General features: G+C 29.8%; 4 protein-coding genes across 7 annotated transcripts; 2 read left to right on the forward strand and 2 right to left on the reverse strand.

Moving 5' to 3' along the window:
- Positions 1–18,269: 18,269 nt before the first annotated feature.
- Positions 18,270–19,150, reverse strand: LOC137822618 (uncharacterized). The gene has a single exon (XM_068627530.1). The coding sequence runs from the start codon at positions 18,982–18,984 to the stop codon at positions 18,421–18,423; it is 564 nt and encodes a 187-aa protein (XP_068483631.1). The 5' UTR covers positions 18,985–19,150; the 3' UTR covers positions 18,270–18,420.
- Positions 19,151–26,503: 7,353 nt separating this feature from the next.
- On the forward strand, positions 26,504–31,811 carry LOC137820793 (protein kinase family protein / C-type lectin domain-containing protein). 3 transcript variants are annotated; one of them, XM_068625044.1, is made up of 5 exons: positions 26,504–26,853; positions 26,988–27,042; positions 28,687–29,115; positions 29,330–29,894; positions 30,984–31,811. In XM_068625044.1, the coding sequence occupies exons 1-5, from the start codon at positions 26,791–26,793 to the stop codon at positions 31,507–31,509; spliced, it is 1,638 nt and encodes a 545-aa protein (XP_068481145.1). In that variant the 5' UTR covers positions 26,504–26,790; the 3' UTR covers positions 31,510–31,811. The 3 variants fall into 3 exon arrangements, 2 of the variants coding, with proteins under 2 accessions (XP_068481145.1, XP_090151521.1); XR_016515611.1 differs by having other exon boundaries at positions 26,575–26,853; positions 29,330–30,891; XM_090295395.1 differs by having other exon boundaries at positions 26,590–26,729; positions 26,971–27,042.
- A 7,062-nt stretch (positions 31,812–38,873) lies between these two features.
- LOC137821253 (uncharacterized) lies at positions 38,874–41,599 on the reverse strand. The gene is made up of 7 exons (XM_068625758.2): positions 41,296–41,599; positions 41,109–41,202; positions 40,387–40,505; positions 40,160–40,246; positions 39,883–39,975; positions 39,625–39,682; positions 38,874–39,139 (listed from the first exon to the last, which is right to left on the reverse strand). Exons 1-7 carry the CDS (start codon positions 41,581–41,583, stop codon positions 39,123–39,125), a joined length of 756 nt encoding a protein of 251 aa, XP_068481859.1. The 5' UTR covers positions 41,584–41,599; the 3' UTR covers positions 38,874–39,122.
- Positions 41,600–42,633: 1,034 nt separating this feature from the next.
- LOC137821403 (P-loop containing nucleoside triphosphate hydrolases superfamily protein) lies at positions 42,634–49,392 on the forward strand. 2 transcript variants are annotated; one of them, XM_068625988.2, is made up of 10 exons: positions 42,634–42,793; positions 42,878–42,950; positions 43,040–43,149; positions 43,957–44,100; positions 44,393–44,501; positions 44,657–45,009; positions 45,100–45,173; positions 45,572–45,873; positions 46,874–47,120; positions 48,732–49,392. In XM_068625988.2, the coding sequence occupies exons 1-10, from the start codon at positions 42,670–42,672 to the stop codon at positions 48,990–48,992; spliced, it is 1,797 nt and encodes a 598-aa protein (XP_068482089.1). In that variant the 5' UTR covers positions 42,634–42,669; the 3' UTR covers positions 48,993–49,392. The 2 variants fall into 2 exon arrangements, with proteins under 2 accessions (XP_068482089.1, XP_068482090.1); XM_068625989.2 differs by having other exon boundaries at positions 42,650–42,793; positions 43,995–44,100.
- The last annotated feature ends 22,697 nt before the right edge of the window (positions 49,393–72,089 follow it).

Below are 72,089 nucleotides of genomic sequence, written 5' to 3' on the forward strand. Positions count from 1 at the left end.
AAATTCAAATTCATGTTTTTTTTTTTAATAGGATTTGGATCAAATATACAATGGATAAAATTTTGGATTTTAAAATTCTAAAATCATGATGAATTTAAGTTAATTCAACTTGTGAAATGTTAGGTTTAGTTAGACTTAGGTAAGGCTAGATCGCGTTCAGTTGGGTTTAACTCATGCAAGATCGAGCAAGCTTGAGTCCAAGTCGTGCAAGGTTGGCCAAACAAAGCCTATGAGAAATAGAATTGGGCCACACCAAATTCAAGCTACGTTAGTTCAAATCCAAGTCAGGTTGCGTTTAAATCAAATTGGACTAGGTTAAACCTAGGTTGGTCAAGGTCGGGTGGGACCAGTGTCAAGTTAGGTTGGGACAAAACAATGTTATGTTGAATGCATAGGTAATGTTTGGTTAGGTCGAATGCCGGTAAGGTTGAGTCTAAATGAGTTTAAATAAGATTGAGTTGGGTTGAGTCCAAGTATGAACAAATCGGGTTAGGCCGGCCTACTTCGTCCTAAATCAAGATAGGCCCATCTTAGGGCGAGGCAAAGTTGTACTAAGTTTGCAAAGGCCCAAATCGAGCTAGGTTAGCAGGGGCTTAGGTTGGGCCAACATGAATTAGGTTTAGACAAGGCTAAGAAAGCATGTTATCTTGGGTTAGCTTGAGTCCACTTCATGTCAAAACAACACGGGTTCATATCAGGCTTAGTCGACCTAAGTCTACATCTTACCGAGTTAACTAGGGTCCACATTAGGCCAAGTCAGGGACATGCCCACATCAAGTTGAATCGAGTTGATGCTAAGATGGGTCTGGGTCGAACCAAGATGAACCCAAGGTGGGTTAAGTTGAGGAAGACTTCAATTGAACCAAATTAACTTAGGTTTATGTTGGGTTGATTCATGTCAGTCTCAAGTAAAGACGAGTCAACCAGAAATGTCAGACCAAATTGACCCGAGCTCAAGTTAGGTTAAGTCAGCCTAGGTCAAGGTAGGGTCATGTCAACCATAGTCTACATGTGTCCCGTCAAGTTGAGTTAAAATAAGCTCATGTTAAGTTAAACCTTGGTTGGCTGAATCCAAGTGGTGTGAGACGGACCGAATCTTGTGTTAGTACATGTTCATGCGCTAGGTAGAACAAGTTGGTTTAGGTTTTGGTTCTAGTTGATTTATTTTATTTAACATAAAGCTTGATTTATTTGATTTAATCTTAATTGAATTTAGATATGAAATTTTGAAAAATAAAATCCAATTAATACCCTAATTGCAACTCTGAAGTCGGGGGTATAAGGAATCCGAAGAACTAGCCAAAGCGAAAGGGTTGAAAAATAATGAGTGAGTTACGCGTGTTGACAAAAGATGAATGAGGAGGAATTGTTGGTGCTGTACCCTTAAATGATACAGTTTGTTTTATCACAACACTTTCATCAAATTATTTAAAATTATTTGGGAACAGGACATGTGCAATCTCTGCATTCATTATTTCATCGCATTTCATGAATAGCAATTGCCCCACATTAGGTCAAATCGCCACTGCTACTACCTACATATGCACCAAATGTTTTATCAAAAAAAGTTATTTTTTATCCACTTATTCGTAAGTTTCTCATGTGCATTTTAAAGATATTTTTAAACTTCAAAAGTATTTAATTTTAAATACAATAATAATATATAGGTATATCATCTCTACACCAGTGTGTGTTTGTTAGGCTAGAAATAAAAGATAAAGAAAAAAAAATAAAAAAAGGAAATAGAAGAATATGAATAATTAGGTAAATAAAATTGGGTGAAAAAATCAAATAAAAAAAATTGCGAGACTGCATGAAAAAAAATGTCCACATGTTCAACCAAGACGTGCGTTGAAACAAGCTGAATGTAACTATGTTAAAAATACAACGCAGTCAATTATATCATAAAAATATATTTTGTTTAAAAAGTGAATTTCCATATAATTAATGGTGTATGACCATGAAATAACGTAATTTTTTTACATATTTATTTTTTATAATAATGAATAAATAATATTAATAATAAATATATTTTATTTTCATTTTATTTTTTTAATAAAATATCTATTTTCTGTTATTTATTTATTTTAACTAAGTAACCTCTATTTTTTTTTATCTTTTACCTTTTTTTTCTTCCATTCCCTATATTTTTATTTCTTTCTTCTTTACCAAAAAATGTATTGAGTATTTGTCTCTGCGCATCAGTGTTGCCTACTGTTCCCTCCAACCTATATTATATTATTATAATAACAAAAATAAATCATAACAATAATAGTAAAATATCGCTAATAAAAATAAATCTAAATAAATAACTTTTTAAAATTACATAATCTCCTAACATTATTACTTTATATTTCATTCTTATTCTACTTCTCTTTTATCAAAATAATATATATTTCTTATTGACCAAACCATGTTTTTTTAACTTTTTTTTCTCGGAAATGTATTTTCTTACTCGAAACAATCGACAACAGTAACTTTTTGATAACTTTTAGTTTGGATGAGAAAGCGGAGAGGTTGTGTGGACTAGTTCGTTAAAAAAAAGGTGGGAGGTTTTTTTTTTTTATGTCTCTTCTATATAATCTACAGTCCCACGTGGATCAAATGTAGGGTGAGATGAACTAGTTCCCATAATCCAAATAATTTAAAATTATATTTATATATATATATATATTTTTTTTATTTTTTTTTCATATAATCTTATATTCTAAAATTATTCATTCTAAATTCTATAATATAGAATACAAATATCTATTTTGAAGAAATATGGTATAATCTAAAATACAAATTTTAACTTTTACATTCTATAGTCTCAAAAGTTTCTAAATTTCACATTTCAGAAATTTTACTCATATCTTATTATGCATGTGTTGTGAGAATAATATTGTGAGACCATTTACCTAATTCAACTAAATAAAAAGAAATTATTCAAAATTAATTTTTATTATTTTAAAAACAATATTTTTTATGTGGGTTGGCCTACAGACCCACCCTTATGTGGCGCAGACCAGTAAAATCAGTTCGCATATTCTATGCAGGGCGGGCCAAATGCGGGACGAGCGAGCTCGCATTGCCATCTCTACTTTTAGCGGCCATAGAAATAATAGCTAAAATGTATGTTAGTGCCTTTAACAATTGAATGTTCTCCCTCGGTCGTGCTTTCCTCTCTTACTTTTTTCGTGTTCGATATTCAGTTCTCAGTTAGGAGTGCACTTACAAAAGATGATTCAACGATGAAGTAAGTGTTCAATATTTGAGTGTAGCTAATGTTCTCGTATTACAAAATAGAATAGAGATGAACAAAAAAGAACAGAGATGAACAAAAGAGTAAACTGAAGACAAAGGATATGAAAATGAGTATCTCCTCTTTCTTGTTATTCAAATCAAAACAAATGGTCTGAATATATACAAGTAGTACACTCATTATAGGTTTAACTAAAGAGGAAAAGAATCAATAATTAAATAATAGAATCATAACACACAAGACAAAATAAAGGTTATTCACCTCTATAAAGAGAAACAACTGATAATTAGAAAAGACACCAAATTATTCTCCTCTATAAAGAGAAACAACTGATAATTAGAAAAGACACCCAATTAATATTAGGATCCTTATAACTCTGGTATTTGTATCCTTTAATATCTCGAACGGGTTTGGGGACCTAGAGAACGATTACTCATATTTTTGTACTCAGTTGGCCTGATACTCTCTAGACTCTTTAGTACGCTCACACTTCCTGATGTGCTTCGTTCGTCTCGACCGTCCTGCTTCACAGACGGGGATGGTACCTGCAGGAGGCACTCCAACGCTCAAGTCAGTTAGGATGTCAGTATTCGGGTGTCAGAGTACTATAGATAATGACATACATTTCTCTTGAAATGCGTGCTTTTTATATTACCTTAATTAGCCTTCACTGTTGGGTCAGGTTAAGGGAGTTGGTTTGTGTTTAGGGTTGTGTTAAGCCACCCTTAACCATGGATTAGCCTTGCTAATCTGGTCAACATTTGACTTGAACGTTATGGGTCGGTCGGCCACGTGTAACGATGCGACCGTCTCTTTATTACTTGGGTGACGGTATGGGCCAAGTACTGGCCGACTCACTGAGTCGTTCAGTCGGTCTAGTACAGTTAATATATTGATTAAAACGTGTCTTATTATTGTATAACATGCTTATTTTATAGAGTTTGTAATGAGCTCTATCATTGATGGGTTGTATTTAACGTGTATCATAACTTAAATGAAATTACATGATTTATCTCGTATTTTCTTACTTTACCTTGATGCATTAATTCTGGCCAGTCGAACGCCCCTGATTTAGGGTGATGTTGGTTCGTCCGACCTTGACTGATACAACTTTAAATACCAATAGTTTTTTAATTTATAAAATAATATTTAACTTAGTTAATATAATAACTAATTATATTTTTATCTAAAATTACATGTTATTTAATGATTTTTTTAATGCTATAAATATATATAATTATATTCAAAATTAAAATTAATTTTATTATTACAAGTTAAATTTTATTTTTTTATTTACATTTTTTTGTTAATGTTTTTACTTTTTTTTTTAAAAGATATCAAAATGGTTCGTTAACTCGACATAAGGTTAAACTGGGTTTTTTTTGTCAACAATAAAACTAGGCTTAAAAATCACAGTGTACTTGTAATAAAGTTAACACAAATTTATTAATCCATTTTGCCACATCTATATATGACTTTATTGACTGTTGAATCTAGAAAGAGAATTAAGATATGATTTATATTTTTTGTTACATAAATAGGAGTTTAAGTGGATACATATCTATCTTTCTTTAAGTTCTTGTAGAACATATTAATCTCATCCAAACTCTCAATATTTGTGCATAAAGAATCTTGATGAGTACACTTAGAAGGATTAAAAATAATTTGTTCCTAGATCGAGATGTCCTTTGTTCCTAGATTGATAAGTCTCATTCCTCTAATGGTCTCAATGTTCCCTTTCATAAATATTTGTACTACTCTCTCCATGTGTGTCATCTCATGCAAAACCAATCTCATGCAACTTATTAATAAAATAATAAATGCATAATATTAATAGTAGTCTTAATCTATTTATATTAATTATTTACTTTATCTTCATAAACCTGTTTACCTCCTCAATGCTTTAATCATATATTAAGCCTAGATTATATAATTATGTTATCTAATTATATTAACTTAAACTTTGATAAGAAATGGTAACTTTTGTAATACAGAGTCTAGGTCATCTTAACTATTTAGGGGTGGATTTTATAAAGGCTATCATTAAGGATGATTCAAATATATTTGAATGGTGAGAAAATTGAAAAAGAATAAATGATAGAAGAGAAAAATATTTAAATATGAAACATCGTATTTTAGAAATTTTGTTAAAAAATGGTATTATTTAGAGGTGACAAATCAAAAGAAGGACATAGACGTAGGGCATGAAAATGATGTTAAGAGTTGAAAGGCATATGAGCAAGTGGAAGACAACTTTATTGGAAAGAATGAATTAAATATTTGAAAAAGTTAAGAAATTATTTTGAATCAAAGGAATGAGAAGGAAGAAAAGTCATCTTGCATCACTCGAAAAAATACATAGGAACTAATCGAAGAAAATAAGAGAAGGTAAAAAGTTGTAGCAACTGATTGAACTTAATTGTACAAAATTGCAAAATTGATCTTATTTATTTTGATTTACTCAATCATATATATAATAAAATTACAATTACTGGAAGCTATAAGATAAGAATACTAATTGACCATTAATGCAATATAACGGTAAAATAATTTAAGGATAATAAAATCTGAATTAATAACCAACAAAATCATCAAATACAAATGCTAAGTATAAGAAAAATTGGGTTGATCGAAGTATTATAGCAACATTATAAGTGATAGATCATGTAAGACAAATTTTAAACATCAAGAACTCCACTGATGAGACAATTATAAGCAAAATATAGGATATTATTTGACCCCATTAGAAAAAATAAATGGATTAGCAACTATTATTATTTAAGCATGCATGCAAGTGTAATTATCATTATTTGATGAACACACATGCAAAAGACATTTACCTATCCACATTTTAAGACTACTAAAAGCAATCTAAATGTAGCGATAAAGTTAGCATGTGGTTTCATACACCTACTATGTCGATAGCCATGGCTGTACAATTAGGTTAAAAATTTCATGTTCTTTATTCTTTATAATTCTTGTCTTTACTCTATATTTTTATTTCTATAACGTATTCTTATATTGTATGACTTTATATATATTATTTAAGATCTCTACTTCTTTTATGACTTCTCTTCTTCCAAATTCTGGCTCTTTCTACTTATTTATAAGTCATATATGTTATTTGTGTTTAATAATGCTTGTGTTTATCATTTTAAGGTTTAGAATATGATATTGAAATATTTATTAAAATGACATATCTGAGTGCAAGATATACCTAAAAGTTAAAAATTTGTATTATAATTTTTTTTAAAAATATTTAATTCTAACAAAACTTAAACTTTAAGTTTAACTACATCTTATAAAATCGATCCATAAAATGATTTTTGAATTCAGTTATATATTATAAAATGTTCTTATTTTTAGTCGATGTAAGATCTCCAACAAATCTTCTCATATCCTTATATCGAGGCTTCGAACTATTATATGAGACTATATATATTCAAGGGTGGTTTAATAGCGGTCCGGTGACCTGATATGCTCATCCAACAAACTCTTGTTATAATAGATTCTAAATGACTTTAATACCATATTAAAAAGTGGATTTTAAAGCTTAATTCAATCTTATAAAATTGATTCATAAATTACGACTTGTACTTATTTCTACAGTATAAAATGTATTTATCTCTAGTCAATGTGAGATCTCCAACAAATATATTGGATAAATTAAAATTAGTAATATTGTTAGTTTAAAAAAAAACCTTTAAAATATTTTGATATATAGTAATTTTGGAACAATTGGTGATTATCCAGAAAGTAGAAGACGATCTCACTCTATGTATTTGGGAAAAAGAAATGTTTTTAGCAGCAGAAGAATTATGCAGAGATGTGTATAATAATAGGGACCCAAAGTCCACGTGAAAGTGTGGGTTTAGGTAGCCATGCATTCCTGAAAAGCAGGTATCATCTTTCTTTCTGAGAATTGAATGTGGGGTTCATAATAAAAGCTAGTAGTACTGGGTGGTGCCTCTAATAATTGGCATGGAGAACTCACTCACCACATATAATAATTCACAACCTCTCTTCCTGCTTTCCTTCTTCACAACATGCATGCTGTTCACTCATTTTTGGAATGACTTTGAGAGAAGACAAAATACTTCACATCACTCTTACAAACTTACGCTTTTCTCTTGCTGATAAAAAAAAAAAAAAAAAAAAACGCTTTTCTCCTTAATACAATATCAAAAATCAACTTCTAAATTAGAGGGAGATTCTCTATAGATTTTATAGTAAATCATAAATACTAGAAAATAAAATCTTAAGGTTAAAAATTTGAAGTAGTAATAAACAAACTCATTTTTTATTTCGTTAAATTCATCTATTAATAACTAAATATCTTTTACTTCAATTTGGACTGAGAGTTTATTTATGGCCGTTGATATTGGTCAGAATTTTAATTATTCTGAACCATCAATACAACGTCAAGGTAAATTTTCACAATTCTCCCACGAGTTTTTAGTGAAGATGGAATAAACATTTCTCATTGTTGGGGGACAAAACCAAAACTCATATGTTAACAAAAACGATACATAGATACACTATACATATTTATAAAGAATTCTAAGAACAGACTAGATGGAAGTTCGTTATACCAATGAAATAATTCTCTAGGAATAAATCCTAAATTAATCAACTTATTAGCACACACATTCCTTTCAGTATGAGAAACCCTAAACCTGATTTTCCCACAGTAATTAAGACAAGTATTTCATCGATTACGAAGCATCCATAGAACATTAGTCCTAGCAGTAAATGCAACACAAACCAAAGCATAATCACATTCAAGCAAGACATTAGTAAGCCCCATCTTTTGAGTTTCCTCCATAACATGTATAACTCCATAAAACTCAATAACCATAGCAGTCTACAAGAAACGTAGAGAAACACCCATACATTCCCCCGTACTCCTATGAAAAATATCTCCACAAGTAGCAAAACAAGATGCTCCTAGCAGTCCCATAAGTGTTAATTTTAATCCAGCCTGGTGAAGGAAACTCTCATCTAACAGGAAGATGATGAAGAACTTTACCACTACGAGTATTAATACCAAAAAACTTAATCACGTTGAAATCCAACATACCATTCTTCATTGAAACTTTAGACGAATTACCTACGAGACAAATTAAATCTTTAATTACTAAAATAGCCCTAGAAACCTCAATCTTATCCTGAAATCTAGCATAATTCCTCATAGGCCATATCATCCAAATAGAAAAAGTTATCACAACAAACTTAATCAATTTAACCAAAGGACTACCCCCACTCTTAATAAAAGAAAGAAGATCATCCTTATTAGAGAAATGAGAAATAAGAAAAATCTATTGAACCCAACTCCAAATATGCAAGGCATTAGAACATTAAAAAAATAAATGTTGAATAGATTTCTCACGCTTTTCACAAAGCGTACACATATAACATATATGCAAACCTTTATTATGAATATGTTGATCTGTAGGAAGCCGTCCATGGAAAACTTTTCAAAGTACTAGAGTTTTGGAAGGCAGAATAGATGAGGACCAAATGAATTTACCCCAACCACAGGGAACTCCTGGTTCTAAGAAAAAAGTCTTATCCGATTTAAGAGAGAAACGACCAGACTCATCTAGAATCCAATTAGGAATATCTTGTTCCTCCCTGACTGTGATATGCTTAAAATAATGAGGCATCTGCTGTAAAGATAAGAGAATATTCCAATCACAACCTGTCCAAAACTGAGAGACTGTATCCAAAATGCTAACACCATCAGATAACCCTACAATATTTGCTAAAGAAGTAGAGAACACCATTTATCATTCCATAAATTAATAAAAGAACATGTACCAAAAGTTCAAGAAGTATAGTCAAGTACAGTAGAATAAAACTGCTTAATTTCAAGCCAAATAGATGATGATTTATAGACCATTCTAAACTCGTATTTTGATTTAAGAATCCTAACTCTATACCTTCCCATTGTTTGAAAAGAAAAATGAAATCTACTTTATAAATTTTTAATAAGTTTATTCTAAAATTAATAAGATGTGAGAGAGAAATATAGAAAGAAATAGCCGTACGAGGGACAAATACCGGACATTTATGACGTTGTTCGACCCAAATTGATTTATAGACCATTCTAAACTCGTATTTTGATTTAAGAATCCTAACTCTATACCTTCCCATTGTTTGAAAAGAAAAATGAAATCTACTTTTTAAATTTTTAATAAGTTTATTCTAAAATGAATAAGATGTGAGAGAGAAATACAGAAAGAAATAGCCGTACGAGGGACAAATACCGGACATTTATGACGTTGTTCGACCCAAAGATGATGAATCTACGTCGTCTACCCGAAATAAGATACCTAAACAATTGCACTTCCCATGGCCAACTAACTACACTTTCCATCCATTACAAATTCCGTGTGTAGATTTTCTCGTATACGTATTTTTAGGAAATAAAATAAGTTTTTCATTAAAATATAAATTTACTTTTTATTTAATTTTAGTTCTTTAGTTTTAAAATTTTAATCTTCACATTTTAAAATGTTAGCGGTTTTGATTATTAGCCGAAGATCCATCCAATTGTGGAATTTTGAGTGTGACTCTATCAATCATTAACAATGTTGGATTATAATTGAAGGCATATACCTAATGTAGCTACTTAAGTCTCTTTATTGATGAAAGTTAGGTTAAGATCACCCCTTTTATGACTAACTATTTGAAGTTAAAATTACAATAACAACAAAATATGTTTGAAACAAACTTCATATCGTATGAAGTTTGATAGTGAATCACAAATGAAGAGTAAGTTAAACTAATTGGTTGTTAAAACTATTTAAATCATGTTTAAAACATATATGATAAGTTAAATGAACTCTTAAAATTGTACTAGATAATTAAATTCGTTATTGAAGTGAGTAAAATATTAAAATAATTTGTGAAATTATAAGAATAGACTAAATTGGGTTTTAAAATTAAAAATATTATGGCGTTATTCTTTCATTTCAAATTTTTGGTAAATTTTCTTCCACCTAAATATATTTCCACTCACCTCCGTAATAATTGTAATTTTAACTTTTAAAAAAAATAAAAAATAATCTTAAATGAAGCATAATCTTAATTTTTAAAATAACCTCGGTTGCACCTGTACTCAATACCTCACTTCCAATCATAACACTTTTTTTTCTTCGATCTCAGTGTTTGAGAGAACTGTTCCATCATTTGAGTGTGTGAGAGGGTTGACGAGAACATTTCTTATATTCGACATTTCTCGTGTGAAGATAATTATTTTTTAAGTTTTGTATTCCATTTTTACACCTTATTAATTTTTTTTTTAATTTGGTGATTTAAAAAAATAAAAAATAAATAAATAAAAACACCATCATCACCAATAAAAACAGTACAAAAATCCTCACCCACCAAAATTCAACCCTAATCATCACAAATAACTATCACCACTACACTAAGATATTATTGAAATTAAAAAAAAAAAAACATGGAGATGCAGAAAAATTTATGGAGGTACTAGCCGAATTTGCCCAAATTCTTTTGCAAACCATACTCTTAGTATTTTTTTTTTCGCCTATTTCAAATTTGGTATGTTATCTCTAAATTAGGTGGCTCGGCCCCACTCTCGGCCCATTAGTCCGTTGAGATGGACCAATAGGGCAAATTATTTTTTCTTAGACTTACACTAATTTTAAAAGAAACATTAAAATTAAATAAATGCTGGGAAAATATTTAGGTTAGAAAATGATCGGTCCAATATGAACCATTTATTTATTAAACAGGGTTAAATTTATGTCATTCTTTTCATACCATGATTTTAATCCAATTCAATCTAGCTCATTGGACTATTGAAATTAGATTAATCTTGATAACCCTAACTTAATTACCAAATAAAGTAAAGATAGTTAGAAATTGATTACGGGTACGAGTATTACTTTAATAACTAAATTAATTAAATTTTTCAGCTCGTGGGAATAAATTAAATTGTTTCATATTTTACTCGATTACATTGCTTGACTTTGTATCTATAATAATTATAATAATTGAGGTTGATGTTATAGGAATCTTTTACAAGTGTGTGAATTGGAGCAGGTGTGTCTCCTCATACAACACCTTCTTCAATACCCTTCAAATTAAATTTCTACGGTCTTGGGCCATTTGAATAAGAAGCCCACTTATATTATTAAATTCTATTTTTCATTTGGTATGAATAAATGCTTTATTAATAGGAAATATTCCATTTGTATCGGTCGGTTGATAATATATATGACAATACTATATATAAAATTTCTTATATTTTTTTTATCATGAGGGAAATTCTTTAGGACATTTCTACTACAAGCAATCCATGAGTTACTTCATATGTTGGGAAATATAACTTGTAGATTTTGTTGTTATATCATTATTAAACAAATAAGAGTGTAAATAAATTTAAGAAATCACAAAAAGACTAATTATCAAATGTAAGTTTTTTATCACTTTATTCTTCGAAGTTCTACAATTTTCATTATAATACTATGTATATAAATTTAAATATTGTTGTTTATAGGATATGTTAGTTGAAAAAATCCATATAGAACTTTTATCTTCCATCAAGATATATTGATAATGAGTATTGGCATGGCACATCATCATGTGTATTTTATTCATTTTGGTCTAGATATGCAAAAAAATCTTTGAAACAACTTCTCATCCTAGCTTCAAAGGATTTGTGGGTCAAAAAATAATGGATCAACTATTTAAGATTTTAATATAGAGGTTGACATCACAAATAATGAATATATAAAAGTACAAGTTATTGATGAGATGGGGCGTGAGTTTGATTTTCTAACAACCTAATCTAATTGAGGAACCTCTAACTTAACACATGGTGATATTAGCACAAAAGATAATTTTGTTGTTATTGATGACTTTTTTTTATCGAGAAAAAATGAATGATTTTTTTTTTTATAAAAAGTTTTTATGATAGGCATCATTATGCAACTTGACATCTTAGGCTGACACCTTAAGTAACAACAATCATCTGTCATCACATGAAAAAAATATTATTTAAAAAAAAAGAAATATGGGAAGACTAGAACAAAACTCATATGTTAACAAAAACGATAAATAGGTAGACTATACCTATTCATAAAGAATTCGAAGAACATACTAGATGGAAGTCTATTATACCAATGAAATGATTATCTATGAATAAATCCTAAATTAGCCAACTTATCAGCACATACATTGCCTTCACGAAAAATATAAGTAACCCTAAACCTGATTGTCCCACAGAAATTAAGACAAGCATTTCATCGATTACGAAGCATCCATGGAACATTAGTCCTGGCAATAAACGCAACAGAAACCAAGGCAGAATCACATTCAAGCCAAACATTAGTAAGTCCCATCTTTTGAGCTTCCTCCATAGCATGTATAACTCCATAAAACTCAACAATCAAAGTAGTTTGAACCTCAAGAAACGCTGAAAAAGCACCAATAAATTCTCCCATACTCCCACGAAAAATACCTCCACAAGTAGCAAGACCAGGATATCCCTAGCAGCCCCATTAGTGTTAATTTTAACACAGCCTGGTGAAGGAAATTCTCATCTAACAGGAAGAGGACGAAGAACTTTACCTAAAAAAACTTAATACCAAAAAACTTAATCACATTGAAATCCAACATATCATTCTTCATTGAAGCTTTAGATGAATTTCCCACTAGACAAAAAACAAATGAATTAATATGAGATATTTCAGGGATACCTCAACCCTTATACAAAACATTGGTTGAGATATTCAATCTCGAACCACCTAGCCGTAATAGAATCAAAGAGACAGACTCATTAGACCGGACCTCCCAATCTCTTAGAACCTTTGACCGACTTCATGCAAATCAAAGGCTCTAGGCACCAATTTGAATACGAAAAACTAATAAAGAAATATATATATATATATATATATATATATTTATCTCATATCAGTGTAAGTTATTTGTTGGAGATGTTTCTCCTTATCTAGTGGTAATTGAAAAAATGTATCCAAAAGAACAACAATAAATATGATCATTCAAAATGACTTGATAAAGTTGTAGTTGAAGAAGTTAGATATGTAACTGCTCTAATTCTTGTTCCTACAATAGAAGCTCAATTAGTAAAAGAGTTACTTGAAATATTCATTCATGATGTACACACTTAATTAAGATTATTTCAAAGAAAAAAAATAGGTATATGCTACTAAAGTTTCAATTAAAGATTTATTTAGATTGTTTCATAATATCAATTTTGTTTCTTACTATGTTACGCAAGATACTAGGAGACAAAAAAAAAATAATTGTATTTGATGTTATCACTTAGCTAAAAAAATAAATTAATTTATCTTAGAAGTTGGCTATGGTTTCAATGTCTTGTTTGATGCATTTTGTTTTCTACTTTGATATGAACAATATTTGACATTGACAATAATAATATATTATTGTATATAAACATGTGTAATATCTTTAAAATCAGTTAAGTTAATAAGATGTTAAACATTGTAGTTATACAAATGATTTATGGAAGTATATTCTAACTAGGAATGATAATGTGGGATAGGCCATACACGCTGGCCCGTAACCCGCTATCAAAAAGTGCGGAACAAACTCATTAATCTACTTCAGTGATCCGTTTAGATCCATTCCACATAATTCGCACGAGCCAACAGTGTGATGAAAATTAATTTTAACCATCATTTATTTTATATTTTATGATAGAAGTTTTATTTTATACTCCAATATATCTCTTACTTTTTAAAAAGTGTTAAATTATGTTATCTTATTGGTGGATATGTAGTGGGATTTGTTTTTTCCTATTTTTGAGCTCTGGTTATTTTTATTATATTCTTATGTATATTATTTAATAATTTAGAGTCTTTTGTTTGGACGCCTAGAAAGTTCTGGAACATAATATCATATGTGGGTTATAGAATTGGATCATCTAATTCAAATAGATTGAGTTAAATTTAACTTAATTCACTCTAACTTTTTCACTTATCTATTGAGTAACCGTTATATACGTTAATTTTTAAATCAAGTCAACATAATCAAAATTTTATAAAAGTATTTAGTATTCGATAATTTAGCTATTTCTTATTTTAATTTTTTTTTAGTTTTAATTCTTACTTTATATTTTTAATTTTGTTTGCTTTTATTTATAAATTAATATATAATTACATTTTTAAATAAACTCTAAAATATCTAAACAATTGAAAATTATACTAAAAAAGGCATTTTAAAAACTTATGATCCGGTTCACTTAACTTCGTCCAGCCCAATTAAATGACATATTTTAAATATGTTGTATCTTTTAAATCTCGGATGTAGATTTAAAAATCTATTTTACAATAGTTATATATATATATATATATATATATATATATTCTTTTTAGAGATGAAAGTTTAAAAGACTAACAATAATATTAGAATAATCAAATAAAAAGTGTGAGATAATATTTTTGAGATTTGTTAAAATTATATTATTCATTTCATATAGTAAAATATGTCTTTATGAGATTATTTTACTATTTTTTATACTATGCTTAAACTTTTAAATATTTGCAAGATTTTGTATTGTTTCACTATAAATTTTTAGGACTTCCTTGAAATTAAGGTTGGAGATTATTTTTCATTTATCAAAAGCTTAAAGTAAGTCAAGTGAAGGTTGTAGAGAAATTTTCACTTATTATTTAATATGAGTGGATAAAGTTTACACTCTTATTATTTGATATCATTAAAGTTGATTATAAAGGGTGAATTTCACATTTCCATATCATAGGTTGATTCTCACTCTATTTTCACTTCATCCTTCTTTAAAACATGCAAGCAACATACAATCTTAGTTTACTTTGATACTTCAAACAATTTTTTAACAATTCTCAATCATACTTGAAATATAGTTAATTTCGGATCAACGTGTGTAAGATTTACATCTTCATATCAATTTTGTGTTTTGAGCACTTATAATACAAAAAAATTAAATAAGGTAAAATTAATTATTTACTATATTAACTAAATTAGATACTGCTTTAGAGACTAAAAAATTATTCGTATCTAAAGTGGTTTCTATTATTAATAAAAATTTATAAAATGGATTTCAAATTAATATCTAAATTAGCTACCAAATTTTAACTATTAATATTTTAGATTCTAACTTAGTCTCTAAAAGACTAATAGAGACAAATTTAGAATATAAAGCAGTAAGTAGTTAAAACATTGGTAGTTAATAGTTAGATACCAATTTATAAACTATTTTATAATTTTTTTATTAATAATAGAAACTACTTTAAATACGAATAATTTTTTTAGTTTATAAAATGGTCTCTAATTTAGTCAAATAGTAACTAATTATTTTGATATCTAAAGTTAGTTTCTATTCAATAATTTTCTTATAGTATCAACATTATTTCATGCATATAAGTATGTGGATTCCTTTAAATTTGAATTAATATATTTTCACTCCAAAGTGAGAAATGTAATTATTTTCAATCTTGGCCTTAGCATGAGAGATAACAATAAATGTTAACTTTGAGATTAAACATCCACAAATCTTTGTTGGGGATATTTGAATTTCCATTTTACTTTCTAACTAACCCATTGCAAGAGGAGTACTTAGGTCTAGAAACATATATGTTGTCATCAACCATGACAACATTCTTACATTTTCAAATTGCTTTATTAACAAGTTGATGCCTTAATTTTCTTTGGGATAAACAATTTTGGACACATTTTAAGATTTGTTACTAATCAATTTTGGGATAAGCAAATCATTATAATCACTTAACCAATTTATTCATCATTTACTACCATATAAGACACTTTATGTCTATTACATTATATTTAACTTTCGTTTTATGTTGTTAAGACATATACAATTTGATAGGTGGATAAATGATCTATTATGGAGAATTTAATCCTCCTTAATCAATATAGTCTTGTCATGACAACTCTTGGTTTTGATAATAATAAGTAGTACTAAGTTTTTGTAAGCTAATCATATATTTTTTAAGCGTGTATCAAGAAAAAAAATTATTGGATTTTGGAAAAAGTAAAATGTGTTGCACAAAGATATTTAGATGACTAAAATAAGAACCGTTTATATAATTTACAACATCTAAACAACAACTATCAAAATATGTCAAAAAGTAAATGTTGAACTCTAAATATTAAAGACACATGTATAACACAAATTTATTTTGATAGACTATCTACTCTTCACCAAACTCAACTCATGGATTACCACGATGATTCTAACACGGTATAATAACTCATTATGAGAATTTATCCTAATTGAATGTTGTTAGGACTATGAAAGGATGTTTAAAGAAAAAGTTGTGATGTGCATAAAAGTTGAATGCAATAGAAATTGTGTTACCTAAAAGGCTAGAAACTTGAAGCACTAATGTAAGGACAAAAGATGTGCTTGCAAGCTCTACCTCTCTTATTGAAGATGTTTATAAATATATAAAATCTCTTTCGTGAAGAAAAAGACTAATGATTAGTAGTGACTCTAGGTGACTTTACATGAAATAAAGTTTTCAGTATGCAAAAGTGTTAAATAAACAAAAATAAGACAATTAAATATAAAACCAGAGTTAATGTGAATAATGGAAAAATAAATCTAACACACTATTCTTTTAATTAAATTAAAATATCTACAATTTTCAGCACGCATTACATCTGCAATACGATCACAGCTGACCACAATCACAGAATCCATTACAACAATACGTCAATATCACATGTTGGCTATACGCGTCGTTTATGGCTTCCAATTTTTCTTTTCTATTCCCTAAATTCAAATTGTAATGTAAAATGGATGAGAGTAATTATTGTACTTTTTGGCATATTCGCATATGATTAAGAATAATAATAAGGACACTATTTTTTTATCCACATACACTTTGACAATTACTTTTTATAATAAAATATTCTATTATAACAAAAAAAGAAAGAATATTATAATAAAATAGTTATTGAAAAGGGAGTGTGAAGCTATCAGCCCTAATAATGAACCACAAACATAACACTTGGCCTTGGTCTTATACAACGACGTTTTTTTTATCGCATATGGTTATTAAACGACGTATAACCACAAAAAAATAATTTAGGAGAAAATGTGTTTCTATGCTCTTTAAAATTTTGAAAATACGTGAATTTAATTTATTTATTTTATATTTAAACTTACGTTGATAACATAAGTTTAACCGTTACAAAATTAAATTTAAGAATAAAACCAAGTTTAACCTATAGTTTAGAGATCAAAATATATATTTTTTTCACCCCTTTTAAAACACATGGTCAACAAACCACTATGAGAATGACCAGTGAGGAACAGTACCTATTAGAAAGAGAAATTTAAAGGCTCAGAATGTACACATTTTCTTGGCCATGTTGCATCCACATCTTCAATTACTCATATTTGCATAAAGAGAAGTAAATATAAAAAAAATAACTTTACAATTTGCATATAGTTTCGTTACAAAGAAAAAGTGGTAATCTGTTTACAATACACCAGATTATAATTAGATAAGAGAAATAATTTTGTAGTAAATTTAAATTTACATTAACCAAATTTATAAACTGATATATTTTAACGTGCAATTGTATAAAATAAGTAGTTTTTTTTCTTATCGACAATAAAAAATAAATAAATATGAACCATTTCAGGGTCCAACCCTTCTCCAAACATAAAATACCTAAGACACTCAACACTGACGCCTAGAATTACAAAACAATCCTAACTCAATCCAAACAATCTGAGCTAAAAAATAATTCAAGAAATCATCGTGATACAGACCAAAGGTTCGGTACACCACTCTGGAAAAAGAGAACAAACAAACCAGAGAGAGGTTTTGACGTAATCCAAGACCAAATCTTCACTTGAACTAAGACAACCACTTCTAAATTACTGCAGTCCAAATCACTCTCCACATTTAGACTCCCCACATCTCATTTACTAAAGCCGACGCATTACATAATCTCTAAATTGAGAAAAGTAGTAAAAAAATAAGTGTAGTCACAAATGTGGAACAACAACATTAATATTTTTTATTGCCCTAATTTTATAATTTCATGAACAAAATTTTCAATACAAAATTACCATACGTACATACATTCTCAAATCTCGATAATATTTGAGGAAGAGGAAAATCCAACCCAAGAATTCACGACATAACCTAAATCTTACAACGATTTCTATTTTTGTGACATTTATACATGGCGGAAGAAGCTGTTAACCCACCGTCCCATAATCTTACAACGCTGCCGTTAAGCACCGTCACGTCCTGCCGCGTGTACCACCCGTTTTCACTCTCCCCGTTTCTCAACCGTAACAGCCTCTCCCACCTCTCCCACCACTCCGTTTGGGAGCCCTCGCTCTCTTCCCAAGCCGTCGCGAACCCCTCGTTCTCGATCTCACACGAGCATTGCACGTGCTCCTCGTAATACACCGTGAACTTCCCCTTCCTCACGCCGTCAACGTCCTCCTCCGCGCCGCCGTTAGCATTAACCGCTTCTCGCGTTGGCTCCGTCTTCTCCTGGCTTGGTGTCAACGGTTCGGGCCCGGCGGTGGGTTGGGCCTCGGGGTTGGGCTTGGGGCAGCCCGCGGATCGGATCTTCCAGAAGCTGAGTGCGGCGGTGAGAAGAGCGAGGCAGGCCCATAAGTTGTTGAGGGCAGTGAGCAAACCGAAGCTCAGGTAGTTGAAGGCTAGAGCTTCGACGTTAGAATCCAACACGTTCATGTTCTTATGCTCTCTCTTTCTCTGTGTGTACTATTGGATTGAAGATTTGGTGGTGAGAGAGAGAGAAAATGGAAGGAAGATATAAGGAACAAGGAAGAGACAGAGCAGTGTGGGATCTCTAATAAGATGCCAGAATCGTGACCGAAGATGCTACTCACACTGTACGCTGTCAACACAAACATTAAATTACATTCTTCTTATTTGGATGAAAAAAAAAAAACTAATTAAAGGAATTTTAATTAATTTATTTGAATTCAAGGAATTTAATGTAAGATTGTTATGCATTTTTAGTAACAGTATAGATCGTTCTCTGCCATTTTCTTAATTAGAGTAACTATATATTAACAACCTTCCATCAAATTATAACTGAAGACAGAATTTTTTTTATTGAAAAACAACAATTTAAAAAATTATATTATGTCATATTATATTTATAAATTTTACTGTTATCAAACATTTTTGTAAGAAGAATTTTTTAAATCTTTTTACACAAAATTCTTTATTCTTTGTTTTTCCTTTAGATCTAGTAATCAATCTTGGTGGATTCTACTATATACTAAATTTGGATAACTAGCATTAGCCCCTTAAATCTTGAAGTTTATCGAGTCTGAGGGGATAAAATTCTAGAGGTTGTTTGTAAAAGCAAGCAAATAAGATAAGGGTTGTATTGAACTTACCCTGATCCTTTCTCTTGAATTTATTGGTAATCTTTGGATCAGGTGTTAGTCTTTGGTAGAACTTACTTAATACAGGTCTTTCGGAAGGTGTCAATTGTTATTATGTTCATGGAATATCCTGGATGTATATATCCATATGAAATCTATGTGATTGTTTTAGGTTGGAATTTAAAGAATATTAAATAATTGAGAAAATGATCATATAGGCGATATTCTATTTTTATTCTCTATAAATTTTATTGAGGTGTTATATATCATCATAACATACAGAAGAATCATATCAAATTTTCATTTGTCTCATTGCAAATTCTAATAAAAACATGTTTGGATTCTCATCATGAACGATCATAGTCAATAAAATTATAAATTCGTTAGTAAAAAAAATCCATTTGCAATATTCCAGTATTTGATTATAGGTAGAATTTAAATTTTAATCTAGGTGAAATCCATCTGAAAAGTCAATAAATGACTTTCCTCTATAAAGTCAACAAAATATATGGAAAAATTTTCTACTCTACTTTCTCTTTCTCATGAAAATGAATTTTCTAATCCTCATATTGTATTTCATTATGATTCTTAAACTTATTTACTGTACTTTTGATTATGTTTATCGGTACAATAATTTTTTTTTCTGATTCTCATATTGTATTTCATTATGACTCATGAACTTATTTATTTTACATGTTTATCGTCACAATAAAGGAAATTGTATTTCTTATGTGTAAATATTTTTTGGATGTCATTGATAAATCTATTTTATAATAGATTATGCTATCCATTTTTTAAAATTTTTATATCTTTTTTGTTTGTTTGTTTCTAAAGCACCTTACTAAACAAAAAATTAAAGAGACGTAGTACATTATCTTAGTTGAAGATTAGAAGAATTCTTACAGTGAATATAGACTTAGACCAAATAAATGAGGACTTATGCACTTAAAATGACTTTAAAAAAAAATTAAAAACTAACAAAATGAATATTAATGATTAACTAGAAATAAATCTGACTTCGCTTACTAAAGATTCAATCAAGTATTTTTATGTTTGAGGGTTATACTTTTCCTTAAAATTTGGTGTGTTATGACTGAATGACAACTTGAATAACTGAAAAGGATTTTTCTTGAGTTAGTTATGTAATTTTTAATTTTGGTGGTGGTTGTTTCCAATTTAAGTTTCAATCAATAGGTTTTAATTAGTTTGATTTTTTTTAATGTCAAGCTAAATTAAACATTTTCCTTAAAAATATATTATTGAGTAAATTAAAAGTTTAATCGTTAATTTTTTTTCTTATAGGTTTAGTTATGTATTTTTTATTTTTTTGGGTAAATTTTGTTTTATTCTTATTGGTCAGATTTTTCTTCTAAGTTGCCTTGAAATATTAGTTACGAAGGTGTTATCCAAACTATGATTTTCATATATATTATGTATTGAGAAAATGTCGGGCAATATCATTAAAAATAATTTTTTTTAGAACTAGTTGTCTATTTTTACTTGTTGATCACACTCTGACAATCAAGTCACTGAAAGTATACAAAACAAGATAAGTATTCAGTTTCAGTCTAGTATTCAGAAATAACATACTCTTTTATAACTACTCTCATAACCGCTTTCTCTCATGAGAAATTTATCTATACTGGAAACATAAAATAATAACAGAAAAAGGACACCACTTATCTTCCGGTGCTAACAGTAGGAAAATATTCTATTTACGTGTGTACCCTTACTCACGGTGCTTCTCTTATTTAACAACTTTATATTTTCAACCAACAACTATATGCATGTATTTACATAACTTAATAACCACACACACTTATCTTTTAGGTTAAAAAATATATTATACTAATAACCTTATATTAATATATGACAAAAATAGTATTCTCTAATTGACTTACCAATATAATTGGGCTACCATGCCCGTACACCGAGGTCCAAGCACTCGAGTACTTAGCCTAATATAGTGGCTATTATCCATTATTTTATTTTCCAGCTTTTAAAGCATTTGTTAACATATTTTTTTGTTGGTAAAGTCTGAATTATTATTTTTAATTTAAAATATATTGAACCAGAAGTAAATGATAAGTGAAATTATTGAAACATATTTTTTCTAAATTTAGTTATGAATTTTTATTTTATGGATACATTATGTCCTTATTAAAGTTTTTAGATTATAACTACTAGAGTATTAAAACTTGTTTTTCTTTTCTATTTAAATAATATTAAATCAAAGTTAGAATTTTTCTTTAAATATATGACATCAATGAAAACAGGTGGAATAAGCGGGAAACATTTTTTTTTCTAGAATTAATTATTAGTTTTTTACATTGTGTTGAGATATTTGTTCGGAAATTTCAGGAAGGCTTATGACTAAAATAACATTTTTGTATTAAATTAAAATTAATTTAAGAGTAAAAATATTAGAATAATATGAAAATCAAATTTATAGAATTAATAATGGATTTTTTTTATTTATTTTAAAATATTGGTTGTTGTTGTGCGAATTTAGGATTATAATTAAGAGTTTAATCAAATTGTGATTACTATTAGAGAACTAAATATAGTGATTATTTTTCTAGCAAAAATTATGAGATGTTAAGGTTGATTAGTAACTGGAATCAAGTTAAAAAGGAATTAGAAGAGGTAATTTTAAATTTAACTTAATAACACTTAGAGAATGAACTATAATAATTCTTTTTCAATTAAATTAAGATAAATTATGAATACTCAGATATTGAAATAGAAGTATGATATTACATAAAGTAATAAGAGGTTTCGATGCAAAAATTAAATTCTACAAAAAATATCTTAATGTTCATTTTTTGAGTTACTTGGTTTCAAGAATTAAAATCAGAAAGACATAATTTATATATGTTTCCTGGGATTTATGATTTTTATATTAAATAACTTTTCACAAACTAAAACAATGTCATAAAATTAGTGAATGATACACAAACAATTTAAAATACTGGAAATTATTCTTAAAATTGAAGTTTCAATTAAATAAAAGCTTATTACAAAAATTCAATTTAAAACTTAGAAAAGAGAAGTTTAAAATTTAAACGCATAACAGTATAAATAAATTAACATATGACAAATTAAAGATGGACGTAAATATAAATTGCAATGAAAGTTTATTAAGAAGATATAAATGCCTTGAAAATGTTACATTTGACCCATTTATAGATTATACTCTCACTATTTAGTTATTTATTTATTTATTTATTTATATCATTTAGACGTTACATCGCGATGCTTTGTTTGAAAATAGTATTCGCAATTTTTTTTAATTCTTTTACGTTATTATCAACTCCTTGGTAATTATATTTTTTCCATAAATAAACCATGAAGAGAAAGAAGAAAGATTGGAACAACCTAAAGCCAAAAGTAAAAAACAAAAAACAAAAAAACCTACTAAACTTAACACATCACTATGTGTAAATTTTAATACATAACAAAGTATATTTTTTTAAAAAAAATATTTTATCCGTCAACTATAGAAATGTTATATTTACTCAAGTGATGTATTGTTTTCATCACACGTGAATAGTAGAAAGTGTTCATTGATGTTCTATTTTTGTTGCAACTACAACAAAGAAACTATCTTTTTCTAACATAATTTGGTTGGATAAAAATAGCTATGATATATAGAAAAAGGGTAAAATAAAAGGAGATGGAAGAAAAAGTAAATAGAAAGAATGAGATAAGGAGGAAATCTGAATATGGCTGCACGAATGGCTGTGTGTGAATCTTCTGCCATTCTTACTGCAAAAGCTTCATCTACAGACACCAAGAGACAAGTTGTGGTTGGACCACCACAACCATTATTAAATCTAGATACACAGCTCTCAAAAGCTTACCTTATGGTAGGTGAGTTCAGTTCACACTTTAAATGAACACTGAATTTTATATTTCCTCTCATTTTATGTAGAAAAAACTTGTATAAGTTATTTCGGTTCGCAAGAAATAAAAAACTAATTTTAAATTAAAAAATTAGATGTGTATTTTTAAATTTAAAATTACATTAGTTTGTGACTTAAATATTATAATTTAAATAATTTTTTTAATATAAATATACATATTATAAGAAATAGATTTTAAATCTAATCCAATTTTATAACTCTAACTCAAACACTTGTCAATTCGTATGTAATATTATATATTTATGATTGGTACGGGTGACTTCATAAGTTCAATTGACTCTTGTAAGGATGATAATTTCTAAATGACTTTGATACTATATTAAAAATTGTTCTATATAATCGATAGGTTTCAATGTATACATAGGGAAAACTGTGTGCAATGAAAAATGCAAACACGACTTGGGGAGTTTTTTTTTTGTTTTATTCTATTGTTGAATTTGATTAATACTTCATTCGACTAGTTGAGTTCAAGTCCCGGATAACTCATTCTAATTTCTAGTCGAAGTTATATATATAGATAGATAGATATAGAAAAGAAACTTTTTTATGAATCAATGAAATCGGGTAAAAAGGAAAATTTGGATAAACCGAAATGAATAAGAACATACTATAGATATTAGTATTGGTTGACACTGATATATCAGTCATGTTATACTGTTGAATAACAAGTCTTCAAATTCTCGCATTATAGAGAACTTTTGTGCTTGGGAGTCCCTAATGATTAAATGAACAAAGATTTTACCATGATTGCAATTTTAGAGAGACGCGGAGAGCCAAAGCCTATGGGGTTGCTTTTGTAACTAGATAACCAGCATAAAAAATCGTCTTTACATAAGATGGTTTGGTGTTTTGATGATTCTTACTTTATTGACTGCAACTTCTGTATTTATTATCGCTTTTATTGTTGCTCCTCCATTAGATATTGATGGTATTCGTGAACCTGATTTTGGATCCTTACTTTATGGAAATAATATCATTTCTGGTGCAATTATTCCTACTTCCACGGCTATAGGTTTGCATTTTTATCCTATATGGGAAGCGACTCTGTTGATGAATGATTATATAACAACGATCCTTATGAACTAATTGTTCTACACTTCTTACTTGGTGTAGCTTGCTACATGGATCGTGAATGAGAACTTAGTTTTCGTCTGGGTATGCGTCCTTGGATTGTTGTTGCATATTCAGCTCATGTTGCAGACGCTACTACTGTTTTCTTGATCTATCCTATTGGTCAGGAAAACTTTTCGGATGGTATGTCTTTAGGAATTTCTGGCACTTTCAATTTTATGATTGTATTTAAGGCTGAGCATAATATTCTTATGCATACATTTCACATGTTAGGTGTAGCCGGTGTATTCGGCGACTCCCTATTCAGTGCTATGCATGGTTCCTTGGTAACTTCTAGTTTGATTAAGGAAACCACAAAATGAATCCGCTAATGAAGGTTACAAATTTGGTAAGAGGAAGAAACCTATAACATTGTAGCTGCTTATTGTTATTTTGGCCGATTGATCTTCCAATATGCAAGTTTCAACAATTCCCGTTCTTTACATTTCTTCCTAACTGTTTGACCTGAAGTAGGTATTTGATTTACCACTTTAGGTATCCACATTATGACTTTCAACTTAAATGGTTTTAATTTCAACCAATCTGTAGTTGATAGTCAAGGTGTGTACTAGACCGATTATTTGGACAATATGTGTTAGATAGTTTTTTTCATGCGAAGAAAAAGCCAATTTTTTTTCTTCGAAAAAAGTTTTGAAATAGAAAAAAAATTTCAAAAATAAAGCAAATTGATAGATTAATTCAATAATAAATAAGAAATGGAAATTAGTACTCCATTTTGCTACTATTCAATCAATCCCCAATGTTTAGTTAAACATGTTATCCCCGACATTTTAATTTAATATTATTAATTTTTAAAATATAATTATTATCTTAAAAAATAAGTTGTTTAATACATCTACATATCAAGTCTAAATCCACTTAACTTACGAGCTAAACAAACTAAAGCAAATAGTTTAAACAAGAACCACTTACATGGAACATTCGATTAAACTATTTGCTTAAACCCATTTAACTTTATTATTTTGTAAAATTAATTATATTTTCTTAAATTAAAACCATAACTAGTTAATCACGTATGATGTTTTAATTTTATAAAATAAAATAAATTATGCTGAAAAAACTAAGTTTAAATTTATTATAATTTTGATAAAAAAAGGACCATGTTACAATGGAAATATATCGGTCCATAATGGGTTTCAGCCTGTGTCTGAACTATATTATGTGATATGTGATTTTCACATCTAATAATCATGTCTAATTAGCTAAATTCTCCCTCCAACTCCATATATTTTCCAATATTTTTATATTTTTTTTTAAATTTCAATAATATTTCAAGAGTGTAATATTTTTTTTTTCATTTTAAAGTAGTGTTGGTTGTTTGTAGTAGTTGGTGATGAGAACTGAGATAAATTTTATGATATTTATACTGATGGAGTTTAATTTCTATCGACTTAGTATTTTTTTTATTTTTTAAAAGTTACAATATTAAAAAAAAAAATAAAAAAATCAACAAGTTGTAAAAAAACTCAAAAAATAATTTATCCTCCTTGGGAAGCTTAGTTAACCTTTTCACAGTCTCAAATAATAAAATTATTCTTTCAAATATTGTGATTGGATAAAAAAATGAAAATGTTGTCGTTAGAATTGAAAGAACGATATTTAAAAATATCAAATTATACTTTATTTATAATTATTTAAATTTTTTTAAAGTTCATGGAAGTGCAGGGAGAATTTGTCTCTAATTATCATCTATTTACATTAATCCGAAAATAGTTAAGTAAAATAGTGTAGATTTAGTTTTAATAGGTTTTGAATTTCTTCTATAAGGTAGACATGTGAAGAAAGTTGTTGACAATTGAGTACACCAAAATGGGCCTAGCACATTGGGCTTCTGCCTCATGAAATAGATCTGACACCTCTTCAGAGTAGTGACTCTCTTTAATTGCATTTACACCTACCCACCAAAACACTGAAATGAATGAACCAGAATTGGAACTTCTTCCCCTCTTTACTTCAATTCTCTCACGTAAAGGGCAAAGAAATGAACGAGTCTTCTTCTTCTCCTGTTTTTCTCGCACGCTATGTTTCCGTTTCTTCATTAGTGGAATCCAGGTTTTGAGGTTACTGTGACGGAAGCCAAGTCCATGGCGCTGCAATTTCTTCTCCTTCTGCTCGCTGTTGCTGCTCATGGACTCGCTTCCAATGCGGTCAGTGTGTTACTAAATGTTTCCTTAATTTGAAGAAATAGTAGCAATAATAATTTTTCTTTTTCTTAATTGTTCTTTCTTCTAAAATGTTTTATGCTGTGAACTGATTTGTGGAAGCTTTCTCTTGCTTGCAGACACTGAACGAGACTTGCGGATACTTCGATGCTTCTCTCAGTAGAGATACAAATGGTACGACTTCTTGTATTACTTACATAATGATGATAATTTGTATTTTAGAAGTTATTATTATTATTATTATTGTACTCTCTCCTATTCAAAATCATTGATGCTTGAGGTTTTCCCAATGATTATGAAGAGTCATTGAATACCTCTGATTTTAGACGAACATCACTAAATCATCTCAGTTTCACTACTAATATTTTGTGCTATATTTAGTGGATATGCCAAGAGACAAGGTCAGCATTGAAAATAAGTTACGCTTCTTGACTTTGAAAAGTGATGAACAGTTTGAGAAAAAACTAAAACTTCTGATGGACAATTACTTTGAAATGGAAGGCATGTTTCTATTGTTTAGAATGTTAATTGAGGCCTTTTTAAAATGGTCCATGACCGACGCTGCCGCATTTGTTCAGACTGCAGTTTAAAACCTTGAAGTTAATTACGTGATAATAGGTTGTGTGTTTTAATGCAAGATAATTAAGTTAGATGTGGTTACACTTTACTATATAGATGGGGTTATTTAAAGTAGTTAGTTCTTACGTTACCTAATTACCTTAAACAATATGATTAATAGCAGCAGAAATGTGGTGGAAGGTGAAAATTGATCTGTTTTGGAGATAATTTCTGATTAATTTATTCAGTTGTTTGCTGGTTTAAGCCATAGGTTTAGATTGTGCGCTATTGCCTTGCTTTGTATTGTGTTACTCCAACCCTCTGCTTCATCAACCCTTATGGAATGGATCTGAAGCATGCTGGTTGCAGCCATTTTTACTGCCAGTAGCGAGTGGAGTGGTCTATTTTCTGAGATGTCAAACTATTTTTAGTTTTCAAGTGAGGCATAGACACTATGCAACTTCCGACAAGTCAGAGGTGTTAAACGAATATTTTCGCTGCAATTTTGTTCACTCAGTTACTAAACTGAATAACAGTTTACATGAATAATTTGCTATTAACTGCCAAGTAAAACTTACAAGCTAACTGATACACATGCTAATTACTACAGAAACAACTAATTATAACTAATTGGTAGGTTTTTTCTCATGAGTGAGTTTGCATCTAGAGGCATCTTGTGCTCGCCAATATTGTCAAAATCGTGGATCATTCAAGGTTTGGAAGGGGGTAAAATGATCATAAGTTGATTGTAATATTCTCTAGAAAATGCACAATTATATTTAAATGTTGGTGATGCAGTGTCAGTGCTGGTCGCTGAGAGCGATGAGTGGAATTGAGCGATAGTTTCTATCCTCATTTTGGGAACCCTTGCACAAATGAGATATCTATCTAATTTTTTAATAAGGTTACAATAAACAATCTGAAATTTCTGCAAGCAAACTTGTATTCATTTAATGATCCTCAGATTCTCCGCTTTGCCTTGTGAGTTTGCTCGATGGTGCCCTCAAAGTTGCAGCTCACAATCTTGACAACATTGATATTCACATCCTATTATCTAAATAAATTGTATAAGAACTATTGTGCACAATTTCTTATTACTTAATTTTCGTGATTTGATGTATTCTATGTAAATTCTAAAACATTAAATCTGATGATGCTTGAAGTCACATTTTGATAGTGATTTTTGTTATTTGTTTGGATAGACTTTGAATACTAATGCTTGAGTTTTCAAATATTATATTATTTCCTCTCCTTCTGCAGTCCCTTGCCCAATTGGTTGGGTTATGGCCCCTAACAAGACCAAGTGCTTTCTTCATGTTGGGAGGCCTCAATCTTGGAATGACTCAGAGACCTGTTGTAGTAAGTATGGTGGGCATTTAGCGTCATTGACATCACTTCAGGAGCTACAATTTGCTCAGAGCCTATGTGGTGAATCTGTGAATAGTTGCTGGATTGGTGGACAAAGATTCAACACTACAGCTGGTTATCAGTGGATGTGGTCTGACAATTCACCAGGGAATAACTCCATATTTCCATTGGAAGATGTCTTTCCCCATTGTAATGGAACTGAACTATCCTGTCATAAAAACAGTACAGACAATTTGTGCACGGTAATGACTAATAATTCAAACTCTCTCATGAGTGAGAGATGCGACAATCCTCACTCTTCTCTATGTATACTTGATATAGGTATGTTCTCGTTGTATATCACTACCAATTCTCATTTTACATTCGTTAGAGATTCAGTATTTATATTTTCAAATCTTTTTTATTCTATTACCCAAAACATCTCTTGCTATTAAAAAATGTTATTTCTTTTACTCTTTTTCTTCTTCTTCTACTTTTAATGAGTTTTTAATCATCATTTATGACTAAACTGTTTACCCATTTTCTTTTATCATAGATGCTGCATGTAACCGTATGCACTGCCATAGGGATTATTACCTTATCATCCTCATAGTGGTGAGTGCCTTGATACTCTCCACAACATTAGCAGTGGTAGTTTGGCTTCTTGTTTATAAGCGGGGAAAAAAAAGAAGGCGGTCTAGAAAAATATCTATTCCAGGAGCTTCTCTTCCATCATGGAAAGTCTTCACCAAAGAGGAATTAAGGTCAATTACAAAGAATTTCAGTGAAGGTAACCGTCTTGTTGGCGATACCAAGACTGGTGGTACATACAGTGGGGTTTTATCAGATGGTTCAAGGGTTGCAGTTAAGAGATTAAAGAGGACAAGCTTTCAGAGGAAAAAGGAGTTTTATTCTGAAATTAGCAGGGTTGCTAGGCTTAGATATCCCAATCTGGTTGCTGTGATGGGATGCTGCTATGATCATGGTGACCGCTACATTGTTTATGAGTTTGTAGCTAATGGTCCCTTGGATAAATGGCTACATCACATACCTAGGGGAGGTCGCAGCTTAGATTGGGCTATGAGGATGAAAATTGCGACAACGCTTGCTCAAGGAATTGCGTATGTTCAAATATACTTTTTTCTTTGCTAACTTTTACCACATTTTATCTACAATTTTTTGCCATCCTTGTCCAAGTGCATATTTTACTCAAATTAAAAAAAAATTCTTATGATACAGTTTGTTTTGCTATAAATGTGGGCATTTAGGTCATTCTGTTGTATTTGTGTGCATTCTTTGTAATCTGTACTGTATTGTATTGTGACTTTTAAGATTGCAAATTTCACAAGGGAACATTTAATTTCACTAAAGAACTTTCATGTTTGGATTTCCTGGTTTATAAAACGCTCCTGCCATCCTGTTCTTGAATGTTATTTTGCATCAGAGCAATATCCTCTTCATTCTGTCTTTCGGTTTGGAAGATCCTTCCCATTTAACCAAGTAAATATTACAAAGGATAGTGGAGTTGAATGAATTAAAATATGCCCTGCTGGTGTACTTGGCTCAAAACCTCACGTGGATCCTGATCCATTTAGAAAAGAGGAAATAATTAAGGTGCTTTTTTAGTTGCTGGTGAGGTTTCAGTTTTCATTTTTATGTTATGTGCTATCTACAGTTTCCTTGTCCAGCACCAGCACAGTATCAATTGAGATATTTGCAGATTTTTTAAATTTATCTACATTTTCTCATGTTTATTTATGTTATGGATTTGTTTGTTTTCCTTACTGTATGTTTACCTTCATTATGTAAACTCTAGCATGGCCTTGTGTGCTTTATAGGAGGATATAACGAAGAAATCCGATGGCTTTTTAGTCTAATTGTGCAGTATTAGTTAGCTTGTAAAAAAATTATGTAAAGGGTAAGTAAGTAGGCCATCATCTACCTATCCAAGAAGAAAGAGCGGTGGGAAGGGATGAAGAAGAGAGGAGGAACTAGTTGAAACCCATGTTCAGGGAACCATATGCGTGTTTGTTGAGTTTTTCTTAACGGTGATTACATTCCATTTCCTCCAACACATTATTCCCCTTGAGTTTTCCAAACTGGATTTGCCAGCCAAAAGTAATTAAATAAATTAAATACTCCATGCTCTGCAGTATTTTGAACTTAAATGGATACATTGATTAATTTATATTTTCCCCCCATTTCAACAGGTTTCTGCATGACAAGGTTAAGCCACAAGTGGTGCATCGAGATATACGTGCAAGCAATGTACTGCTGGATGAGGAGTTTGGAGCACGGCTGATGGGTGTTGGTCTGTCCAAGATTGTGCCGTACGAAGTAATGCATGAGAGGACTGTGATGGCAGGTGGAACTTCTGGATATCTTGCTCCAGAGTTTGTTTATAGAAACGAGTTTACAACAAAGAGTGACGTATATAGTTTTGGCGTCCTACTACTTGAAATAGTAAGTGGACGTAGACCTACACAGGCAGTTGATTCTGTTGGTTGGCAGAGTATCTTTGAATGGGCAACACCTCTTGTGCAAGTTCATCGCTACCATGAACTCTTGGATCCTCATATAACTTCATCCTCTTCTAGCATCATCCCAGAGGCTAGTACCATCCAAAAGGTGGTTGACCTTGTTTATTCCTGCACGCAGCATGTTCCTTCTATGCGCCCTAGAATGTCTCATGTTGTTCACCAGCTGCAACAGATTGCCCAACCACCTGCAAAGTAATGCTAATTTAGTGGTAGTACTCTTCACCTCAAATTTCTGTATCTATAATTCAAACTGGAGGGGATATTTTCTTATACATTTAACATATATTATGTACTTTAACCTGCCCTTCTTTAGGGTCCAAATTAGCTTTTTGTTAAATCAAATGGGAACTAGGCTTAGAAGAGGCAAATTGTGCGAAACAATATTTGAAGTTATATACACGCAGGTGTAATTGTACTATTGATGGAACTGTACCATTTTGTCAAGTTATATACATGCAGGTGTAATTGTAATATTTATGGAATTGTACCATTTTGTCATTCTTGGCAAGACAACAAAAAATAGAAACTGAGGTGTGAAAGCAACATTTGTTCTTGGGTTTGTGTAGCCAAATAGTTTAATTATTTAATAATTATTTTTTAACAAGTGTTTGTCATAAATATAAGTGTAATTTTTAAAAAAATAAGTTATTAAGGAAATAATAATTATAAAATTAGATGCAATTATTGTATGCAATATTTGACGATATTGTACTCAATTATATGCAATTAATTTAATAATTATAGAATCTCATGATTAGTATCCTATCTAATTAGATTGTAATTTGAGATAGAGAGAAATTTCCTATATATTTCCTATACATGAGTGATGTAATATATACATAAGAGAATAAGAAACATCTTTTCCTCTTACCATTTTTTATCATTTTCTTATATGGTATCATAGCACCGATCTTGGTGCCAGCCTCTCCATTTTTATCCCTTAAATAAAAAATCATGTCTGGCAAAGATGCAATTGGCAAGGCTATTTCCTCGCTCAACAATAACGGTAAAAGTGACACGTTTGTTAGTTCTGCAGGTCTGCTTGCCCATAACTCCTCTTCTAATTCTGCTTTTACGAAACCATGGATTTTGGATAGCGGAGCAACCCATCACATTGCATCTGATTCACAATTTTTCACACACTTCATCATCATTTATTTCAAATGTTAATTTGCCCACAAGCTCAACTGCGCCCATCTCATCTACAGGCACAATTAAATTCAATGACAAAATCACTCTCAAAGATGTTCTTTGTGTTCCTTCTTTTAATTTAAATCTCATGTCCATTAGTAAGATAACCAGTTCCTTACACGCAGGCTTATACTACATGTCCCCTCTTCCAAACCAAGCCCACGCATCTCAAATATCGACCGATCCTGATTTATGGCACAAGCGCCTTGGACATTCATAATCATTGTAGTATTTGTCCCAAAGCTAAACAGACAAGGCTACCCTTTCCTTTAAGCACAATAAAATCTCATTCTCCATTTAATCTATTGCATTGTGACATTTGGGGTCCTCATAAAACCTCAACTCATTTTGGAAAACGTTTTTTTCTCACTATAGTTGATGACTATACTAGATGTACTTGGCTATTTCTGATGAATCACAAATCTGAAACCCAATCTCTTAGAGTCATTCGTTACATTTGCACAAAATCAATTTCAGGCATCTATTAAAACCATCCGCGTTGACAATGGACTGGAATTTATTTCAATGTATGATTTTTTTATCAAAAAAAGTATTGAATGTCAACGCACTTGCGTTTACACTCCTCAACAAAATGGTAGTAGAACGCAAACATAGACATGTTTTAAACACAGCACGAGCCCTCCTATTTCAGTCCAATTTACCATTAGAATTTTGGGGAGAATGCGTTTTAACCGCCACATATATCATTAATCGCTTGCCATCACTTTTACTAAAAAAATAAATCACCTTTTGAGCTACTATATAATCAACCACCTTCACTTTCTCACCTAAAAACTTTTGGTTGCCTTTGTTACGCAACTGTTGTTTCACCTAAGCAAAAATTTGATCCGCGTGCCCGACAATGCATCTTCATTGGTTATCCTCACAGTCAATACAAATTATTTGATATAGATGCAGACACTTTTTTTACAAGTCGGGATGTCATCTTCCATGAAAGTGTTTTCCCATTCTGCCAACCGTCACATACACAATCCTCACCTCCATTACAAGGTATTTTGCCCACTATTGACATTGACTTACCCAATCCTGTCCAACATTCACTCGATCAACCTTCTTCTCTTACTCATCACAATGCACCTGAACCCATCAAACCAACCTTTTTTCTCCTACTCGTCATAATACACCTGAACCTCCATCAAACCAACCCTCTTCTCCTACTCGTCACAATGCACCTGAACCTCCATCAAACCAACCTTCTTCTCCTACTCGTCATAATACACCTGAACCTCCAGTAGACCAACCTTCTTCTCCCATGCCAAGAAGTTTAGCACCCATTACCAAACCTTCTCCAACCGACCTTCCTGTTCGACGATCCAGTCGCACATCAACCCAACCTTCCTGGCTTCTAGACTATGTAACGGGATCCCAAGCCAATCATTCGACCACTGCCCAAGATCGACTGAATGGAACCAGGTATCCTATGCATCATTTTCTTTCTAATTCACGATTTTCTTCTACACATAGTGCATATCTTGCTAACATCACAACCACCAAAGAACCTCACACTTATGCTCAAGCTATCCTTGATCCAAATTGGCAAAAAGCAATGGACGAAGAGCTTTCCGCCTTGCAGCTAAATCAAACGTGGACCTTGACATCGTTACCCGCTGGACAGAAACCCATCGGATGCAAATGGGTCTATAAAATAAAGTACAACTCAGATGGTAGCGTCAACAGATATAAGGTGCGCCTTGTCGCAAAGGGTACACTCAGATTGAAGGTGTCGACTATTCTGAAACTTTTTCACCAACAGCAAAATTAACAACTTTGAGGTGTCTCCTCACCATTGCAGCAGCCAGAAATTGGTTTACTCACCAGCTAGATGTGCAAAATGCCTTCTTACATGGCACATTGCATGAAATCATTTACATGGACTTGCCACCCGGACATCATCGACAGGGAGAGAACATTGTATGTCGACTCAACAAATCCCTTTATGGTCTCAAACAAGCATAAAGGATCCAGTCAAATACAGGCGACTCGTGGGACGACTGATATACCTCACGGTTACTCGGCCTGACATAACATTTTCGGTTCGGACCCTAAGTCAATATATACAGGATCCACAGAAACCTCATTGGGATGCCGCAATTAGAGTCCTAAAGTACATCAAAGGATCACCAGGACAAGGATTGTTATTGCCATCCGAAAACAATCTGACATTGACAGCTTATTGCGACTCCGACTGGGGAGGTTGTCAGACAACTCGGAGATCAGTATCTGAATATTGCATTTTTCTTGGTTCATCTATTATCTTCATGGAAGTAAAAAAAAAAACAGACAAACGTATCAAGATCATCAGCGGAAGCAGAATACCGCGCAATGGTCAATACTTGTTTGGAGATAGTTTGGTTGCGATATCTGTTGCAGGATTTAAAGGTGCCATGTAACTTGCCAGCTCAACTTTTCTATGACAATCAAGCGGCATTACATATAGCAGCAAACCCAGTATTTCATGAACGCACAAAACACATTGAGATAGACTGCCACATTGTGCAAGAAAAATTACAAACTGGGATAATCAGTCCTTCATATGTACCGACACAGTATCAACTCGCAGATATTTTTACGAAGGCATTGGGCAAGGAACGATTTTTGACGCTACGACACAAGTTGGAGGTTCTTGATCTTCACCTACCAACTTGAGGGGGAGTATTAAGGAAATAATAATTATAAAATTATATGCAATTATTGTATGCAATATTTGACGATATTGTACCCAATTATATGCAATTAATTTAATAATTATAGAATCTCATGATTAGTATCCTATTGTAAGTTGGGAGAGAGAAACTCCTTATATATTTCCTATACATGAATGATGTAATATATATAAAAGAATAAGAAACATCTTTTCTTCTTACAATTTTTTATTATTTTCTTATATAAGTTGAACTGGAATTTATTGAAATAAATTAGAAACTAACTAGAGTTATATTATAAGTAAACTTTGTAAGTCAGAATAAGTTGAACTTCTTTGGACTTTAGTGATTCCACTATATGGAATGGAAGAAGCTTATTAACTGAAATGAGATTAAGAAATGCAACCTCGTTTTCAGTGTTAGTCATTGAAAGATCGACACAAGAACAGGTTGATAACTGGGCGTATAAGCCAAACTTCTATTCCTTATTTCATTGAAAATATATATTTTTCTTTAATATCTATTAACAGGTGCGACTATGTCGTAAAAGTCATTTGCATTTGTAGTTTTGACTTTTTCTTCATATACTTGAATTCCATTGGAGCTCACAACAAAATGATGTTTAAATTAATGATTATATTTAATATCTAACTAATTGTATGATTACCAGAGCTAACTTTTTTTAATTTGTTTAGCAAATGAATGACCCTTGACAAAGGATGGAGGATAGTACATGAGGATAGAGGATGGTACATGGAAAGAGCAAATGAGACTTTCTTGAAAATAGAGAAAACATATAAAATAGTTAGAAGTGATATGTTTGGCATCTGATTATAACTAAAAAGAATTTTTTTTTATTAAAATAGAATAATTTTAAAATTATATTATGTCACATAAATATTTTCTTGAAAATAGAGAAAACATACATAAGTGGTGATATACACTTATATGAGTGATGATGACAACCTTATATTAGATTACAACTTAAAAAAGAAATACTTTTAAAAATAAAATAATTTTAAAATTATATTATGTAATATTATAATTATAAATTGGTGTCTTTCACTGTACACTAATTAACATTTTTTTAAGAAAAAAGTTAATTTTATTTATTTAAGAAATTTTGATAAGTATGATGAATGAGTTTACAAAAACATTGTGATATGTGAACTTATGATGTGATTAGGATTGGAGAATAATCTAATAAAGGAGACAAAAAGAGCTTCAAGATGAGAAAAAAATTAAAACAAGTATGACAAGAAAAGATAAGAAGAAGAAATAAAAAAAAAGTCAAGAGGAAGATTAAAAGAAATGGAAAAAAAATAGAGAGAAAATAAAATGCAAGTCTTTTAAAGATTAATGAATATTTTATAAATTCATGAGATGTCCAATGTCCAAGTTCTCAACATATCACTCATCTTTTTCTTATTTTGATCAGACATCGTTAAAATAAAATTCTTCTTCTTGCTCAACAACAAAATCTATCTAACTTTATAGACTCACCCATTCTTTTTAAACTATTGAACAATAGCCTTATAAAATCCCACTTTTATGTGAAGTTACATCATTTATTTTATGAGTTTCTCATCATTTCAAATGACTCCCCTTGAATAGCTTGAAATGATTTAAGACATTTAAAATGAAAAAAACATAAGAAAACTTTTAATTAGTCAACTTCTTTGACTTGAATATATTATCCTTGATGGAATTATATTGAGTTGTCTTCAATAAACTTTTTATGTAATACAAAAATACCAAATACCCTTATTCAAAAGAACATGATTAATTCAGTTGGGAATGTCATATTATGATAAAAGTCAAAATCTTATTTTTTATCTTCATTCCTTCGACATTTAACTCTTTAACTTTAGAATTTGAACCTCATAAACAATTCTTATACGCTTGTGCCTTAATAAAGTCTTTAGTTGCACAAGTATTATGTTTGAAAAACCCAACCTCAAATATGTCCTTCGTTGTATGAATTTGTTAAATTTGTCCTCATCTTTATCAAGTCAAACCTCTATTGACCCAACTTTTGAAAATAGAAAAGGTGAATTGTTATGGGTATGTGAAAGTTGAATAGATTTTCTAAGCATTTTACCAGTTGACCTAAAGCTTTTCATCCAATTTCTTGGTGAATTGAAGGATGAGGTCATGGTAACTGGTGCAATAAAAGCATAGAAAAACATGAAAAAGACAAAGATCTACCCAAACATAAGCACACCACTTAAAAGCAATGTGATTTAAGTTTAAAAATATTTTCAAGAAATTGTACAAAATTCTTGTCTACATTATGACGAGTAACATTTTAATTAATTGAAAGCTTGAAAGCAAGAAGCATCAATGCAACAGTTTACCATGGAATGCATCAAATTTATTTGGTTAAAAACAATAAATAATGAATTGTTTCATATACAAGGCAATGTTTTAATAGTTTTAACATATTGAAATGGAATAGAAAATTTTAAACAATGCCAATTTAAAAGCCATTGAAACATTAATGATTTTAATTCAATAAACCAAAATTTTAATATATTAAATGTGTCATCTCAAGACCTTAATAAACTAAATTGTGTTTTTGATCGAGGAAAACTAATCTACCAATTTTAAGTGTTTTTAATTGATTAATAACTAACTTTTTCATTATTAAATCATGAATAATAGTACATAATTTTTTTTGAACTAAATTTATTCATTTATTAATTATTAATATATATATATATATATCCAATAAGTAAAAGTAAGTATATCTATAACTTTTACAAAATTTTGAAATTAAATTAATACTAAAAAACATTCTGATTGAGTTTAATTTACTTCTGAAATTAATTTTATTAGATGTTGTATTTCAACAGAAGATACTTAGAAATACATGCATTAGAAAAGAAAATAAACAGTATTGAACCATTTGCATAAAAAAAAACCATAGAAAAATCATAAACACAGAAAACAGTTCAACAATATGCACTGAAAACGAAATAAAAAGAAAAAAACACAAAAAAACGGAGAATGCAACATTACATAGCACAAGAAAACAAGGAGAAAACATGAATCAGAAAACAAAATTTAGAGGTAAAAAGTTTATTCACAACTGATATCAATACCAAAAACAGGCAACAAGCATAAACCCTAATGCATAAACCAAAGAAAAAACACACTACAAACTGTTTTCTATCATTCAATTTTCCACTCTTATAATAGTGACAACGTTGATGATAATTTTATTTAAAATTATGAAATTTAAAACACTAAAATACGTAAAAAACTAAAATCTGGAAAAAAGACACGTGTCTGTCAACTATAAAAAATGCTAGAAATATAATTTTCCTTGCTTATAATTTATATATAGTATATAAACTCTAATCCAAGTATCTATTAACTCAATGAATAGTGTGTCATTTTACGAAATATAGAGATGGTAACATGAAACTAAACAAAAGAAAAACTACTTACAAAATTACATTAATAAGTATTTTATTGTGATTCTAGAAAGTCCAAATCAATTCCAAATCTAAAATTAATTTTTAACGTTAAACTAAACATAAAAATTTAACAAAATCACGTTACTTAATATTATAACAAGATTCTAAACAAAGGATAGGATATTACTACTAGTACAGTACAAAAAGCTTCTCACTCTCCATTACATGAAAATAAAATAAAACATCGGGAGAAAAGTATTACATCAGAAATAATCAACTGTACATATAGAAAATTTGAAACGTATTCATTTCGAGATTACCTTCAAGCTGCATAACGATCAAGATGTACAATTTTTGTTGTATAAAGACAGAAATACAAGGTGAATTTGAGAGCTATGGGATACAAAGTAACACAATAAATAGCTACAATTTTGCAGGTGGCGTCAAACATACACTTCTAGGGGCTGTTAACAAAGTAGCACTAATATTTGTTGAAACTGAAAACTGCCCGAGGAAGAGATATTGACAGTTATTTACAATATCAACGCACCTGTGTGTCCAATCCAAAGTTAGCATACATAGACAACGCAGGCAAAGTCAGCACAATAAATCACTCAATTCTATGCTGGTATCTGGAAAAAAATTCCATCTTTGTCTGGCTTGAAAATTGTTTTTGATATAAATCTTTGTATCATGTTTCCTCTACCTATGTGAATCTCTTTAATATAGCTTTCATATATGAAAGTAGAAAAGCCCTTGAATGTAAAGCCGAATACATACAACCGTGACAGAATCAAACACCAAGAATAAGAAGAACGCAAGAGCGAACTCATTATGTAATGGTGTCAATAAACCAATTCATTTTTGTGTAGCTGGTAGATGCTACTCGCATATAATACATAAACTAAAGCATAAATACGCTGAATAATCCAATAAAGTATTTATGAGAAACATATAGGAATGCGTCTGAGTAAAAAACATTACAGCAATTATTAAAAAACACAGGAATTCTATTTTTACATAAAATTCACTAACCTCCATCGATGGATTCTGTTGTTTGAGATTGTTGCTCTTCAAATAAATATTGTATTCTCTGCAATAAACAACATACCCGGGTTTTTAACCAAAAGAAAAAAAATCAACTTCAGTTCAGATACATGCAACTAAATCCTTTTCCTTTTCGTGACTTTTTATTCTATTTCAACCTCGGGCCAATTATTAAACTTCCTGTTTCTTCTCATCCTCGATGCCATTGATTAGATAACAATACAATATCTCATGTACATTTTCTACCTTTACAGAGCTTCCAACTTCCTCTAGTTTCTGCATTAGTAGCTGCTCCCCAGAAGGTTTAGAATCATGTTTCAATGACTTTGATGGAGACATCTGAAAGTTACAGAAAACAATGAAAGTTGAGAGGGACAGAGACAAAAAGTAAGCAACGTGAGCAATGAGTGCTAAGCAATATAAAGGTTTACCGGGTTAATGACTTAACACTATCGGTCACCCACTTCCCAGAAGAAATAAAAAGTTTTATATTTATTCACAATCAGGCATAGTGATGACCTACCATCAGATGGTGTGGAACATCTTCAAATGTAGAAACCTGTCTTGACATAACCTCATTTCTCATGTTTGATAGACGCATCATAACTGCCTGAAAATAATGGAAGTATTGCAAAGAGCAGTTCCACATAAGCCATGCTATCAACTTGATGAGGAAGACGGGAACCGCGAGAAATTTCTGACTAAAACGGTTTTAGTTTTTGGATATGTGGGTAAAAGAAGGATACCTACCTTCCTGAAAGCATTTGGGTTCGCAACCCCCTGGATTTTAACATCATCGCTGGGTGGCCTTCTAACTCCAACATTTTCAATTCTAAGAGAATAGACACCAAAAAGTGATTGCAAGTATCCTATGAATAGACACAACCAATCACCAACTAGAAATTGAAACCATACGACCATACAACAATTACTAGATATAGGAAAACTTAATAAAAAAACAAGAAAAGAAACAATCACACAGATAGTGTTAATTGAATAGAAGAATAAATAATGTAAATACAAAGAGTAATCCTATCAGAAACGGTCATACATGGTATTAAGTATAACTACCACAGTTAAAAAGTCATATCAAAAACAATTTCAGACTAATTGACAACAATGTATCCACCATTGCCAATGATTAATTTTCTCTGGAGAATCTAGATGGAAGGAGTTTCCGCACCCAACCATGTTTTTTTCTTTCACAAGACTCAAAAGAAGACAGAGTCCACAATTATAATTCTCATATCTTACATAATCAAGTGTTCCACAAGGGTTTTCTCCAGCTCTATGGAGAAGACCGGTTAAATAAGAATCATAAATCTAAACCATTAAATCATATTTAAATAAAATGAGAAAAAACTTCATTTAATGGATTTTAATTTTAATATAATTTTTTTTCATTACATTTCATCCCATCCCTTCTCCAAACCAAAGCACAATAATACATAAGAAAACCGAAAAAACCGCACCTTGTTCAACCACAACATCTGCCACAGAGTGCAACAAAACGTGCTTCTCCTTCTTCAGCACTCCAAAACACGGAAATGGCACCGGCCTCGTAACCTGTGCCACACAACCACACATTCATAAAATTCTGATTTCACCAAAAATAAATAGCGATCACAACAAGGTAAAAACAGAAGAGAGTATGCGTGCCTTGTAAACAATAGCATTTGGAGTGAGATAGAGGGTTCTAGAACGAATATCCTTCCTCAGTATGAACCTTCTGACTGGGAGATAAAGCAACATGAGGAATCCAATGCCCCACGCCAGAATCAGCAACACCGAGTAAAGCACCCACTGCAACGTTTGGTACTTAACGAAACTCTGTTCCATCTCCCGAAACGACGCCGCATAGAGCACCGCCTCCGCGTCGCGCTCATTCTCCTCCAACAAACTCTTCTCCAACCTCTCTATTTCCACCACCTCCTCCGTCGTTCCCATTATAACCCCCAACAACCAACCCATTCAGCCCCTGCAATATATTGCTTCACACTAATGGGCCTAACTGGGATTTAGCCCAAAATATTTGGGGTGTTTCTCACTGCACCCCAACAAATGGCTTCCTGCACCGCATAATTTTCGGAAAAGATCATTTTACCCCTTTTCAAAATGACTTCCAAATTGTTTTTTATGAAATATTTCTGAAACATATTTTTCAAAACAAATTTTATGAATTTCAAATATTTATCATTGTGAAAAATTTAAAAAAATATGTTCTGAAAAGAATATTTCAGAATTTTTTTTGCCTTCAATATTTTTTATTTTGAAAATACACTTCTGCTTATGAAACTCTTATTCCGAAAACACCTTTAACTCATAGAATTTCTATTTCGGAATCATCCAAAGTTATCAAGGATAATTCTAGGGCAGTTTCTTCCTGTACCCTACATTTTTCTTTTTGCACCCCACAATGTTATGCAAAGACCAAACTGTCTTTATTATTTTTTAAAAACCCTAAAATGTACTTGAACTGTATTTATTTTTTTGCATTCTGGATCATGGAATCCGGAAAAATTTCGGATGGGCACTTTCGGTAAAATTTCGGATCCATTAATCCATACTTCAAAATATGCATTTCAGATTCAAAAATCTATCATTAAAAAGAACATTTTGGATCTATCAATAATACATAATTAAAAAAAAAAACATTCCGAATCTACCAATCCGTAACAGAATTAGGCTTCCAGATTCAGCAATCCGGATATCAATAATTTATGCAAAATTTACTTCTGAAACACCCCCTCATCCGAAAAAAAAATGATTCAGTTGATGAACACTCCCAGATCCCGATTTCCAGGAACCACGGTGCCCTTTTTCAAATAAAAGGTCAAGGTCAGTTTTGAGATTTAGAAAATTGTGGGGTGCAGGAAGAAGAAGCCTAATTCTAGTATTTCAAAGAATGTAGGGGTACAGGAAAAAAAATGTAGGAGTGCAAGAAGAAATACCCAAATATTTGTCCAAAAGCTCGGTCCAAAATTATAAAACCTCGTAAACCCTTTCCCGTAGAAGGGAATAAGAGAAAAAATAATGGTGACGAAGAAGCTTAGCGAGGGAGTGAAAAGCGAGGGTAATGGCAGCAACGACAACGTTTTTGCTTCATGCTCCTTCTCCAGCCTTGGCCTTGATTCCAATTTGTGTGAACAACTTCGTGGTATTTTTTTTTGGGTTATTTAATTTTGGTTGGGTTTATTGAGAGTGTGACACAATTTGATTTTTAATTTTTTATTATTTACAGAGAGGTTGGGGTTTGAAGTTCCGACGCAGGTGCAAGCTCAAGCGATTCCTGTTATTCTCTCTGGGCGTCATGCGTATCCTTATTGTAGTTTTTGGTGTCTTTTTGCTGAGATTTTTTTTTTATAGGAAAATCTTACTTGGATTCTTTAATGAGGAATTTTAGATTGGTAAATGCTGCAACGGGCACGGGGAAGACTGCTGCTTATCTCGCTCCGATTGTTCATCACTTGCAGGGTTATGAAAATCGCATTCAGCGCTCTGACGGGACATTTGGTGCGTTTTGTTTTTGTTTTGAGTGATGTTTAGTTCCTTTGTGTAATTGTTTTTTTTTTTTGGCAAAATGGTCTTTTGAGTAGATTTTCATCAGTTTTATTATTTGAGGATGGTGATTTTTATATCCTACTCATTGTCCATCTTGAAGTAGTGATGACTTAGAAGATAATGCAAGTAATGCTTTTAATAAGATGAATGTTGTTAATTGTGACATTCATTATCTTCGTTATTTGTCGAGTTACTTTGGATTTGTTTTCGAAGCCATTAACTTCGCGTGAATTTTATAGAGGAGTGGGACTGTGAGAGTGAAAGTTGGAATTTCAATGACCAACTCTCCTAAAAAGGAAAAGCATAAGCAGTTATGTATGCTTACATACCCACGTGGAATTTGCTTATAAACAGTGACAAAATCCTTATTTTACTGGGTGGTGTTAGGTATATAGATTGTATGGTATCATTGGGATATATCAAAGACCAAATTCCCAACACTATTGTTCATCACGAGGTTGATATTGACGTTTTCTTTCATTAGAATAAGAATAGAAGGGATTGAACTCTTGATTATATGTCAATTACAAACTATCTACAGGCTTAAGCTGTTAAGTGAAGACACATTATTTTCTATACATGTATAATATTTAAAATAAAATAATGCATCATGAAAACTTATATCAAACTTTGTTCTTGAAAGTATTGTTTAACATATCAATTTCTCTGTTTTATAGTGTCAAAACATATCATTTTGTTTATTCTTATGGCAAGTTATTCTCATACTAATTATATATTTAATTGATTTATGGGCAATAGCGTTGGTTCTTGTACCAACGCGTGAGCTATGTTTGCAGGTTTATGAAATTCTTCAGAAGTTATTGCATCGGTTTCATTGGATTGTTCCAGGATACATTATGGGTGGAGAAAATAGATCAAAGGAGAAAGCCAGGCTGCGCAAAGGTAAAAATCGTGTCATCAAGTGTATTCATCATACATACCCCCTTTTTGAACACTGTCATTTAAGTTTGTTTTCTAGTTGTTCAACAGTAAAATCATGAAAATGATGGAGTTGAAATTGTTATGGAAGAAAGTAGAAGATATTTATAATATTTTTTTTATGTTTAAAAGAAAAAATTGTGTATCAGAGAAATCTGTGTCATGATACTTTGGGGCTGTGCTTTCTTGTATCTTAAACTTGAAGTAAGACTTATTCTACTTGATCATATTTATAACCTTTTTGTTTCCTTTTCAGGAATATCAATTCTAATAGCAACTCCTGGGCGTCTTTTGGATCACTTAAAGAATACAACATCATTCTTGCACTCAAATCTGCGCTGGATAATTTTTGATGAAGCTGATCGGTATGGTTTCATCAATTGTTTTGCTGTCACATAAGTCAACATATATACTACATACTGCATACTGTATAGTAAATATGTTGCTCATTTCTTGATGGATTGTTTTCATTGCTATATGTTGTCTCATTAATGAATTAATGTATCATATTTTTTTGCAGGATTTTGGAATTAGGATTTGGAAAAGATATAGAGGAAATACTAGATCTTTTAGGTTCGAGGAAAACACTGCATGATGACCAAGAGAATACAGTTCCAAGAAACTCTAAAATTCAAAGACAGAATTTGCTTTTATCTGCTACCTTAAACGAGAAAGTGAACCACCTTGCTAAAATTAGTCTGGAAAATCCAGTGATGGTTGGTCTTGATGTGAAGAAAATAGAACAAATTTCAACGCCTGTAAGCAATGATCATTCAGAATCTGATGAAGATAATGAAGACCAGTATTCCAGTAAAATGCCAACAGTTGGAGATTACAAAGTTCCTATACAGTTGATTCAGAGATACATGAAAGGTATGTGATAAATTAGAAATTTCTTCAGTGAGCTTTCTAATTTTAGATACTATTTTAGGATCTTGAATTTCTAATTGGATTACTATGCAGTGCCTTGTGGTACACGGCTACCTGTACTTCTTTCAATTTTAAAGCATCTCTTTGAAAGGGAACCTTCACAAAAGGTAAAGCTTCACTTTAATCTCCGTTCTCATTTCTTGCCTATATTCCTTGAATCTATTTCTTAGATGGTTTCTAATTTAGTATATTTTGTACTGTACACATTCCTCTTTTTTCCATTGTTAATTGTTTTTGTTAAATAGGTATATAATGGCACGAATGAACTATGAATAATCTTATACTTTTGGTGTAATGTTGGAACAAAAATGGACATAAAGAGTAAGGACAAAAATATCTCATGTATATGGAAATTTTACTTGTAAAAAAACAGGATCCATATTATTTGGGCTATGAGACTGGAACTTATATTCAACATGAATGAATCTGCATCTATCTTTCCACTTATGAAAGTTGTTACAAATTCAAAATCTTGTACTTAGTAAGTGACATCATGATTCCACAGGTTGTTGTATTCTTTTCAACATGCGATGCTGTAGATTTTCACTATTCACTGTTAAGTGAATTTCAATTTTCATCCCATTCACAAGCAGAAGGGACCCGACAGAAGTTTCTTGGATGCAAAATTTTTCGGTTACATGGTAATATGGTGCAGGAGGACCGGAGAACCAGTTTTCAGACCTTTAAAACTGAGAAATCTGCTTTACTTTTGACTAGTGATGTTTCTGCTAGAGGCCTGGATATTCCCAAGGTTAGATGCATCATACAATATGATTCTCCTGGGGAAGCTACGGAATATGTTCATAGGTATCTGCCTATTTTCACAGTTGACTTCCTTTTGTTTGATTTATTTGTGGGGGGATGAATGATGGGTGTTTCTTTCGTTAATGATCTCTTCTTTTTTCTTGTTCATATTGTGTTATATATATTAACATGCTTTAACATGTTTATGTGACTTGTGATTCTTTTTGAGATTGTATTTAATAAACATGACCAATAATAGAGAAAAGTTGTGCTATAAAGCTCCAACAAGGAGTTGGGTCCATTAATAACGAGCGTAGTTGCTAAAAAAGAGTATTGGCAGATATGAACGTTGAACTTTTCGTCTAAACATTCATACATAATTTAACCTCAAAATTACACATTAAAGCCGATAATTTGTTACAAGTTAGAGTATGACTTGGCTTATCAATGATCAAATAATGGCTTGGAGATCATTTGTTACATCAGTCTTGTCAATAATGGCTTGGAGATCAACAAGATAAAATGTGATGCAAAATACGAAACAAAGTTGAATGAAGCATTATTGTAAAAAAATAGTTTTAGAACTCTTGCATCATTTGTTTTCCTGATGTCATTCTAATACCGCGGTTCATAATGTTTTTTAGAGTGTCAGCGTTATAGATAATGCCAATTTTATCTACCCCTATTTTACAATTAGTAAATTAGTATCATGTATAGTTAAATGATCCTCAAACCATAATTATTATTGTATTAAAACTTTCATGTGAAGTAAGCTAGCAAGGACCAATGTAAATTTGAAAATGTAAAATCCTTCTTCTAATGGTTTTAAGTTTTAAGCATTGTTTTCACTTGCTTTATCCCACGATTGTTTTGTAATAAAATTTAAAGGTTATTTTCCCCAAAGCATAAAATTATGATTTGGGTTCTAGATGTTCGACTATGATTTAATCAATGATCAAATAGAGCATCTTCCCAGTTATTCCATTATGATTTTTTACAATCTTTCTTTATCATTGAAAAGCTATATATCTTATTTCTGATTTATCATGAATTCACGATGCAGGGTTGGTAGAACTGCTCGACTGGGTGAAAAAGGAGAGTCGTTGCTTTTTCTGCAACCAGTTGAGATAGACTATTTACAGGAGTTGGAAACACATGGTGTCTCACTCACAGAGTGTCCTGTCCTCAAAGTGTTGGATAGTTTTCCACTATATGGACAAAAGAACTACATAAAGAAGTCAGTGTTCTTAGATTCACATCCCTGGGTCCTTTGTCTCCAGAAGGCACTTGAAGCTTTCATCATGTCGAAGGTCATCTTCACCGCCAATCTCATTGAACTCTGCACCTTGTTGTGTGTCCTTGTTTTATCTAGTTTTAACTTTTTAATCCTTAACTTGGAAAATATGGCATCAAAGTTTAATTAAACAATCATACCCTTGGAGAACAAAACATTTCATGGTGGTTTAGTTCTTCTAAGCTATAGAACTCAAACTACTGATGATCAAAATAAAAGGCCCGATAGATTTGTTTGGAAAATTAGGCCCTCGAGTGCAGGAGGTGGATTGTCTCTGTCTGGGTGCTGAAGTGAGGAAATAAAGGGAACTTTCTTGACCTTTTTGAATCTTCTTCTCTTAGAATTAACTCCAAAATTTAAGGGTGGGGAAGAAGCTATAGATTTGAGGGTTCTCCCCCTTCTTTTCCTCCTTAAATCTTCCAATTAAGGTTTTTTACCTGTTGGTCATCTTGCTTCCCTACAATGCTCTGAGAAAATGAGAAGATGACAGAAATCCATGTTAAATCTTCCGCTTTTAATTTAGAATAACCCCTAATTCATGGTGGACAAGAACCTATGGCTTTGAGAGTTCCCCCTTCTTTTCCTCCTTATATCTTCCAGTGAAGGTTTGAATCAGTTATACCTGTAGATCCCCCATCTTACTCCCCCCATTATGCTAAGCAAATGAGAAGATGACTATCTAAGGCAATGTAGTCATACTATAAGTTGACCAATAAAGACTCCTGCAATAAGTTGGATCAAATAGAAGATAATCCAATTAAAAGGGTGAGGTGAATGCATTGAGGTTAGAACCTATAAGCTCATGCACAGTATTACCCAAGGCCCCTACCACTAGGCCGACCCTAGGGGTTTAAAAAAAGTTGAGCTTAATGCCTTCAATTGATACCTGTAGCCAACTGCAGCCTGTTGGTTAAGACTTGGTTATTGTTGTACATAATACTGATAACTAAATTTATGAGCAGTTTTAATTGTACATGGTGTGAGAAAGCTTATTTGGATTTGATTATTTGAGTTATGGTACATGCTACCTGCGCTTGTCACATTTCTCTTGGTTTTTTTGTTTCTGCATGGTGAATGGTTAGTTTACCCTTGATCCTTGGAAAACAAGGGCGAAGTAGCCAACAAGCTCGTAGCTCAACTTGTATTGGTCGAAGTTAGACTTGGGTGTGTAATGATGTTGGAGATTTGACCCTCCTTCAGGCTGTTGATTGCCATTCCTTACCCAGGAGTTACACTTCCAATATATTAAAGAGACAAATTGCCCTCAAGTTTGTCATCTTTAAAATTGAGTAAAAATTGAATATAGAAAGTTATACTCTTGTCGGAAGTCAAGGACTACCTCTACTATTTAATTAAAGCTTATGAAATGTTTATAATATAAAAAATGTGGAAAGGAATGATGGTTCTCTTGTGTGCGATCTCGTGCTTAATTATCAGTCAAGCATGCACTAAATGAAAGATGTATAGGCATACTGCACATGCATAATAATATTTATCCCCCTCACGTCTTTAATTTTGGTAGCTGTTATATTCCTTTAAGATTTAGCTAAAAACGCACATGAAGGGGATTCTTTGATGTTTCTGTTTATTCATTCATTTAAACAATTTTCGCCTTGTCCTTTTTCAGCCCGAGGTGGATAAACTTGCTAAGAAGGCATTTTGCTCGTGGGTTCGCGCATACGCTGCCCATCGTGGTGAGTTGAAAAGAATATTTATGATCAAGAAACTTCACTTGGGGCACGTAGCAAAAAGCTTTGCATTGAAACAACAACCTTCCTTAGTTGGACAGTCATTCCAAAAGCAAGAAAAGAAAAGAAAGCGATTTGAGAAGAAAACTGGGTTCTCAAAAAAGAGAAAAGTTGCGAGTGTGAGAGAACGCAGACCATGAAAATGGCTGATGCAAGTTTTGACAAAAGAAGGTGACAAATTACTATGGATGGATCCAAAGGAGACAGCAATCCTGATCATTGTATCAAAACAACGGGGTTATCAAGAGACCTGAGATGAGATAGTGTCAAGGTATACGGTTCTGTTCATTTATGTTGCCCAAATTTCTAACGTTCACTACAAGCCAGATGCTAGAATGTATACTATTAATTTATTTTTTTTAGTGTGATATTTATGTATAAACTCTTTGTGGTGGGGGGTGTGGGTAAAATTACTAATGCTAAAAAAATTAGCCTACCATTGGCTACAATGTGCTTACAGTTGTTACCTTGGAAACGTTCTTACCACTGACCTGCACCCAACACGGAAAATTAACTATTTTGTCCTTAACATTCTGGAAATTCATGTCCCTGACACAAATAATACATTTTCAGATTTGTTCTTCAACTTATAAGTGACTTCCGAATATCACTATTCATGGGCTTATTAAGATACTCAACAATGACTTTAAGATCCATTTTTTTATATTATTTTTGGATGTGAATATCTAGAATCTATACTAAATACTTCAGAATATTTACATCCTTTAGTCACTTTTCAGACACCCTGAAAAAACACCTTTACGCCATTGCAATGCATCCATCACCATTACCACACTCAACGTCTCCACCAAAACAAATGAACTCCTTCGGATTTTTTTTTTCTTTAAAACAAAAGTGATAAGGGCAGTTTGGGATTTGGGATTTTAAAAATGATGTTGGTGTAGGTGTCTGGTGCAGGAAGAATTAGCCCCAATTATTAGCTAAGCCCATAGTTGGAATTCTAACAAGACTTTTCTTTATGGGTTTTACAGAACTAGTTCTTCTAGGTCATGTAATGGGGATTTTTTTTGGCACCTCCATAATTTCCTTCCACATTTTCATAAATATAAAAAAATTCACTTTATCATTTTTGGGATCATGGAATCTAGAAAGTATTTTTTTTTAAACTCTCCACTTTGGCCTGATAAAAAATACTATATACTATCATTATTTTTTTAAATTTATAGGATATTTATGTTCCTATTTAATTGTCATTTTCAAAGTTTAATTTTTTTTTATTATTTATATCCTTATATTTTAACTAATAATCAATTTTCATATATGTATTTGTTATAATATAAAAGTAAAAGGGAAAAACATCTTATATATTTTATTATATTTTCAGTTTCTTTAAGAAAAAACTTTAAACGACACTTAAAAAAACGGAGTAATACTAAAAAAAACAATTATACTTTTTTCTTCAATTCAACCAAATCAACCGTCAAAATATAGTAGTGTTGGACTCCTGATTTAGGACTTATTTAATAATGTTTTGCAGTATCAGAAACTGGTAGTAGTTTATATTTAAAGGAGCAAGTTAATGTAAAAGATAATAATATTTTGTATGATCAAGAACAAAATTAATGACAGCACATGTTGCAAAAGGACCAAAGAAGAAGGTTGAACATAACATCTTCCCTGCCTCCATTTGTGCCTGAGCTGCAATATAGATATCAATTACAAAGCATTGTGGTTTTAGCAAAACCATAAGAATTGGATTGTTGAAGGTAACATGTAGGTTGAAAGATGGTTGGTGAGGTTTGTATGAGAAAAATGATGAATGTGTGATGTGGGTGGTGAGAGCAAAAGGGTTATTTTGGCCTTACCTTTGGTATGAGAATGCCTTGGTTCTTGAAGGAAAGGAGAAAGGTGCAGGTCTACCATCCCTTCAACCCTAACAAATAAGGACTAAAGCTATAAGCATAGGGTGTGAATCTAAGCAACCATGTTTGCTCAAATTGTCCTTCACAAACCTTCATTTTAACCTATGCATGTTGGTGACATTGTAGTACACCTTTAGTAGCTTCATCCACTTAATGGTTTCTCCAAATCACATGGCTTTGTAGGGCCAATAGTTCAACACCTTCATGTGACAATTATGCATCTTTTTCATCCTTCAATATCACAACCCATTTCATTTTTCTAACTTTTCTACTTCATCTTTCTTCTAATTTTGCCTCCACATTGGGATTCTTTTCACAAATGTAATCTACTGTAATTGCCTTTTCAAATTACTAAAATAGATCAAATTTTTTGGAAATAACGAGAGTTGATCAATTATATATTAAAAACACGATTTCATTTTATAAATGTGGAGTTTATAAATATAATTTTTAATTTAAAATTATACTAAAATCATTGTTAGAAATATTTTTTTTTATGACAGTAAAAATAACTAGTTATTATTACAATTTTTAATCAAAATCCGTTACCAAAACATTAAGAATAAAATCGTTAAAGAATTATAAAAAAACTATAAAAATTATTTTTTATTAATTGTTAAAAATAATAAAACTGAAATAAATGCGACTCAATATAATTTAAATAGTATAAGATGTGATTTTAATTATAATAAAACTCATAAAAAATATAATATATTATGACTCTTATAATAAAAAGTATAATATGAAAACAATATATTTAATGTTATTATTAGCTATTGACAGCTAATAATAAAATTTCTCTAAGAAAATTATTCTCAGTTTTATTTTTGGTTGTTGAGAATCTATATATAGAAACTTAAGAAAGTGAGACTTCTACATATAAAATACCAAATTCAATATGTTTGGATGATGTGATTAAAGACACTGTGTTGATGATGTTGAACTTGAGATAATACAAAAAAGAAAAAAAAAGGTGTGGAAGAGGATGAACTTGAGTTAAATCAATTCAATTATTTTAGAAGAAGGAGTTAGATATGTATACTTGTTTCCTTTGGTGAAGAATATTCTATGACCCTATTGATGAGGGTTTTTTTTTTATTATGTTGACCATAATATGTTTGTAAATAGTACCACTTCAAAGTTGATAAAAGTAATAAATTAAGAAAAAGATTTTAAAAAATTTGAACTTGACTAGCCATAATCTTAAATGTAAAAAATTCTCAATTGAAAATATAAGATTAGATGAAAAAATCACTTTTTCAGCACTTTAAATAGGATTTTCTCAATTTTAAATATCTAATTTCAAACAAGATTTAAAATTTGAACAATTGATTTTGTAAAAATTAAATAGTAGTTAAAAACATATGGACTTTTAGGATTCGATGTTATTTATTATAATTTTAATAATTGGGATGATAAAAAATTGAAAACATATGTGGACTTACTAATGGTCAACAACCTTTATTTACATAATTTATACAAAATGCTTAAAAATTTCGCCTACTCAATATGATTTCGTTATAATCAAGTAATATTTTATTTCTTTTTCGATACATGTAGTGTATTATATTAATTTAACAATCTTATTTTGGAAGCATAAGGGTAAAAACAATTTAAATATATTAAAACTGATATTAACCTTTGATATTCTATTATCAAATTATTATTTAATATAAATATATTTTAATAAAAAAAATATTGAATGTAATATAATATTCTCTTATTAAATTATCATTGTGATAAAATATTTAAATGTGATTTTAATATAATATTTTGTTATCAAATTAATAAAAAATATTGTTGTAAAGGGTGAGATATATTATAATAAAAATATATTATAGTAATTAAAAGAAAAATCTTCATATTCATTTCAATATATTTTTATTTTCTTATTTTTTAAAATTTGATTGTTATAAATAAAAGTATTGAGAGTTTAATTGGTATGATTGTGATTAATAAAGTAATTTTATATTTTATTACATTGTTCAATTTAATATCAGATCTTCCAATTTTGAGAGTCATGTTTTTATTGTATTATCACCTTTCTCATTGTCTGTGAGGTGAATGGTTGATCATAAAAGTGAATTCCAGTTATCAAAATTTTGGCACTTCAATTGTCAATAAAGTTTGCACATACCATCACGTGTCATCACTAATATACATGCATGTAGTTCTTTTTGTTCTTTTTCCAAATAGGTTTTCTTTGTTACATTTTTTTTTTCATTTTCTCAGTGTTAAGTCAGAAATTCTATAAAAAGGAACTTAATTATCTGAGAACAATGATTGAATCAATAGATAAGTCCTCTATAATATATCCATAAAAGTTAAGAGTACATTCATTATTGTTAGGAGCAACTGTACATTACTTCACTTTTTTATGTCAAAATGACTAGAAAACAATTTATTACAATTGCAAATGGTGATAAATTGGTTATTGTGAGATTTTGTAAAAAATTTATAAAAATTAAATATCTCTGAAATAATTTTTATTTATTTATTATTTATTACTGGTAAAAAAGAAATATAATTTTAAATAATTTTTCGTAACTAACCAATACTCTTATCTCTAAAAATAAACTTATAAAAGATTTAAATTGTTTGATATATTTATTTTATTTTTTTATTGTGTTTCAGGATTTTGTTACCAAAAAGACGACTTTACTTACTAAGGACACACTGGTGGTATAAATATATCTATAGTTTCTAAACTTTGGTAAGAATAATGTGATAGTTTTAATAACCCCTTTTAACAATAAAGAGAAAAATAAAAGGGAGATATGAGATAAGACAGTAATGGAGATAGATAAAAAATACTTGTGAAAACTATAGGTCTAGTCCAAAAATAGATTAGATTAAAATAATAATAGTATAAATCAAAGCATATTAATTTTAATTTAATTCTTTTGGTTGGTAGTTCAAATGAGTTTAAATTGGACGTACCTGTGTTAAGCAATAATAATAATAACAATATTTTGTAAACTATTGAAAATTAAAAATATTTAATTGAAGTATACATATGTTAACATTTAGGTATCACATCATTACATCTAAAAATTAAAATTAGTCAAATTAGTTTTATTTGTGTGACTTAACCTTTAAAAATAAATATTTTATTTAATTTTTTAAAATTTAATTTTTTTTAATTTTTTTAAATTAAATCAAAATGATTCATTGGTCTAATGTAGAATCAGACAAGACCAATTTGTTTTTTTAGACTAAATTGATACAATTTATGACTTGGTTAGTGAACGGGTTAGAAGTTTTTTCAACGGAAAATTCTCCCTCCACCACTTGTGTGTCTTTATTTCTTTTACTTTTATATTTTTTTTAAATTCTAAAAATAATCTTCTGACTATGATGAAATGTAGTGTCTTCTTTTTATTTTTTAAGTGATATTGGTTGTTGTGGTGACTGGTAGTATATATTGGTGGTTGAGATAATTTTTATGATGTCTTTACTTGTGATAATTGTGTTTTTCTCACTTATTTTTATTTTTTTTTAAACCACAAAATTTAGAAAAAAAATCTAACGATATGCAAAAATAAAGTACAAAATTATAAAATAAATCACACTGAAAACGTCGAATACAACAAATCTTCTCGTTAATCTTATCAAATGATGAAAATACTGTCTCAAACATTACGAATGAAGAAGAATGAAAGTGTTGTGACAAAAAGAAAAGTATGGAAATACAGAAGTGCAACTAAGGTTATGCTTCATTTAAAATTATTTAAAAAATTTAAATATTAAAATCGACTTTTAACAATTAATATGGAGACTTTGGTTTTTTCAATTTTAATATTTGAGAATAAATATTATTGTGGGGAAAAGAATTTGATGAGAGTGTGTTTGTTGGCACAGGAAAACTTTTGAAGGAACCTCTTAACTTATTTTCTATCCAAAACACTATTTTGGTTTTGTCTTGATTCTTTGTTTTTGGTCATATTTTTGTGATGATTGAATGTGTTTAGGCCCATTAAGACGGCCCACAAATTGTCCTGTGTGTCGGAGGGGATCCCTTTTCCTAAATTTGTAACCCACTTATCTTTTTGAATGGGACGTTACCTTCTCATATATTTTTGGGAGCACACGTACCACATAATTAACACCAACTGTTGTTTATGTCTCTCTAAACTCTTTGATCTTGACTATGACAAGAGGCCATAGCTAACCATTTTTTTAACCCTCCAATTTTCAATCAATCAACACTTACGTCCTATTTCTTAGCTACATCAAATTATTCAACCAAACATCATCTCTCTTACAACCTTTTTTCATATACATGCTCAAAACTTAACTCCTAATTAAAACACTTTCATTATCTACCACAATCCTTCAATTTCATAAAGCCCTAATGCAACCCTAAACAAGAGAAAACCCACTATCAATGTTGGAAAAAAAAAACCATGAATTGAGAGGAGAAGCTGGGAAAAAGTATGTCATAGCTTGTTATGGAATCTAAGTGAAAGATGAAGGCAAATTGAAAGAACAATAGAAGAAAATGTGCTAGAGAACTTGATAAGAGAGAAAGTGAAAGAACAAAACCTTACTTTTTAAACTCTTCTTATAAATGCAACCCCTAATATTAAATGTTATACTAATTAGAAATAAATATTTTAATAGGTTAGAGATCATGTAAAGATATTTCATAATATCTAATACATAACTGACCCCGTAAATATCATGTTATGAACCAGTTTTATAAGGTTAAATTGAACTTAAAATTCACTTCTTAATATGTTATTAAAGTCATTTAAAGTAAATTACAACGATAATTTGTTATATTTATCAAGTTACTTACTATCGAATCATCTATAAATACGTAGTCACATACACAATTTCGATCTTATGAAGTTAAGTTTTAATATAATATGAATTAATTTTGAATGTTATTTTTTAAATTTCATTTTATTTATGTATCAATATTGTATCAGATTTTATTGCTGTTAACCATTATTTTAAAGTACTAATTAAGAAAGTTATGTTTTTTTCTTCAAGAAATAGAAATTAATAAAATAAATATTATACATTGCAATAAAGTTTTTCACACACATAAGAATTTAAGTTCTGACCACATACTTAAAAAAAACAATTATCTATTAATTGTATAAGACTTTATTGATACTAAAAATTATTTGAAGAGTACCAATTAAGAAATCAAAGGTGAAAAAATATATTATTAATGATCTTCTACAGTGATTCCTAACTTAATGTGATTTTTGATATATTTTTCCTTATTGTTTTGTTTGTCATGTATTTTAAGAAAATGACTATTCAACCAGTTTTCATGATAGAATATATATATATATATATATATATATGAATAAAACACCCATATTTTTATAAATAATTCATTGAGTTTTATAATTGCAACTATATATTTTTATATTGGAAAGTGTTACATAGTTTTAGAAATTTAAATGACACAAAATAGAAGGGAAAAACTTGCTATTATTATTACTTACTGAATGTAATGTCATAAAATGACATTGGATAAGTAAATAACTTTTACATAAGTAATTATGATCACCAACTTGACAATGGCATGCACGAGTAATCATTGGTCATTGATCACTTCCACTGAAATACATGATCAACTATACAACCAAATATCAAATACCTATGTAGCATTTTTATTGTAACTAGTAATTTTGTACAAAAATTCCTCTAAAGATTTCGTGCCTCAGGAATAAAGAATGAGGATTATGTAATCATACATTTAGGATGTAATTTTGATTATTAAAGGAAGCATATCGATTAGAGATGGATACAAGCATATCGATTAGAGATGAGAATATTTCATTATATATAAGTGAGTGCAAATTTCACATCATACGTCGGGTTTATAGGGTTGAGTTAGGCTTAAAGTCCAATTCGTAATATGGTATCAAAGTCATTTAAATCTTATCCTAATGAGTGTTTGTTGGGCCTATCGTGCCACCCGCTATCAGACCGTTATCAGACCATCCATAATATGTTGTTTCACACACGAGTTGTCACTCTCGACGTGAGTTAAAGATCTCACATCGACTAGAAATTAGAACATTTCATTATATATAAGTTGGTGCAAACCTCACTTTACAAACCGGTTTTATGGAATTGAGTTAGGATTGAAATCCACTTTATAATATTGATGTCTACTATGTTCTCATAATTGTTAATAATTTAAGATGTTTAAAAAAGCATAGATAAAAGAGCAGGTTTGTTGAAGGTTTTGAGGTTTTGTTGGAGAGTATAATTATAAGGGTAGGAAAAGATAAAGATTTAGGTTTGGAAATGAAAAAATGGAACAAAGTTGGTTATATAAGGAAGTGTTAGTTATTGTTGTCAATGAGAAAGGTATGATTTTGGCAGTTGTGTTTCTTGTAATACTAAAATGTGTGTGCAACATTTGAACGTGAAGTGATTAATGGGAGAATAGGACCTTAAAAACAACAAAAGAGAGACTACACATGACAATGGTATGTATTATTGAAGTTCGATGCCATCGTACGCCACCTAAAGCCGACATCTAACTTGAAACACCAAATTAGTCAACGTCATCATACATATTAAATGCTACACATCATGTGCAAAAATTAGGAATCATGGATCAAAAATCTATTCTTTTCATTTCATTCTTTTCATAATTCCATTTTTTTTAAATCTACCACACTTTATAAAATTCACCAACTCTGTAATTTTGTTTTTATAATTTAATTTAAATATAATTTATATTCAATAAAATTATGTTTGTGAGGTGATAATTACCTCTCCTTATATATTATAAATTATAAATTGTTTTTATTTATAGTTGACGTGGTATTTTCAACATATTTTCATATATCTCAAACGTAAGACAATATATTTTTAAATGATTTAATAATAGTTTGATAATTAATAGTAATATATGTCCAACAAACATATTAAGAAATAAAAAGAATAAGTTTAAACATAACTTTTGTTATCGTTATTGGACAACTCACAAATATTTAATCTCACATTGGATATTTATAACTTTTGTTATTGTTATTGGACAACTCATAAATATTTAATCTCACATTAGATATGTATATGCTTTGATATACGAGATTGTTTGAAATTCTGATTATATAATATTTTAACAAAATCATAATTTAGTTACTCAAGTATCTTCATCTCAATACAACATCATGATCTAATTAAAATTTTATTTCTTCAAAATAATGTTGCTAAAATTGAACTGTTACAAATATCAGTCCCATAATAAATGGTACATTATAAGAAAATTATTAAATAACAAAAAAATATAGAGACCAAAAATAATTATTAGTCTCTAAAAGACTAATAGAGACTAATTTAAAATATGAGTAATTAGTAGATAAAATTTTAGTAGCTAATGGTTAGATACCAATTTAAAAATTATTTTATAAATTTTTATTAATAGTAGAAACTACTTTAGATATCAATAATATTTTTAGTTTATAAAATGGTCTCTATTTTAGTTAATATAATAATTAATTATTTTTATCTTAAAATTAGTTTTCATTTCACAATTTCCTTGTTGTAATATGATATATCCAACAATCATATTAAGAAGTAAGTTTAAATTTAATTCTCATTATTGGAATCTCATCCAACAACACACAAATATCTAATTTCATGATTAGATATACATACTTTAGCATAAGAGATTTATTTGAAAATCTGATTATACAATATTTTATACAAATATATAATTTAGTTAATTAAACATCTTCATATCAACACAACATGTTGTAATCAAAATTTTATTTATTGAAGAAATTGTTGCTAAAATTGAATTGGTTGCAAGTCTATTTTGATTGTATGATGCTTTTGGAAGTATAACATGGATGGAAATCCGTGATTAAAGTGACTTTTCCTTTCTCTATTTAAGAATTTTGCACATGCATTAACAACAATGACAAATACGTCACTTAGAACACTTTTACTAAAATAGTTTTATTTTCCTGGTAAATTAATATTTTTATTGAAAAAATAAAAATATAAAATTTCATTAAAAACTGAAAACAGATAGTTAATTTATTTTTATTGAAAGGTTAAAATTGTTATGCTAAAGTTTATATAACAAGATCAAGTCTCACGAAAAATATTATAAAATAATAACTCAATAATAAAAGATAATTATTACTATATTAATTATATTAGATATTATTTTATATATTTAAAAAATATTAAAATTTAAAATAAATTTTATTATTAATCAAAATTTATAACCTAGTTTAAATTTTTATTAATAATAAAAACTACTTTATCACTAGTTTTTTAATTTGTAAAATAGTATCTACATTAATTAATATAATAATTATTTTTTGTTTTTAAAATTAATTTTTTATTTAATAATTTTTTTTAGTGTCTTATTACTATTACTAAATACTAATTACTCTATCATCAATTATAGAAACATAAATTAGATATTATTTAATAAACTAACAAATTATAGTACCTAAAATAGTTTCTATTATTAATACAAATATATAAACTAGTTTCTAAATTAACATTTAATATTAACTACAAAAATTTTAGCTATTAATTATTTTAGATTCTAAATTAGTCTTTAATTATAAATTAGTGATTAATTTAGAATTTAAAATAACTAATAACTAAAAACTTAATAATTAATGTTAAATACCAATTTAGAAACTAATTTATAAAGTTTTTTTAATAATAGAATTTTTTTCTATATAAAAGTTTTCATGTTAGGCATCAATATGCAACTTGTCATCTCAGCTAGCCTGACACCTCAAACAACAACAATCATCTGTCATCACATGAAAAAAAAAATATTATTAAAAAAAAGAAAATACAAAATATGGGAGGACTAGACCAAAACCCATATGCTAACAAAAACGATACATAGGTAGACTATACCTATTAATAAAAAAATTCTAAGAACAGACTAGATGAAAGTCTATTATACCAATGAAATGCTTCTCTATGAATAAATCTTAAATTAGCCAACTTATCAGCACATGCATTTCCTTCACGAAAAATATGAGTAACCTTAAACCTGATTTTCCCACTGTAATTGAGACAAGTATTCCATCGATTACGAAACATTAGTCCTAACCGTAAACGCAATACAAACCAAAGCAGAATCACATTCAAGCTAGACATTAGTAAGCTCCATCTTTTGAATTTCCTCCATAACATGTATAACTCCATAAAACTCAACAACCATAGCAGTTTGAACTTCAAGAAACACAAAATAAACTCCCACATACTCCCACGGAAAATACCTTCACAAGTAGCAAGACCAGGATACCCTTAGCAGCCCCATCAGTGTTAATTTTAACCCAACCTAGTGAAGGAAACTCTCATCTAACAGGAAGAGGACGCAGAACTTTACCACTACGAGTATTAATACCAAAAAACTTAATCACGTTGAAATCCAACATATCATTCTTCATTGAAGTTTTAGACGAATTTCCCACTAGACAAGTTAAGTCTTTAATTACCGTAATAGCCATAAAAACCTCAACCTTATCCTGAAATCTAGCATAATTCTTCATACGCCATATCATCCAAATAGAAAAAGTTATCACAACAAGGTTAACCAATTTAACCAGAAGAATACCATCATTCTTAATAAAAGAAAGAAGATCATCCTAATTAGAGAAATGAGAAGTAAGAAAAATTTGTCAAACCCAACTCCAAATATGCAAAGCATTAGAACATTCAAAAAATAAATGATGAATAGATTCCTCATGCTTTTTCATAAAGTGTACACATAGAACATATATGCAAACCTTTATTCTGAATATGTTAATCTGTAGGAAGCCTCCAATGAAATTTTTTCCAGAGTACTAGAGTTTTGGAAGACAGAATAGATGAAGACCAAATGAATTTATCCCAACCACATGGAACTCCTGGTTTCAAGAAAAAACTTCTAGCCAATTTAAGAGTGAAACGACTAAACTCATCTAGAATCCAATTAGGAATATCTCGTTCCTTCCTAACCATGATATGATTAAAAAAATGAGGAATCTACTGTAAAGACAAGCGAATATTCCAATCATAACCTGTCCAAAACTAAGAGACTGTATTCAGAATGCTAGCACCATCAGATAACCCTGCAATATTTGCTAAAGAAGTAGTAGAACACCATTTATCATTCCAGAAATTAATAAAAGTACTTGTACCAACAGTCCAAGAAGTATAATCAAGTATGGTAGAATAAAACTGCTTACCAGGCCAAAGAGATGAGGATATATAAATCATCCTAAACTTGTATTTTGATTTAAGAACCCTAACTTTCAGGAGAAAAGATCAAAGTTTGTTGCTATAAGCAAAGTTCCAAGCAAGCTTAAGAAGATATGCATTATTTTCATGATGAGGATTAATAATCCTCAAACCTCCATTCCCAAGAGGAGAACAAATCGTATCCTAATTCATGGTGACTATGCCTCTTTTTTTTTTCTTTTTCTTTTCAGAATATCACTCGTCTAAATAAAATTTTGACACCACTGCTCAACTTGGTTAAGAAGTGAAATTGACCATTTATACATATTAAAGCTATAAGCTAAAAATCTAGTAATCACTATATTGACCAACTGAATCTGACCCATCATGCTAAGAGATTTACCTTTTCAAGATGTTAGCTTCAATTTGACTTTATCGGCCAAATGTTGAAGAAATTGACACTTTGGAGCACCAATAAAGATTGACACTCCTAAATAATTGAAAGGCAAACAACCATGACTACAAGAAAGAATACATTGAATTTTGGTTACAAATCTTGCAGAATTATCCATGGTGAAAAAACTACTTTTAGAGTTATTAACATATTGACCCGAAAAATCACCATATGTTTTAAGAAAAATACTTAAATTTCTAAGAGACTTAATATCCCCCTTACAAAAAAACAAATGTCACCAGCATATAAAATATGAAAGGGAGTGAGATAACCTTGCGAACTAGCCATATGTAAAATTTTCTTATCATTCACAAGCTTAGAGATACCTCTACCAAGAACGAAGAATTTTACTAATCCAATCGACAAACGAGGGGTGAAAACCGAAGCGTGTCAAAACTAATAATAAGAACTTCCAGCTCAGAGTGTCAAAGGTTTTATGAATACCAACTTTGTAAGCTACATTACGTCCTCTAACCTTTTTAGAAAGCATATTAATAGCTTCAAAAGCAATACCAATGCAATCCTGAATCTATCTATCCTGCACAAACCCATATTGATTAGAAGAAATGATTCTAGCAGCCACAAGTGCAAGCCTATCCGCCAGTATCTTGGAAATAATCTTAAATTTGAAATTAGCAACAACAATTGGTCTGTAATCTTTAATGGAGTCAGCATCCTGAATCTTAGGAATAAGAGATACCACATTACTGTTCATTCCAAGGAGAACCCAGTTTTGTTTAAAAACTATTGAGCAGCATTGCAAACATCTCTCCCAATAATGTCCTAGTAAGAATGATATAAAACACCATCAAAACCATCAGGACCAAGAGCACTCTTACCATTAAGATTAAAAGCAGCGGTCTTGGTTTCCAAAAAATCAAGACATTTAATCAACATCATATTCTCCTCGGAGGAAACTAGCTCAGGAATATAAGAACCAATAAAATCCTCCATATTACTTGTATCTGAAACATTAGAAATAGACTCTGCATAAATATTTTTATAGAAGTCCAAAATATGATCCTCAATGAGTTTAGGATCCTTAGTAACCTCATTATCAATCCGTAGACGATGAGTCCCGCTAGAAATATTTCTCCTTTTGACCACAACATGGAAAAAAATCGTATTTTGATCTCCATCTTTGAACCATAACATCTTAGCCCTTTCTTTCCAAAACAAATATTGACAGTGAAGAGCATGATCAAGCTCCTCCTTAGTAATCTTTTCTTGACAGAGAAGCTCATCTATATAAGACAAACTAGCAATCTCTAAGTTTTGTTGAATAGAATTTGTATTCCACTCTCGGGGCTCAATTTTCAACCTTTTTAACTTATGTTGCAAAATAAACATAGGACAACCAACAACCTTATTAGCCCAAGATTCATGACTAAGCTTTAGACATGAAGTGTCCTAAAGTCACATAGAAAAGAAACGAAAATTGTTAACTTTCCTCAAAGAATTACTAGCAAGACTAGCAAGAATAAGAGAATGATCAAAATAATTTTTAACAAGAACATGATAAGTACAAGAATCTCATTCATCCATATACATTCCATTACATAAAGCCCTATTCAGTCTTATATGAATTCTATGCACCCTCTCCTTCCATTACACCAAGTATAACAAGATCCAATAAAAAGTATATAAGAAAGATCATTAGTATTAATCCAATCAAGGAATTCATTATAGAAAACTTGATTAGGAGTCACCCCCCTTTATAGTCATCTATCAAGAGCACAACATTAAGATCTCCCATAATACACCAAGGCCCTATGAAGGAACTAAGATCCCTCCAGAAAAATCGTCTAGCCAAGTATGTGTTAACACCATAAACACCTGCAAAGCTAAAACATTTATCATGCAGAAGGCAAGTTACAGAAATAAACTAATCATTGACCAAGAAATTTTGGACAAGATTAAGAACTTACAAATACCAAAGCTTAGCAGCTTTATTAACAATAGGAGACGTAGCCACCAAATGCATATTAACATATTTGAAAAGGACGTCGAAAGTATCAATGTACAACATCATAGATTTAACAAGAAAAACCAGAAGGGGTTTATGTAATTTAAGTAAACTAATCAACATTTCCACAGTTTTGTGATTTCTCAGTCCTCTAACATTCCAGAAAAATGAAGAGACCTTCATTGCGACGTTGTAGAGAGAATTGCTTTAACAGTTTTTTTTTTTGAATTTTCCAATCCCCTTAGGTGGTCTCCTTAGTTTTCCTTTAATGCAAACTATTTCCTCCATAGTATCATTAACATCCTCCTCCATCTTGTTAGGATCAACCCAAAATTTTGAAACAACATCTGTATTTTCCAAACCATCAAAAAATAGTTTTTAACTTAATTAATATAATAATTAATTATTTTTTATCTCTATAATTAATTAATATTTAATATATATTTTTAATGTATGAATGTGTTCCGACAAATTTCTCTAAAAATACTAGGAAAATTAGAAAAAATAAATGGAATCTATAAATTAAAATTAGTTTACATGTATGAGTTAAAATGTAACAATTTTTCTCATGCAACTTTTTTACATCTTACTTTTAACTTGTTTATAAATTAATTTTAACTGAAAAAGGATGTATCTATTAATTTTTTGTTTGATATTAATGCTTAGGTAAAAAAAAATTAAGCAAGAAAAGCTTATGGTAAATCTTGTGCAGACAAGTTTATACCTTATTAAATTTGACACTAAATTTTTTTAAGATATAGTTTGAAAGTATTCACACAAAATTTGATTAAATATTCAAGTTCTACACAGCGTTTGGTCTGTGTTAATTTTATATGCAAGCAATAAGTTTTACAGATGAGGTCCAATACAGAGGTGGTGGGAACCAATAACACTTTATGGATATCTAAAATATGAGACCTAAAGTTCTGCTGAAAACTGATGCATTATATAATCATAATTTCTTGTAGGGTTTAAATTTTTCATGGTTTGGGACAGTAAATAAAGTTATATTATATTGTAGCTTTGGCAGCTACTGTAATTGCATTCATTGGTTGGAATTTCAGTGCTACCAATAAAATTATATTTTTGGCACTCACAAAAATAATTAATAGTAATTTAAAAAAACACAATATGATTTCGGTGGCTAGTGAATCTTGCTGTAATGATAATAATGCAGGTTTCAGTGTGACAATTATTGCAACTGCATTATGCTGATTGATATTTCGATCTATGAAAATAGTTTTTTGCTGACATTTTAGCAATCAGCATCTGATGATTACCACATATATTTAAATCCTGTGTGAAGGCACAGAAATTTACACCACAATAGCAGTTATTAATGCCACTAATTTTTATTTATTTTTTACTTAATGTAATAATAAAGAGATTACAGCCTCCAAATTAGCATGCATTTTTCCTTCTTCAAATGTTTCCACCACAATGTGATTAATTACACATAAAAATAGTTGATATTTGTTTTGCAAGTAGTTAAAAGTAAATATAGTGGCTAACTTTATTTTACAAAATTGATAATGTTGATAATTATTAATTATTACATGTGATATGTGATATGTAAATATGATTAGTGTTGTCTCAGAAAGTAGTTAAAAATAAATGAAGATGACTATATAATGATTGATATCATGTGTTACAAAGTTGTTCAAATGTTTAATGGAGGTTGACTACCACATGGGATTAACAACAAAATATAGCTAATTAATTATGTTTAGTTGTTATCAAGATATTTATCATCACACACTAATAATATTAATTACATATGTAAATTTAGTTAACTTCATTCTGTAAGTATGCTATTAAAATGTACACAAATCATAAAAAAAAATGGTGTTATGCAGGAAGTGATGAGACTCCAATGGAGATGAGTTTGAAAACTGACCAATGATGAGAACCCCATGCGAAGTCAATAATAGCATCAGATTTGTTTATTGCAGTGTGCGTGGAGCTAAGGAAAAGCTGCATTATGCTTCTTCTGTAGCTTGTCGGTGATGATAACAACTAATCAAATTCAAAACCCTAACTTGTGTCCTTTCTTCATTAAAAAAACATTATTATTTGTTTATTTCTTTTAACCTGTTATTGTTTTAGATGAAACCAACCAGGTTTGTGTTGCGTAGGTGGCTGTTGAGAATTTGAAAGAAGGGATGCGTGGGGTGTGTCTGATGCACGAGACATCAACACAAGACACATTCACATTACCACCTTCTAACCTTTTATATTCATTAAATAGGAACACTTGCAAGGGAAGGTTCCCTCCAATACTTACTTCTCCCATGATTCTCGTTTCTTGCTTCCTTCTCAGGGCTCCATGCATCATTTTGCACTCCAAATTCACTGTACAATTTTTTCTGAGCTTAGATTACTCTTCTTTTTTTATATCTTTCTTTCTCTAACTTGCTGTTGTGTCAGGCTAGACGCTACATTCGTCTTGTTTTGCTAGGTGCATTTATTATTATCATTATTTTTTATTACTGTACTATTATAATATAGGTAAACTTGTTTCATTATTAATTTGTTGGTCTATTCAGTGTTAGCTAGGTAACTGTTAGGAATAAAATGGCAACTGGTACTTGGTTGGCTTTTGCATGAAAAGTGTTCATGTCTGAAGAGATACGGGTTAATAATACCATTGATGTTACTCATTTGGTACCTTCATACAGGAATATGATTTTGGACATTGCTGAGTTGAAACTGACATTTCCTAAGTTCATCTCCTTTAAAAAAAATCACAAGAAAAAGAAAGTTACTCTCACTTTCTATAGTCCAAAGAATAAAAGATTTCAGATTTCACCTACTCCTATGCAGTTCGCCTTAATCTATGACAGAGAAATGTATGTAATCATATATAAATAAGAATAATAATCAAATAAAAAATAATTAATTATTATATTTACTAAATTAAATACTATTTTAAAGATTGAAAAATTATTGATATCTGTGTAGTTTTTATTATTAATAAAATATTATAAAATAATTTTTAAATTAGTATCTAAATTAGTTATCAAAGTTTTAGTTATTAATATTTTAAATTTTAAATTAGTTTCTAAAAGATTAATAAAAACTAGTTTAGAACATTAGTTAGTAGATAAAATCTTGATACCTAATAGTTATAAACCAATTTAAAAACTATTTTATTATTTTTTATTAATAATAAAATTATTTTAAATATCAATAATTTTTTAATTTATAAAATATTTCTAATTTAATTAATATAATGGTTAATTATTTTAATTTTAAAAAATTAATTTATATTTAATAATTTTTTTAGTGTTATATCATACTAAGTTTATATGTAAGATAAAAAATAAATATTTTAGGTTGATTTTTATTTTTTAAGAAAAAAATTAAAACAATATATTATTAAATTCTTTTTAACTAAAACGATTTAGATTAATTTTTACCAATTTTGATTGGTTTTACCGGTTTTTGGTTTTCTCAAACTTTGGTGAATTCTTACAAGATAAATCTATTTTAGTTACCAACAAAAAGTGAGGGTTATAAAAAAAAAGTCAGTAAAAGTTTACTCAAGTTGGACACAAAAATAAATGTTAAATAGTGTGTCCAAAATGGAGACCTTTAAGTCACACTAAAAATTATTAAAATAATAATATTAAACTAGCATCTAGAATTGAAACACTAAGTAAATGCAATGAAAAAAATTAAATGACAAAATAATATTGAGTTTAGAATGTCGACACAAAGCGAATGCAAGTTAAAAATTATTAAAATAATAAAAATAAGTTAATATATAGAACGTGGACACAAAATAGATGCAATCAAAAAATAAGTTGTAGAATGATACTATGGGTACACAAAGTGGATGCAAGTTAATATTTTATTAAATTTAGTGTAAGTTTAGGCCACACTAATATTTGTTTCCCAAGTAGTGTTCTCAATGGAAACAATTTACTCACATTTGCTTTCTCACGTAGTATCCCAATGACGACACTAAGTTTAATTATTGTTGGAGATCCCACACCGACTAGATATTATGACATTTCATAGTATATAAGTGAACGTAAATCTCACTTTATAAGTTGGTTTTATAGCCACCAAATTTAGAATCTAAATAATTAATAGTTAAAATTTTAGTAGCTAATTAGAAGCTAATAATTTTTTTAATCTGTAAAATAGTCTTTAATTTAGTTAATATAATAATTAATTATTTTTATTCTTAAAATTATTTTTTATTTAATGATTTTTTTATAATGGTTAGTAATAACTAACTTAAAAACTCACTTACGTGAGTTGTTGTATAATAATTCAAGAAAAAAAACACATTAATGCATATTCATGATTTTGTTCCTATTCAAATTATTAAACTTTGAGTCTTTTGTTTGAAGATGTCTCGAGAAAATGATAGTGAAACCGACGTACACCAGTCCTCCTCTTATTTAAGCATAACTTGATTCTACATTTTCCATTAATGGATATGGAAAATGACTTTTAATACCAGCTTTGGAATTAATCTAGAAAGTACCCATTTTGTATATTCCTTAATTTTATATCTCAGATCCATTATTGAAATTGATCTACAAATTTGAGAAGTAGCAGTGTCTTTATTAATAATGTTTCTAATATGAAAAGAGAACGACAAATGAGTAAAAATAGCAAGAAGTAAGGTTAATTGAAATCGACTTAATTAAGTTTTATATTTTTTTTTATTTTGAAAATTGAACCAGATCAACCTGTTAGTTAGATAGGTCAACTGATCACGTCATTTGATCAAAGAAGTCAAAAAATTATTTAAAAAAAAATAGAAAAATTGCTCAAAATCGACCTAAATATGTTCAGCTAAAAAATATTTAATGATAAATTATTTAAAGTTTTTATTTAAAAAATATTTTTTTTATTTTACATATAAAGGTATTATTATTAATAAATATTAGTAAATGTTATTGAAATTTTAATTTAAGCATGATAACATATTTTTTATACAAATTTTAAGTGTCAGAACTTATAAATTTGTTTTATTTTAAGCTTCAAAATGTTATTTTTAATGTTCTTTAATCTTCTATAAACATGCAATATCTATAAACATGCAATATGAATTTATTTTATATATGAATTGTAAGAGATAAGAGAAAGAGATTAACTTCAATAACTATATTTCATAATAATAGAGTTATATTCAATTACTTAATTATTACCATTGAGTCAATCCAAAAAAATTTATGTTTATACAAGCATTTTACAATAAAAATAAGAAATACAACTGAAAGTATCATAATTCAATAAGATTTTATAAAAAAAATAGATATTTATGGACTTTAATTGATAATAGAATTATAATTCAATCTCTAATTTAAGAATTTGAATCTTTTTTAAATATTTTTTATTATGAAATGAATAAGAATAATTTATTTTAAAGTTTGTGTTAATTTCATAAATTTAGGTGTAAACAGAGATACAAGGGCTAAAGGATTTTTTTTTTATCAGCAATATAAATTGACAAGTTAAAGACAATATGAAAAGTTAAAGTTGGAACATTGAAAATCCGTCCAAACTTGCCCAAACAAGATCACCCTAGAGGAACTCGTCCAAGACCCGCTTAAGTGATGAGGTTGGATTTTTTCTCGTGAAACTCGCTTAAGCAAGCAATATCTCGCTTGAGTGAGATGTCACTCAACCTACATCAAATTAAGTTAAATAGAAGGTTTGAGGCATAACCCTAAGGACTAGAGGGAGGATAATTAGAGATAAAAAATCCTAGAAAAGACAATCGTCAAGGAGAAACACCTTGTATCTTGTTTTCTTACTTTCCATGCTTATAATGGCCAATATGAGTGGCTAAGTCTTTCCTTTGGAATTGAGAACAATTTGTTTAAACTCTTGTGTATGAAGGTGATATTTATTTATAATATTCTTTTCTTGATTAAGATTGGTATTATCATTTTATTCTTAATGTTTGAATCTTCATTCATGATTTTGATCCTTATATTTGACTGGAAAGTACTTCTAAGCATCTAACCTAAATGATATTGCTTAATATATTTGAATGTTAAGAATAAATTTGAAATGTTAATTATTTTATAATATTTGTTTGTAATGATAAGAAAGTTTTTATAAATATGCGATGAATCGATATTTAGGAGACAATCTTAATAATTTTGTATGCTAGGAATTGATATGACTGATTTTTATGTGTGCATCAATGTCAATAAAGATGAAATGTTATATGTTCTATTAATTGAAAATACAAACGAGTGAGAATGATTAACCACAATCTCAATTTTCTCAATTGAATCATCTAAATCATTTACTTTGTTTTTATTTAATTTTTTTACATCAGTTCATGATACCAACAATCTTTCAAACAAACTCTGTGACATCTTTTTATATTTAGTGAATATTATACTTGAGATTTTAGAATTAATCCTTGTGAGTTCGATATTCGTCTTTAGGGACAATTTATTACTTCTGACTCAATACACTTGTCAAATTTAAGAGTCATCAACAACACAACCTTGAAAACCCTACAAGATCTAACCACACTTGTGAAACTCTTCCACAAGCAAAACTTGATAACCTTAATCAAGAAACAATTTTCCAACATAGAAGAATACAATGGGAGCAAATCACCCAAAAAATGGAGAAGAAGAAAAAACTTCCTTTAGAAGCAATACTAGGTGATTAACTACAAGAGTGAGATGCAAAACTTGAAACTTACAAATGAAACTCCAAGAAAACCTTCAGTTAAAACTCTTTTGAAACAATTTATATGTGAATATTGGCTTAGTAAAATATTGTCTAAAGGTTCCCAGACCATCTTTTTTTATCAGCAAAGAAAAAATAAATTAAATGGGGGTATTTTTGGGATATCTCAACCCTTATACAAAACACCATTTCAATGTGCCAACACTCCAGACACCACAAAAATACTACAAAATATCCCCCAAAAAGCACTACCTACATTAATACTAATACTTTCATAGAGCTAAGAACTAAACTCTCTACAAATAAAGAAGAAGCCAAGATTCCATAATACACATAAAAATAACTTTACTCATACAACCATTGATGTTCCTACCTTGTATTCTACCTTACCACATACTGTTTCAATTGATATGCATTACCAAACACAAACCCTGCATTTTAGATAGTTGTTCCTATGACTAGTAGTATTTGAAGGGAAATTGTTAGATCCTCTAACTATGTTAGATCCTCAAGTGTTTGATGGGCAGATTATATAATATTTGGTAGTTGGTCTTAATAGACAATCTAGTATCTTAACATCTATTAAAACCATGAACCATTTGGTGAAACCGTTTCCAATTTAATAATGAGAAGCATCGTTCACATTTATTTGTTATTAGTCTAAGTGTGTTTCACATGTGTTAGTTAAGACAATATTGTTGTAGAAATAAGACCTTTATATCATATCATCAGTAGAAGCTAACATTTGAGTTGTACTTGTGTGAGAGTTTTATATGTGAGAGAAACTATGAAGTTATAATTTATGAGTTTGGTGAATTCTCCCATGGACATAAACGGAAGTTCATTAACACTTCAATTGAATTGAAGCACATTAATTTCTATGTGTTATTCTTTCTTGTTCTTTCACTTATTGTTTACTTTCTTCCGTATTTTTTGGTAGACACTCTGTAGTGAATTTGATTGAGTTAAATTTATTTTATTACATCCATCAAATCAAGTATAATTTATTTATTTATTTTTATTCACTTTCTTCAATTCAAAAATCTTATTTTTCATTATTTTTCTCTTCTTTTTATTTTATTTTCCATCCTCGTCTCAATCCAAACAAAGTCTAAAATTATATATCGTCTTCTAATATAGTCTATATTTAAAAGTATCAAAACTAAAAATTAATACTTAAAAGAGTAAGATCTTTATTTTGCATTAATATTGATAACAAAATTAATTTCGTATTGACAGAGTTAATTGTCACCTTATATTTAACTTCACATGACATGAAATATGTAGAGGTTAAAGTATTACTCAAAGATAATAAATAAATTATTTATATTAACTAATACCATTTCATAAAAAAAAAACTAATATAAAAGACAAATTTTACTTTATAAAAGTACATTTTTTTTTATAATTTTTCGGGCATAAAAAAAAAACTTAAGAATATTTTAGTAGTGAAAAATCAATTCTTGAAACACTCTTGGACAAATAAACAAAATAAAAAAAAAGTTAGAGAAGTGTAAATATGAGTGAAGCCATAAAGTTGGGTATATTGTGAAATTGGTCATTGATTGATAGGTTATATTTGGGTCATCCAAGAGTAAATTTTGAAAATGTTGAAAATGTATATTTTGAGCTTAGAAAGAGAATGGGGTAGATAGGATAAAAGGAAAATTGTTGAGAGAAAAAGGGGTCCATTGAAGTGGTTTATAATAGACGGGTAGGGTGTCACATTGCAAAACCCTCTTTCACAGAAAAAACACATCGAAATCTAGTGTTGATGTTCAAGTTGTTGGTGCTAGGGCATGGAAGTTGATTGATTCAACCCCACCTCTCTAATGCTGCCAACTCATATTGGACCCACCAAGATAAAACATTGTGTCTATTCTTTCTTAAGTGGATAATACAAACCACTTACTCTTCACTTTCAGATATGCTTCAATCACCTGGATGCTGACCTTAGTGGCTCCATCTTTTAACTTCAAACATCAACTCACTTTTTCTCTGTTTTTCTCTGTCTGTCATGCTTCTCTACATAAGAAAAAAACAATTACTTCTTATTAAAACAATAAACTTACCTTAT

This window comes from Phaseolus vulgaris, chromosome 9 (assembly GCF_051622355.1).
Source record: "Phaseolus vulgaris cultivar YP4 chromosome 9, ASM5162235v1, whole genome shotgun sequence".
Taxonomy (NCBI): domain Eukaryota; kingdom Viridiplantae; phylum Streptophyta; class Magnoliopsida; order Fabales; family Fabaceae; genus Phaseolus; species Phaseolus vulgaris.

Coding starts and splice junctions, on each gene's coding strand:
- LOC137822618 (XM_068627530.1), bottom strand. CDS start 18,984: ATGAACGTGTTGGATTCTAACGTCGAAGCTCTAGCCTTCAACTACCTG.
- LOC137820793 (XM_090295395.1), top strand. CDS start 26,621: ATGAATGAACCAGAATTGGAACTTCTTCCCCTCTTTACTTCAATTCTC. Junction 29,116..29,329: donor TCTATGTATACTTGATATAG/GTATGTTCTCGT, acceptor CTTTTATCATAG/ATGCTGCATGTAACCGTATG. Junction 29,895..30,983: donor ACGCTTGCTCAAGGAATTGC/GTATGTTCAAAT, acceptor CCATTTCAACAG/GTTTCTGCATGACAAGGTTA.
- LOC137821253 (XM_068625758.2), bottom strand. CDS start 41,583: ATGGGAACGACGGAGGAGGTGGTGGAAATAGAGAGGTTGGAGAAGAGT. Junction 41,203..41,295: donor CAAATGCTATTGTTTACAAG/GCACGCATACTC, acceptor TGTGTGGCACAG/GTTACGAGGCCGGTGCCATT. Junction 40,247..40,386: donor ACCCAAATGCTTTCAGGAAG/GTAGGTATCCTT, acceptor CATTATTTTCAG/GCAGTTATGATGCGTCTATC.
- LOC137821403 (XM_068625988.2), top strand. CDS start 42,670: ATGGTGACGAAGAAGCTTAGCGAGGGAGTGAAAAGCGAGGGTAATGGC. Junction 43,150..43,956: donor GCGCTCTGACGGGACATTTG/GTGCGTTTTGTT, acceptor TATGGGCAATAG/CGTTGGTTCTTGTACCAACG. Junction 45,874..46,873: donor GCTACGGAATATGTTCATAG/GTATCTGCCTAT, acceptor TTCACGATGCAG/GGTTGGTAGAACTGCTCGAC.